This window comes from Lolium rigidum, chromosome 2, assembly GCF_022539505.1.
Source record: "Lolium rigidum isolate FL_2022 chromosome 2, APGP_CSIRO_Lrig_0.1, whole genome shotgun sequence".
Taxonomy (NCBI): domain Eukaryota; kingdom Viridiplantae; phylum Streptophyta; class Magnoliopsida; order Poales; family Poaceae; genus Lolium; species Lolium rigidum.
Window position 1 is genome coordinate 215,596,048 of NC_061509.1, and position 67,289 is coordinate 215,663,336.

The window sequence follows — 67,289 nt, forward strand, 5'->3', positions numbered from 1 at the left end:
ATGTTTTGTCTCGTGTGGCAGCCCAAACAAACCAGGATTTTGATCTGGATAATCCCGTCAATGACCCTCTCCTTGACGCACTTTCTCTCTGGAGTTTCATGGGCGCGAAATTCGTGAAGGCGTGGCAAATGCTAATGCAGGTTTGTCGGCGTTGTTCCCCTACTTCTTCCCGAAGAAAGAGGAACCTTCGACTTTCCTTGCCCTTGCCAAGATTTTCAATTCATCAGAAGACCTTGGACTGAAGATGCGTCATGAAAATATGAAGGTTGCTGTCGAAAATACTGTTGCCCTAGTTGCTGACAGCCAACAGACGCTTGATTGAAAGTTGGCGACACCGATCAGATAGAGCAGTCGAGATGGAGGTCGCTGATTAAGGCGGCCAAGCCCAACACGAAGAAGATCTTGGCGTATCTCGGGATCAAGCCAGCTTCGACTCCTAGCTCCTCGAAGCCGGAGGTCTAGTTGCATGCCTCCTTGTTTTTTTCTTTTTCTGTTTCTTTTGCTCTTGTCGCCATTTTAGCCTTGGCGACAATTACTCTGTTAGTCCCCCTGGAAAACTTTCTTTTGTAATATCCGTGTAAATTTTCTAGAAAGTAATGAAATTCCTCTTCGTGCTTTTCATTGATCCTGGGCCTTTCTTTTCCAGTTAATATTTGATAATTACTCGACCACTCCTTGTTCCGCCGCTGCTTCACCTGCATCTTCCTTCCCGAAGAAAGTACTAGTCGACCATAATCCCCTCGAGAGTTCATCAAGCAGACATTTGTCGGAAGATTTGCAAGAACTTCGACAACAACTTCAGTCTATGAAGAAACAAACTTTGGCCATGATGGAACAATCTCGGAAAGCATCTGAACGAGAACAACTTGCTCTTCAACAGGCCCAAGAAGCTATGGCTGCTAAGGATGCTGCTGTATTAGAAGCAAAGGGAGCCACAACCCGAGAAAATAGTATGCTTGAGCTAATGTCGGAAGCTAGCACGGATATGTTAGGTACGTTTTTGCGATCTTAAGATGCCTTCTCTTTATTTTGCTGTGCCTTTCTTCCAATTTCTTGCCCCGTCGCTTTAACAGGCTCAGCTCTTGATTCCGCTGCCGAAGATCGGAGAGTGAATGAGAGAACAAATCTTCTTGTCAATCTTTCCCTTAATCATGGCTCGTTTGTTCTGGGCCACTCCTGAACGAACCCAACAAATTGTTAGGTTCCAGGATCGTGCTTGCCAAGTGCGCGACTTTCTCAGTTTTTGCACGGCAACATTAACCCTTGTCTATAGGAATTTATTTCCTCGAAACGAGGTTCCAAAAACTCTTCCTGAGTTATTAGAGGTATTCAGAGATGCTCCCCGCATTCATAACTTTGTGCGGGCTCAACTCTCTGCTAGAGCGAGATTCGCCATGATTATGATAAACATCTGTTATCCAAAGTTAGACCTGACGAAGATTGTTGCTGGTTGCCTGGCCAAGAAAACGCGTCGGAAAAATGATATTGACTCAATCGATGCGATGGTAGCTCCCGTGGCCGAATCGATGATAGATGAACTTCTTCGGATGGACTCAGAGTTCTTTATCAAGGGTTCTTATGCTGAACATAAAACAACCAGAGGCTTGTCCATAGATAGTATCTTGGGATTTAACTGACTTGTATTGTATTGGAAACCTTGTATCTTTTTTGATTTCCCTCCTCTTTTTTTTTTATATATTTCCGAAGGAATTTATTGTATATTGCCGAGGCCCTCTATGTTGTTGAAGCCCCCGAGCCTAACTGGGCGAAGGTTGTACTATTTTTTCCTTCTTGAAATCTATCTTTTCTGTTGTAATAAGACATCCTTGTTTTTCCCTTGGATGGATTGCCAATCTTCGAGTATCTTTGATGTCGAAGTACTATATTTATATTGCGAGGTTCTTAGACCAAAGCACTTAAGATTTTTGATGTGTACACTATATTTATGATTGCTGGCTTCCGATTTTTATATTTGGCGAGGTATTAATGTACCAAGGCGAAATATTTCAGTGAATCTATATTGTATGTATTTGAGACTTAGGCGTTGAGCCCCCGAGCATGTCGAAAAATAAGAAGTATATCTCCACTATCTTTATTATATTGCAGCACCACGAGCCCGCCTCATTAAAAACCTTTCCCGGCCCCACTCGGTGCCCCGAAAAAGGAAAAGAGTGCGTCTGAAAACTCGTGGGCGTTTCGAGACATTGAAGTTTTACAAGGATTATATTTTAGCTCTAGGCGTAGAACCGCCTGAGTTGCGCCACGTTCCAGGGGTTTTGCTCCTCCACCCCTGTCTTCTTGTCCTTTATCCTGTATGCTCCTCCTCCGATTACTTCCGTGACGATATAAGGACCAAGCCATGGTGACTCGAGTTTTTCATGACTTTTTTGCGTGAGCCGAAGAACTAAGTCTCCCACTTGAAAGGATCTTGGCCGCAAACGTCGACTGTGGTAATTCTTCAAGTCCCGTTGATATTTGGTGACCCTTGATAATACTTCGTCTCGAGCTTCGTCGAGTGCGTCTACGTCGTCTTCCAATGCTGTCCTTGAAGCTTCTTCATCATACGCCGTGACTCTCGGGGAGTCGTGCTCTATTTCTATTGGTAGTACCGCCTCCGCGCCATGGACCGAAAAAATGGGGTTTCTTGTGTCGCCGTATTTGGTGTTGTTCGGATGCTCCACAACACACTTGGTAGTTCTTCGAGCCGGGTATGTCGAGCTTTTTCTAGTGGTCCCAACAGGCGTTTCTTGATGCCATTGCAGATAATGCCATTGGCTTTCTCGACCTGCCCGTTGGTTTGAGGATGTGCAACTGACGCAAAGTGCAGCTTGATACCCACTTCTTTGCAGTAATCTTTGAATTCGTTGGATGTAAAGTTACCGCCATTGTCCGTGACGATGCTATTAGGCACTCCAAATCGAAGACGAGGCCTTTTATGAATTTTATCGCGGATGCTCCATCTCGGCGAATTTATCGGCTTCGCTTCTATCCACTTTGTAAATTTGTCGACAGCCTACTAGCATGTATTCCTTTCCTCCTCGGCCATGATTTGTGTAACTTGCCCACCATATCGAGTCCCCATTGTGCAAAGGGCCACGACAATGGTATTGGTGCTAGTTCTCGTCTGCTGGAGAGTGAGGTTTTGCGGCGAATCTTTGACATGCATCGCAAGTCCTTACTATTTCTTTGGCGTCCTCGATTGCTGTCAACCGAGAGAATCCTGCCCGAAAAACCTTGGCTGCGATGGCTCGACTACTCGCGTGGTGGCCGCATATTCCTTCGTGTACATCCTTCAGAATTACTCTTCCTTCTTCGGGTGTTACACACCTTTGCAGAACGCCTGAAATACTTCGCTTGTACAGTTCTCCTTTGATCACCGTGAAAGCTTTGGATCGTCGAATTACTCGCCTTGCTTCAACTGGATCGTCGGGTATTTTTTTCCTGAGGATGTATGATATATATGCTTGCATCCAAGGAACCTGTACCATCATCACAAGCTCTTGTTCCTCTTCATCCTCCGTGGTTTCTGTGAGGGGTGTCGAAGTTCTTTCTTTTTTCTGCACCTTTTTTGGCTTTGTAGATCTCTCCGATATTTCTTCCCAAAACACTCCTGGCGGGACCGGGAGGCACTCGCGACCCGATGTTTGCGAGGACGTCGGCTTCATCATTGCTCAATCTATCGATGTGGTTTACCTCGCATCCATCAAATAGCTTCTCGAGTTCATTGTACACCTCCTTGTATGCTATCATGCTATCATTGATCGCATCACATTGGTTCATAACTTGTCGGGCCACCAATTGTGAGTCGCCAAAGATTTTTAGTCGAGTTGCACCGCACGCTTTTGCCATCTTCATCCCGTGTATGAGGGCTTCATATTCTCGCTTCATTGTTAGATGCGTTAGGGAACGTCATCCGAAGGATATACTTCAATTTGTCGCCTTCGTGTGATATAAGTACTACTCCCGCGCCAGCTCCTTCTACTCTCTTGGACCCGTCAAAATTCATGGTCCAAGTTCTCGACAAGTCCGGGGGTCCTGTGTTTTGCGCTCCATCCACTCGCGATGAAGTCCGGCAAAACTTGCGACTTGATTGCTTTTCTTTTTTCATACGTGATGTCCCGAGGGGAAAGTTCTATTCCCCAAAGGGAGACACGACCCGTAGCTTCTGGATTGTTCAAGTATATTTGACAAAGGAGCCTCATTGACCACTATGATCGGGTGTGCCGAAAAATAGTGGCGCAATTTTCGTGTCGTTGTGAACACTCCGTATGCTAGCTTCCGGTACCGAGGGTACCTTTGTTTTGACGGCGATAAAACTTCGCTGACGAAGTAAACTGGCCTCTGTACTCCGTGGAGTTTTCCTTCTTCTTCTCTTTCGACGACTAGCGCCGTGCTCACCACTTGGGGCGTGGCTGCGATATATAACAGGATAGGTTCCTTTTCCTTCGGTGCCACCAAGATTGGTGGTGTCGAGATTTTGCGCTTCAAATCTTCGAAGGCTCTGTCGGCTTCTTCGTTCCACTCGGAATTTGTCTCCTTGTTTTATTAAAGCATAGAATGGTAACGCTTTTTCTCCTAGCCTGGCGACGAATCCGCTCAAAGCCGCGACTCGCCTCGTTAGTCGTTGTATCTCTTTCAACTTTGTTGGCTTTCTCATTGTTACAATAGCTTGTATTTTATCGGGATTTGCTTCAATCCCTCTTGCCGAGACTAGAAACCCCAAGAGTTCTCCTGCTCGGGACACCAAAGGAACACTTCGTTGGGTTCAACTTCGAGCAGAATTTGTTGAGGTTGTCGAACGTTTCCTTGAGGTCCTCGATCGGTGTTGTTCCTTCTTTTGATGTTATGACGACGTCGTCGATGTATACTTGCACGTTTTTCCCAATCTGTGTCGCCAAGCACTTCTGCATCATCCTCTGATATGTTGCTCCCGCATTTTTTAGACCAAAGGGCATTGTTCTGTAACAAAACACGCCATAAGGTGTAATGAACGCAGTCTTTACTTCATCTTCTTCTTTCAGCCTGATCTGGTTATAACCAGAATACGCGTCCAGGAAGGAAAGACGTTCGCATCCAGCCGTGGAGTCGATAATTTGATCGATCCTCGGGAGGGGGAAGTGATCCTTTGGACAATGTTTGTTGAGACACGTAAAGTCGACGCACATGCGAAGGACCTTAGTGTTTTTCTTTGGCACCATCACGGGATTTGCTACCCATGTGGCTTCGTGAATATCTCTTTGATGAAACCAGCTTCTTGTAGTCGATTGATTTCTCGACAAAGATAGCTTTGCGGTTTGGTTCCGAAAAATGCCGCAAAGGTTGTTTGATTGGTCTCGCTGATGGATCCAAATTTAGATGGTGCTCGGCAAGTTCCCCGGGTACTCCCGGCATGTCACCTGGACACCATGCGAAGATTTTCCAGTTCTCACGGAGGAACTCGACGAGCGCGCTTTCCTATGCGATATCCATGTTGTTTGCAATGGATGTCGTCTTTTTTGGGTCTGTCGGGTGAATCTGCACCTCCTTAGAATTTTTCTCTGTATTGAAAGTTGATTCTTTATTTGGTCGTCCAACGTCTGGCAGTACGTCGTAATCAGTCATACTTTTCGACGCCAAATACTCGGCTTGCATGCCGAAAGTTTCTGATAACCGATGGAAATCCTTGTCGCACTTATCCGCTAGGGCGAAGCTTCCCTTGACTGTGATTGGTCCCTTTGATCCGGGCAATCTCCACAACAGGTATGTATAGTGTGGTACTGCCATAAATCTAGCATATGCTGGTCGTCCCAACAAAGCGTGATACTGTGATGGAAAATCCACGACTTCAAACTCCAGTTTCTCGATTCTATAATTTTCTCGGTTCCAAACCGAACGTCGAGGTTGATCTTCCCCAATGGGTAACTTGGTTTCTCCGGTGTGATGCCGTGGAACCTTCTGTCCGTTGGCTTCAAGTTTGCTAAGGATATGTTCATCTTCCTCAATGTATCCGCATACATAAGGTTTAAGCTGCTGCCACCATCTATGAATACTCGAGAAACATCGAATCCCGCAATAACCGCCGGCGAATAAGTGCCGACCGCCCCGGTCGAGGAACTTGCTGCGGATGATCCGCTATGGTGAAGCCGATGTCTTGCCCTGACCAATTGAGGTACTCAACTGTTGGTGGAGGCATTTTTTCTGCCATGAACACCTGTCTTGAGATTACTTTTTGAGTTCTGTTGGACGGCCTTCCCTTCTGAATCATCGACACCCCCCCGTTTGAGTTAAGATCGACATAAGGTGGTGGTGGAGGTGCTGCCGCTATTCTGAGCTGATGCCGATTGTCGTCTGTAATCGCGGGAGGTGGCGGTAGGTGAACTTCGCTCCCGGGCTCCCGAGGATTTCTCTCGTGTTGCTCGAGCGTGAGCGTTTCTCGCACATCCGAACATTTCCCGAAAATTTCGACAGTCTTTCTGCAGGTGCCCTGACTGTCTTTTCCCGTTGCTATCGAGGAAAAAGTGCATCTGGCACGGTCCGTTCAGCATTTCTTCGGGGGACACGAAAGGTCTTGGAAACCTTGGCCCACTATTTTGCCTGTTGCGGGAGTCGTCCCTATTATCACTTCGCTGCTCATTGCTTCTCTGATAATCATCTCTGTTGTTTCCTCCCGTGTTTGCCCGAAATCCCGCCGAAATTTGCCCCGGGGCGTCATAATTCGGATACTGCTGAGGAAATCGTCGCCTCGATTGATAATTTCGACCACGGTCCTCCTCTGGCGACCTGTGTCGTTTATTGTGGACAGCGTCTTCTCTGTCTGCCCATCTATTTGCTATCTCCATCAACGCGGATACTGTCTTTGGATTGGTCCTTCCCAAGCCCTCGACAAAATCTCCACGCCTAATTCCTGCGACGAACGCATCTATTGCTCTCTCGTCAGATATATTTTCTGCCGAGTTTTTTATGATGTTCCACCTTTGGATGTATTTTCTCATTGACTCATCTGGTTTTTGTCGACACGCTCTCAGCTCTTCTAACGACGCAGGTTTTTTGCACGTGGACCCGAAGTTTTTGACGAATACGTCCTCGAAACTTTCCCAGCTATCGATAGATCCTGGCGGAAGTTTTTTGATCCAAGATCGTGCGGCTCCACTTAAGTGCACCTGAATACTTTGCATGGCTGTTGCTCTAGTTCCTCCAGTTAACTTCACCGTCTCGAGGTAATCAGTTAGCCAATCCTCTGGATCTTGCAAGCCGTCGAATTTTTTGAAGTGATCAGGCAACTTAAATCCCGACGGGACTCGAGTTTTTCGTACTCTCCTTGTGAAGCACGGCAGGCCGCACATATCCTCGTCGTTAAGCTCCGGGGATTGCCGATGATCCCTTCTGCTTTGCCTCGCTCTATCGACCCTTGCTTGTGCTCCTGTGTCTCTTGCTCCGCTTGGTCCTTCAAGAACCGCCGCCGTTGCTCGCCGCAGGTCGTGGACTATTTTGCCTTGCCGCTCCTTCCGGGGGCGTTGATACAAACGCTGTCCCCATAGCTCCAACCCCTGCTAACGCCATATTGTATAATGTTTCCCTCGGATCTCCTGGGAGTGGCCTAGATGCGAGGATGTAAGCTTGTGTCGCCATATACCCAGCTTCTGGTGTCTTAGGGATAATGTTTCCTCTTGTATCTATCGACATAAAGGACATGTCGAGGTTTTGAACCAAGTGCTCTCTTTCTCGCTTCGGGTATGTGTTGTAACCTTGATCTTCCTCTCGTTCCGAGCCTCCCCGTGGCTATCATCCGAAACTCTAGATTGTCGACTTAGATCTGCCCTTCTCCTCGCTCGGATGCAGAAGCTGCCTCCTTTCTCCTGTTCAACTCAGCTGTCTGTTTTTCTATTTCTCTTGCAGTGCGTGCGAGCCTATATTGATAAGCTTGCAGTTCTTGAGCTGTAGCCGTTGTCGTCATTGGCTCCGAACCATCTAGGGCTTTTGCAGCTCTATCCCAGGCTGCTTGCGGAAGTTGAACTCTGACACGTGGTGTGGGCCCGTCATATTTGGTGCCCATACCTTTCCTTAGGTCTGAGGGATCGACATATGGATTACCCAAATCGTCGAAAGCCTCTGATGTTTCTTCTTGATTTTCGATAGCATAAATCTGATGATATTTTGTACTCAGATCTATGTTGGGTTTGGTGACATCATTGTTGAGATTGATGAAGACCTTGCCCATCGTGATGGATTTGTCGATGAAGTCGTAATCGTCGATATCGCTTGAGCTATCGCTTATATATGAGTCCGCAGATGACTCAAACGATGTGTCGCCGAAGATCTTGGCGAGTTTTTCTCTTGCTCGATGCCGACGTAACGTGTTGCCGAAGTTTCTTCTTCGACTCGGTTGACGATGCATAGCTTGAAAAATCGGAATCGACCGCCGACGATCCCGACGAAATCGGAATTTCGACACGATACGATCCTTCCTTCTCGACGCGAAAGTGAAACCTTCCGAACGTCATCTCCACGGGCTCCGCCAGATACGCATATGCATCCAAACGGGAGGGTGGGTGAGGAACAAAATCAACAAGACCAGCAGCGATCTGTTTACCTCGATCCATAGTGTTGCTTCCGGTTGACGATGTCGAAGATCTTGAACGTGCCATCGAGATCGGATCCTTACGCCTCTAATTCCCACGAGACGGCGCCAATTGACAAGGGATTAACTTGTCAATGCCTACGGATTATAGGCTAGGGTTTAGTTAGAAGTAGAGGGCAAGTAGATCTCGAAGGTTTCAGCCGAAAAGTACTCGACGATTATGAAAACTAGGGTTTGTGAACAATGATTCGATGATCTCTTCGTCCCTCGACTCCCCCTTTATATAAGAGGTGGAGCCGAGGGTTTCGTTTTGTACAAGTTACAGAGTCCGGGACGGTTTCTAACTCATCCCGCCAGATTACAAACAATACTTCCTATTACAATTCTACTTTCCTTAATATATCTTGGGCTCTCGAACCTTCTTATTCTTCGGATAGTGGGCCTTCATTAAACCCCGGGTACTATCTTTGGCAGACCCATTTGGGATGCCTATGTCAACAAGAGACGGGGTTCCGGAGGCCTGCTGTCCCGTCCAGCGGTGCACGCCGATAGACGGGATGGAGAAGTCTTGAGCGGCGGCGCAAAGCTCTGGAACCGAGTGGTAGGCGCAAATGGTGTTGTGTCTCGTCGTGTTCATATACCCGTTCATAAGTGGCAAAAAGAAAGAGAGAGATGCTCTCGGCTCGAGGCATTCCCGCAAACCGTGACGAGGTGAGCGGCGTCGTCGGAGGAGGAGCGCGCGTGTGGTCAGCTCCTATTTCCTCCTATTATTTCTTCTCTTACAAAAGGTATGAAGAGCTCCCCTTATAAGCTGCTCCAACTCTTCTTCAACTAACAATGTGGGACTAAACTTTTGTCCCACCCCTGCCATAAATGAATGGGCCATGTGAGCCTCTAGGATTTATTAGGAATTTCTGAAATATTTATTGTGTTGGTCTAATATGGCCAAAATTTCAACACGTCCTTGCATATGGGGCGCTCCCTCTATATCCGGGCTTGGATCCGGCTCGGTAGGTGATACACGAGATGACTTTTGCAGATTCTACATGCAAAATCTGCTGCTCGTGTTGACATAGATGGTTGTGTCCACATGCCACGGATATTTCTTCGTTTTAGAAAAAAAATACAAAATGGGTATTTTTGGCACTAAGTCATCTCTCAACATAAGGCATCTATATCACTCGCCAATCGGCTCAGCACATATATCGCACCCAACTTTCCTTCAGGCTTCAGAGCATCTCCACTCGTCCCCCGACGAGGCCCCCGGCGAGCGTTTTTTCCATCCGGACGGTGTAATTCGGTCCAGTCGCGCCCCCGGTTCCTCGTTTTCGTTCGGATTTGGGCCTAAATTCATCCGGCGATCCCACGCCATCCCCGGCCCCCCGGGGAGCGCTCGGGGACTCCGGACGAAACGAAAGCGCGCGAAACGGCGAGGAAACTTCCCGCGCGTCTGGTGGCCCCAACATGTCGGCGAGAGAAACCGATCGTCGTCCTCATCGCATCGTCTTCCGCCGCTGTAAAAGCCTGCCGCCGGTCTGCATTCGCCGGCCACGCGGCGAGTTAATGTCGTCGTCTTCCGCGCACGCATCGTCTTCCGCGCGCACTAAAGGCTGCCGCCGGTCAGCTCGCCGCCCGCGCCGCTCCAACCGCCAACGACGATGTCGCGCAGTACCGCCGTCCTGCGACACCTCCATCCGGCGTCGCTGTCCCCGTCGTCGACTTCGAGTCCTCCTCCGACGACTGGTACAAGCCATCCCCGGGGTGGGGAGACGCCGGCCGTGGCGGCAGCAGCCAGTGCCGCGCGGCTCGAAGGCCAACGACGACGGCTCCGACGACGACGGCGGCGACTACACGGTGTTCTACCGCCATTTCGGCATGTAGAGCGCCGTGTTTTAAAATTAGCGTTTGAATTCCCCTAGCCGAATTCGAAATATAGTCGATTCGGCCTCTATGTATGAACTCCGCCCGTAATATAATAAATATCATTAAATTTAGTCTATATTCACCCGTTTTTAGCCGTAGTTTGTCAAGTTTCCGTTTTTTAAATTCGCATCGTCGACTTCGCCTGGACACGCGGCTGGGAAACTACTACTCCCCACGCCAAATCTTCCTCCAATCCGGACGAAAATTTCGCCGGATTTGGGCGTGGGGAGCGCCAACGAGTGGGGATGCTCTCAGCATGTGCACTATATAAACTGTACTAACACTGTAAACCCTCCTGTACGTCAACAGAGATGCAAGCTCGACGATATCATCATGATGCTGCAAATAGATCTCGAGTACAAAGCCGGTGCGTGCTGGCGGGAGTGCGACAGGCCCGCACTCGCAGGATGGTAGGGGCTCGGACGCTGTGCGCCGGGCCCAACGACACCGCACCGCAACGAAGCGCGCGGGCCCCCATGGACCTCACGCACCGGCCCGTAAAAGACCCACCTGGCCCGGCCTTTACCGGACAGCAGGCGCACGTGACGGCACGCGGGAGGCAGCGCTGCAAACCGTCCATATCACCTCACTGTTCGCCCGCTGACATCCGGCCCCGCGCCATTATTGCCGGGTAACGGCTCGCTTTTGCAGTTAACCACTGTGCGTCTTTGACTGTTGTTGTGTTGTGTCGTGTGTAAAAAGTCGCCGCTGCTTTGCAGGGAGAGAAAAGATACATGTATCAGCCTATCAGGCCGGCCAATCGGCCGCTTTATACGCACAGGTTGGCGAGTGGCGAAACAGTTACGGCACAGTAAAAACGTAGAGGATCTGACTAGCCTGTGTAGCATCTGCCGGCCGGGCGCACCGGGAGAACTGTACAACGCTCGGGCTGCGTGCATGTCAAAATCCATTGCTACAGAACGGACATGATACGAACAGCGAGCTGCTCTGCTCTCGATACTCCGTATCTACCGTGCCAGCTGGGTAGTTTTAACGTGGCCTATTTACCTTCGAGTTTTTTGGATTTCGAAATGTATCATGGGAACGTTCATCGAAAAGAAAAAAATATACATATTCGACAACAGTTTTCATCAAACTAGCAACCCATAAAATATACATCATCATCATTATCATATTGGGAGACCCCTGCGTCGCCTCGTCTGGTGACTCGGAGGAAACCCTCACGTCGTCGGCCGCCGGTTCTACCCAGTCCCCCTCTGGCCGCCGTTGTCGCCGTCCCTCGATGTGGTGTCGGCGGGCCGCCGTTCCCAAAGGGGACAGGATCCTCCGGTCGCATCGCGTGGTGGAGCCCGGACGATGAGGCGGCAAACCCGGGCTGTTGGTGTCGACGTTCGTTAGTGCGGTCGTGTGGGCAGTGCACGGGCGATGGAAGATGTGCTGACGGCAGGGCTGTGTGGCCCGCCGCGGCAAGAGGAGGCAAAATGTTCTAAGCATTTACATACGATGATAATTTCCATCGATACCTTTGCATAACAATATATTGGTCACAAATACATGAGGCAACACGAACTCATAGAAAGTACCGAGAAACCAAGCCAAATTGCTCGTAGTTGTTTCAGGGGTTTTATTCTTTCTCCCTTTACATGACCATCGCCAACAAAAACATCTTTATGAAACAATAGAAGTTGTAAGATATAGTCTCTTGGGCCAAAGAAGAAAAAAACTCCGCATACGAGTCTTTCCAACGAATATTGTCAAATCGGTCAATGCAATTGTCCAAATCGGTAGCAAGGACACAAAGACCAACAAGTGCCGTTACCCTCGTTGTCAGCTTTATGCATGCAGAAAGTAATCAAGGGATTTGGATCTAGAAATGCAAGCATCCTCCAATAGCCATGTAACAACTGTGTTTTTGTAGTGTGAAACATCATGTAATATCAAAATCCTATCAAGATCCAAGGCAACAATTAAACTTTAAAGACTAAAACGATTGATGCACATATGGAAAATAACAAAATCATTGTTTAACAACTGAAGTGGTGCAAGATATATCTATAAAATAATACTACCTCAACCCCAAAGATTAAGGCTTATATTATTCTTTGAAAGTCAAACTATGATAAGTTTGACTAAGTTTTTACCAAAAATCATTAACATGCAAAATACAAAATCAATATCATTAGATATATAATAAAATATGTTTTCGTATGGTATCTACAAAATATTATATTTGTCGCCCAGCAGCAAGGTACCCACGCATCGTACACTTATAATTTGATTCCCTAGAGTATCGTACATGTCGCGCCACGAGGGGTGTACCACCACGCGTTGTATGTAAGTGTACGAAGATGTTTGGTTCACAAATGGTAGTGGCCGGTATACCTGCGTTTTGGTTCCACAAGTAAAAGCAAAAAATTCTAAACGGAAGAGAGGTGACGGATGGCCCAGGAAGAGAACAATGCAGAACAGAGGAGAACAACAACAGATTTATCAAGCCTGAACGTATTGTAAACCCGCCCAAATTTTTATCAAAATATTCATTTTTTTTTATTAAAATAGGCTACGCTACCAACCTGAAGCCTAGACACGTTTCCGGGCTTAAGACGGATGGGTTCGCCTATAACGGCGTGGGTATCCGGAGAAGAAGCTTGGAAAAACCTATACACCGACCAGGTCGGTGGCTACCGGCCACCGCACACCCCCTGGTCGGGTTTGGGCCAGGCCCAGTTCGCTGTCTATTTTCGGTTTTATGTTTCTTTTTTCGTTTTTTATTTTTTTCCCTTTTTCTTTTCTGTTTCTTTCTTATTTTGTTTTTATTTCTTTCTTTTTGTTCAAATCTGAAAAATTTCAAATTTCAAAAAATGTTCAAAGTTAAAAAGTGTGCAAATTCGAAAATGTTCAAATTCGAAAATTTGTTCAAATTTGGAATTTGTGCAAATTCGAAAATTGTTCAATTTCAAAATTCGGCGGACAGCACCTCCCAAGAAGCTTTACCTCAAGCAGGGAAGAGGATCGGCTGATCGGGGCCTCAATCGCCACCAGCAGTCCAGCACCACTGCCGCTCGTCTCTAGGAAGAAGACCCAGCACGAGGGATCGAGGGCTTTTCCATCGAGGCGTCGCTAGCGGATTAGCTGGTACTCCCTCCGTCCTCAAATAAGTGGACATCTAGTCTCTAAACTTTGTCCACAAAAGAGTGTACTTCTATCTTTCCAATGCAATTTAATTGCTTCTCTCTCATCGCACGGAGATCAAACCCAATAATATTGAGCACATATTCTTCTTGCTTTTTACATGCAATTAGCTTATTGGAGGTGAAAGAATTAAAGAGGAGAGATGCATGTTCCCAATGTACTTTTCACTCCACCTCAACCTCATAATTTATCTTGAAAACCCCGCAGGTACACTTATTTGTGGACGGAGGGAGTAGCCAATTCATGGCTGAGTCAGTAGGCTGAATGGGCCGAGACTTAGAAAGTTAGAATAGAGCATGGATTTTCACCAATGCAACGAGTCAAACCAAAGATTAATGCACGTCCCCCTCCCATGTATTACGTATAATTAGTCTCACACCACTACCACACTACCGCAAACTCCAGCATAAGAGCAAGTACAATAAGTTCTAGTCAGCTAGCTATAAGGATTAAAATAGTATATTATTGCTTAGTTAGAGAAGAGAGAGGAGGAGAGAGAAGGAAAGTGGACTCTTATGTAAGAGCCAGCTCTACCACGTGCTCCTAGGCATTTTGTGAGTGTGAAAGATGGGTCATACATTGATAAAGTACTACATTCTTATAGCTCATTATTGTATATATTGACTCTAAGCTGGCTATAGATGACATGACACTTGACATATAGCCGCAGCTGGCTACACTATTGAAATTGCTCTAAATACACGCGGCTCCACATCCCCAGGTGCCATGCCTGGACATGCTCGCCTGTAACTCCATCCAACGGAGGTTTAAAGAGCTTTTTAAAAGGGAATATAGGTTTAAAGAGCTGGTAATTATGTGTGGCTTGTGTCTCGAAGACTTCTCATAAAGCCCAATCGATGCGCTCCAGGTCACAGCCCATCAGCGGGCTGGATTGTGTATAAGTTGGCCTTGGGAAGAAATGCCTCAGCCCAAAGCCTACTCAAGGTTCAGCAGGGAAACCTATTTATCGCCCAGCAGCGGGAGTTGGGCCGGGGCTCATTTCAGGTGTGTCTATGGTCTTTTCTTTGTTGTTTTTCTTCGGCACTTTTATTGTCGATTTTTCGTTTTTCTGCCTTTTTTCCTTTTTATGACTGGAAATTCTGAACATTTTATAGATCGAGCATTTTTTAATTTTGAATATTTTTTTTTACTTTGAATATTTTCAAATTTGAACAATTTTCAAGTTTGAATAATTTTTAACTTTGAATATTTTTAAACTTTGCATAACTTTTTATTTCGAATATTTTTAAAACTTATTTAAATAGTTTAAGATTTTAATATTTTCTAAATTTAGCCACAATATTTCCTGAACATATTTTATTTTTAACATGTTTCAAATTTAAACTTTTTTTAATGTGAACAATGTTCTTTCTTAAAATCCTGAAAGTTTTGGAAAATTGAAAAAAAGAAAAAATATTGGGAGGAGAAGCTCTACCTAGAGGAAATTGAATTTACCTTGTGGTTTCCTCGAAATTGGGTGTATATGAAAGGATGAGATGTCGCCTAACGGGGGGTGAATAGTCGATTTAAAAACTCTTACGGATTTGGCTTGTAAGAATGCGGAATTAAACTAACGATTATTTTACAAGCACAAATCCTAAATATGCTAGGCTTGACTAAGTGCAACAACATCAACTAGAGCTAAGCAAGATAGGCACAAGATATATGTAGCATAAGTGATAGCAAGATATATGTACTTCAAGCACGATGGCTATCACAAGGAAAGTAAGCTCGGGTATAGAAATAACCGAGGCATACGGAGACGAGGATGTATTCTTGTGTTCCCTTCCTTTGCAAGAAGGTACGCCACATTTGGAGGGGTGGAGGTCCCACGAAAGATTACCCAACGCCACGAAGGCTCACCCTATTCTCCGAGCCAAACACACGAAGGATAATGGCTTTCCTTATGGTTAGCTTTTCCTCCACTCCGGAGATGGCAAGCTCCAAAAGCACTTCACAAGCTCCACGAAGGAGAAGCCCTGGTCTCTTCACAATCTTCCTTGAAGAGATCACCGGAGCACCAATCACCAAGCCAACTAGGAGGTCTCCCTCCAAGAGTAACAAGCTCACGGGCTCTCACTCGAACTAATCGTGGTGGAGAGCTCAACACTATGCAATGATGCAAAGAAAGAATACTAGAGGTGTTCAAATCCTTCACACTCAAATCCCACCAAAGCAACAAATGCTAGGATGAGATTAGAGAAGAAAAACAAAGAGGAAATCAACAAATGACTCCAAGATCTAGATCCAAAGGGTTCCCCTCACTTATAGGAGAAATGGATTGGTGGGGATTGTAGATCTAGATCTCCTCTCTTAGATCCCTCAAGAATGAGCAAGAATTATGAGGGGAATCAAGAGATAGGGCAAGTTCTTTTAAAGTCAACAATGGAGGAGAGAGAGTGGAAGAACTTATACAACCCAAGGTGGAAGAAGGCCTATTTATAGCCCAAGCCGAAATCTAACCGTTGGGGAAATGACCAGCTTAGCATCAGTCGAGGAAGCCGGTCAACCGGGCCAGGGGCCGGGCCATTCGGTCCAGGGGCCGGTAAGACCGGACCGTCCGATCCAAACCGGACCTCAGGCCGGGACAGCACTGGGCGAGGCTGAAAACCTTACTAGATAGTGCCCGGTGTGCACCGGTCCAGGGGTCAGTCAGCGCCGGTCCGACCGGGCGTGAGGCCGGACTGCTTCAGACCAAAACCTTTTTATTTTTCTTTAAAATAAAAAATGCTCCCGAACTCCGATTGACATGAAACCAATTTTGTTGGAAAGATAACGACAAATAAAACCCAATCGAAATATGGAGACTCCTCACTGTATATTTTTAGATGATTCTAGAGAGGGAGTCTCCCACCGTTAAGAAACAGTGAAGGCGTCCAAACTCGAAAACGTAATAGAAGATGCATGCAGATTCCATTTTCGATGAACTTGGGCTTGTTGTAAAGCTAGCAACAAGCTCAAGAACCTCACACAGAGAAACACCAAGAAGTAATAGGGATATGCAAAGTATGCAAAGGATTGAGCTCCCTAAGACGATGCGATCAAGTTACCCAACCGAAAGCCCCTCTTGATAGTGTGGCTATCTATCCTATAATCCGGTCTCCCAACAACCACCTTGAGACCGGTAAAAGAAAAACCTAGCAAGGCCATACCTTTTCCTTGTGCATCCCACTTGATCTTGATGATAACTCTTTAAGCTCCACTCAAGCCGTAATGCCTCACTTGATCATTGTTACTTCGTGAAGACTCACAACTGCTCCCCCATACACCATGATGGGAAAGCTCCATTGATGCACATCTTCACATGTCCATTATCACCAAATGGACGGCAAGCTTCAAGTATATAATCCTCTATAGATGCTCAACTTGAACTTGCCCAACTCAACCTTGATGACGATCACCACTTGATGTCATCCTCTCATGGGCTATATTAAATCTCACTTTGGATACATGCCCATGGAAAGATACCTAACCCACATAGACAACACAAGGGCACATATATGATGGGTTAGTTCATAAAGCATAATTGACAAGGCTTACCATATCACATGACTTCATGTGGCACATTCTTCATGCTTCATGTGTTGACCAATCTTGAATTTATTCTTCACTTTTTGTATTGGTCAACCTTGTATCTTCTCATGCTCTATCATACTATCTTTAGGTGCATATAGAATTCTTCATTTATTTGCATGCTCTAAATATTAGTTACCCATAGCTCAACTTATGAGACTATCATGACACCGACTTAGAGCCATAACTTGAATTTTTCACTTGGAATCAAGCACTCAAGATCTTGATCATTGATTTCTTATCACATAATCTAGAGCATGGCTAATATTGAGTTCCACATAAGAATTTCATCTTCATTTCTTTTTCTTGATCATATCACATATATATCTTCAAATCGACGATCTTGATGCCAATATACAAGGTATATCTTAATCTTCATGACATCCATACTTGAATTCAACATATGGAATACAAGTAGTATCTATGGAATATTCCTTCATATAAACTCAATGAAAACATTAGTCCATAGGGGTTGTCACTAATTACCAAAACACACATAGGGGCAATATACCCTTAGCTCGCTCACTTAATTCACCTTATCCACTCTTTTTTCTGCACAAAGTAATAGTTGATAGCGAATAAATTCACAACTCCTCACTACCTCCGAGAATAATTGTACGTTTTCCTGTTTAGAAGTATTGCTGACACCTAGGGTACCACAAAGAACGCATTGTCTGGGAGCAAGACTGAAGCGACTCAAGCCATCATAGGCTTCCCGGAAGACGGCCCTAGGAGGAACGGTCTCCTCTCTCCCACTTGCCTAGGGGCACGTCATGGGAGAGTGAAAGGAAGAAGAAGGGACCATGAGTTGCTCACGTCATCGCATCGCGTGATCGTGCCAAGACCGGAGAGGGCCTCATCAACACCACTGGTCACATCCCCAGTAATCAGGTATGGGGAAGAACTCCCCATACCAAGGGCGTCACTATGACGCCTACGTGACCCTGCTCAAGGTATGATCACGTCACCAAGGCGTGGTTCGTGGTACTCGAGCTCGTGGGTCTGGGTACGACACGGACGTGGCCTCCTCTCCTTCACGAGTGAGGTCGTCCCTCCATAGTATAAATAGGTTCTTCTGCCATGGGGAAGGGCCAAGACAAAACAACCCAAGCAATCCCACATTGCAAACCCTAGGAGCTGAAGCTACCCAAGTTCGACCTCCTTTGTCTGATTGAGTACCTTGTTCTAGTCTAGGAGAGTCAAATAACCGATATTCTTCTCAAGGATAGATAGAGAATACTCTGTCAATATAAGAGCACTGGCGTTTGCTGGATTGGCAACAACCATAACCTACAAAAATATAGCACAAAAGTTGTGAATGTGTACACATAAGAACTGCTGAGAAACATACTGAAAATTTGTGTGGCTTTTAAACATACTGAAAACTAAGAAATATTATAACCAAGTCATAAGATTGGGAGTCGTTATTTTATCATGTGTATTATGACACATTCAGTACAAAATATATTACCACCTAACTGACTGCATTTTGCCGCTGGAAACTACTTGAAAATTAGAGGTAGTGTATATATCCCAACAACTCATACCTTGCAATTTAGAGCAACATGAACTTACCCAGATTGTTTAGATTTGTAAATATACTTAGACATAAGATCCGTCCTTTATATTCCACCAACCATAACATGAACATTCACACCAGTGCAAGCCTCGACAACATCAATTGTTGCAACAACTCATGTAGTGCACCAACAGAAGGTTTAAGCATGAGCAATAATGATTATCCCGAGAAGAGAGGACCTAAAGATCCCCTTCAGTTGGTATACATCGATCGTTATGTAATCCTTCCTGATCAATAAAGTCCCCACTTTACCTGAAAAAATCATATTAAAATCTAAGCCCAAACAATTTGCTAAATTAGTATATCCATATCACACCTAATTATGTAAGCTGATACATTCGGAAAGATTACTAAACCCAACATCCAAATCCAATCGTACTTACAGCCTTACTTCATATGATGATCTCATTAGATCCACAACTCAATCTCCTGGTGTACCATCCAGATCCTACGTAGAGCGGTGTGTAACCGGGTAAAGGAAGAACATACAGCCTACAACAACCAACAGGAGCCCGGACGAACAGAGCAAATCGGCAGAAAAATAGGAAAGGGGTTACAGATTATGCTCAAGCATATCTGAAATTTCTCTTTACACTACCTATAAAGTATCCCGAAGCTCCGGTCCATTGCTTCTCTCCATGTCTTCAGCAGCGACAATTGCAGCCTGATGAAAGGCATATAAATCTGAGAAAAAATAATGTGTGAACCTTTTCTAAAAAAGTGGAGATCACAAGGGACAAGGGTGGAAGGATGAATACCTTGTCCACTGCTCGTCCGCCGCGGAATCCCTCCCTACCTTCACGTCGCCTCCATCGCCGGCCCATCTGCCGCTTCTTGGCCGCAGCGAGGACGTCGACGTAGGGCTCGTGGCCTTCCTTGTCCACTGTGCAAGCCCTCCCTCCCTTCACGCCGCCTCCCTCGCCGGCCGCCTCCGACGATTCCTCACACTGCTGAGCCCCGCCCAGGCCCGTCCTGCTCCTCACAAACCCACCACGAACCCTAGCCGCTGCTCCCGTGGAGGGCGACCGCGGACTGCCGTTGCCGCTGCTCGGTGTTGGTCATCGCAGCCTCACCACACGCCGGCGGATGTGGGAAGAGCAGGGGACGCGAGAGGAGAGAGAGGTGGGATTGGGGAGAGACGAGCAGAGCAGCGGCGACGAGGATTTGGTAGGGTTTGCCTGGAAGATGATTTTGTCGCACGTTAGCCTTTTCCTCTCCACTGAGTCACGAGAGGAAAGCCCAAATCTACCCCTGCTTGGGTGGAGATCTTTTCCACGGGCGGATGCCATGCCTGACCAAACCAAATCCTACCCGCAGCAACTGACGAGCGGGGCCGACCGATGGTGGGGCGCACGAGCAGCCAGAGGCGGGTAACACATGGATGTTGCATGGGGTTCACTAGTGGGAGGAGGCAACAGGGAAACGGCCACACGAATCAGTGCGGTCGCTTCTAGCCATGAATCAACGGATGAGATGCATAGATGGATGCATAGATGAGAAAATCCAACGGTTCAGAATCGAAAATCGTTGTGAGAGCCCCATGGGGTGGAGCAATTATACCTTAGATTCTATGCACTAGTGGAAATGTCGGTCTGTTCAGTCGGATCGGTCTGCTGCCTGCGATGACCGAACATCACACAAATATTTCGGTCATCTGCTTCTCAAGACCGATGCAGTGACCGAAGACCGATTTATTCGATATTTTGGGTTCGGTCCCGATTATCTCGGGTTCGGTCTTCGGTCTCGGTTTTTTATACCTGGGCATAGGTGTAGCTTGCCAAAATACTTTTCCCAGAGAAACACACGTAAGTACAGCAAGCAAATCGATGGACAAGAAGCTAACTAGTTTTTTTTTTTTTGAACAAGGGGACGGTCCTGAAGGACCGAGAGAACGTTGCGTTAATACCAAGCGGTGGCAGTACAAATTACAAGCAGGAACTTAAGAATTGGAAAATTACAACTTGGTCCTGGAACTTAGCATAGAGGACCCCCAAACTAAAACTAAGAACGCAATCAGGTCCTTTGTCTTCTCCACCGCGCTTGCAAGATGGAATCGCCCGCCGGCCGTCGCCACCATCACCGGGGAACATGCCACTTGGGAGGGAGGCGAGGAGAAACTCCGACGCCGATCCATCAAAGAGGGGCCTCACCTTGAGGTTGGATAGACGCCACATCCTTGGCGTCATGATTTGCCGCCCATCGGCATAGATCGATGGCCTGCACACTGCCATCGTAGGAGAGCTCATATCTGCAGCAAAAAGATACCCCCGCCACCATCCAGATCCGCCACACTTCAAGCTGCTCTCCTCATCTCCCTCGCCACCAAGGCCGACCAAGACGAAGAGCTCAGCACCGAAATCACAGAACTGGAGATAGCCACACTTATTGGAGGAGCCCGTACCAGCAGCCTCATCCTTCATCTTCCTCCATGGAAGCTTGACAGAAAAGGTCGAGGACGACTGTCCGGCGGCGCGCGAGACCACCAGAGCAGCAAAGCTCCAAGATACGGCTTTATTGACGGAGATCCCTAGGATTTGCTCAACCTCCTGAGACCAGAAGATCGCAGAGGGAAGAACAAGCCCCAGTCCGCACCGGAACCAGCCGACGAACTCTGGCGACCTACTCCCAAACGCCATAAAGGACAAGCAAACAGCAGAAAAACTACTTCTATGTACATCGGCGCAGCTCCATGTCCAGCTCCGACCGGCTAATCCGGTGGAGAGGGCATCGGAGAGGCCACGACCTCTGTAGAAACCTCTCGAGGTATTGTTCACCACTGAGAGAGCGAAGGGGGGAAATGGGATATTCTCAACGGCACTGTCCCAGAAGCTAACTAGTTGATTGTTGTCTTGTACTTTTTTGATTGATTCCTCACTAGTTGTCTACGCATCAGGCAAGACTCGCATCAAGCAAGTCAGCGAGCTCCATCGTGGTTAACTTACCATGTGCCCGTCTCTGCTCTGGATGGTAGGCACTGCTGGATGCAAGCATCTCTGCCGCTGCCCAGGACGGAAAGCGCCGCCCGAACTGCTGCTCGGTAGGAAGCACCGCCGCCGCTGTGTACGAGAGAGATGAGACAAAGAAAAAGATTCAAAGAGGAGGGGATGAAGAAGACAAATATGACATGTGGGCCATGTACGTCAGAGAGATAGATGAGAGAACGGGAAAATCTCTCTGTTTGGTAACGACCAAAATGCGACCTTAGACCGGGAATGCTAAGTTAAGGATGTAGATTTCTGGGATTAGGAGTTGAGGGTTTAGAACATCTCCAGCCGCGTCCTCTAAAGCGTCGCGGTTTGGGGGACGTGTTTTGTTCGTGCCGAGTTTGGGGACGTCGCTCCCCAGTCGCGTCCCCCAAACGTCTCCCCCAAACATTTAAAATACTTTTTTTTGGCATTTTTATTTTAATTTCCACAAACTAATACATAATTGGGTACGTGGTTTCCACAAACTAATACATAGTTGGAACCATGATGGACACAAATATAAAATATTGCAAATAAATTAAACCTAACTAGGCCGTGCATCGAAGGTTTCCTGTGTTCGCTGCTAAAAAGGAACACTCGAGGGCACACCTAGTCACCCAAACTGGAAAATCCAGCGGGAGGATGGTGTCCTTGTTGGTTCTACCGATGAGGCGAACATCCAGAAACCTCCGTACACGTATTCGCTGCGAAGAAACAACACTAGTCGTTCTCCTCGTCGGTGTTGTCGCCGTGGTAGTCCCGGCGGCAGCGCGTCTCGTCGAAGACCTTGACGCTCAAGTCCCTGTCGCCGAAGTAGGAGAACAGGAGGATGAAGCCGGCTTCGAGGCTGTGGTGGCGCGCAAACTTCTCCCAGCCGATGTTGAGGTACATCTTGTCGCGCGCATCGTAGATCGCGTCAACGATCCATCGGTAGAAGCCGCACGAAGCCTCCCGCAGATACATCGTGCGCGAGCGGTCGTCGCCGGCGACGTACTCAGCGAAGGAGTCCGGCAGCCTCTGGATGCCGCGCGGATCGCCCTTGAGGACGAGGACGAACTCGAACAGCACGTCCGGCTCCACGTCCATCCCCGACGATGAAGACGACGACGTGGGAGGCGACGGCGAGCGTTCAGCTCTGCCGCGGCCACGGCCACGACCACGACCACGGCCGCGAGGACGGCCTCCGCCTCTACCAGACATAGCGCCGAGTCTTGTTGAGATGGTGGCGGCTAGGGTTTGGGGGAGAGGCGCTAGGGTTTGTGTGTGAGAGGGACGATGAGAGGCGGCCCTTTTATAGGCCGGAGGGAGGCGGAGGAGCGGTGGCGCTCATTAACACTGGCACGCAGAGCTAGGCGCGACGGGACGCGTCGCTGCGCCTCTGCGGGAAATGCACCGTCGCTGCGGGAACTGGACCGTCGCTGCAAAGACAATTAACTTCCGTCGCGAGGTCGGCGACGGTTAGGTTAACATTTATTGTGCCGCTGACGGGTCGGCCCCGCCACTACCCGCCTCGCTTTTCGTTGTGTCCGGCGTCCCCGGAGCGTCTCCTGTGGGACGGGGACGGGCTCGGGGCGCCGGACACCGTATCGGGCCACGCCGGACAAAAATGAGCTTTGGGGGACGCGGCTGGAACGGTTTTTTGGTCCGGCGTGCCCCAAATTGCTTTGAGGGACGCCGGCTGGAGATGCTCTTATTTCGGACACCCTCTATAAGTTCAAGGTTTATTTTAGACTTCACTCTTTCCAATTCGCTACGTAACAAAATTCTGCGATCTCATTTCGTCGCGCACGCGTTCGTCCGTCTGCCTCACCCTCGCCCCGGCCAATCCGGCAACGGGGCCGAGCTAAACGCCACCTGCACGCCTGACCTCTGGCGTCACTAAAAAATTCTTACCAGCTCATCTATCAGTAGGCTCCGGTTACAAAAATGGCCAACTCCGCCGGCCTGCTCCACTCACTCCTCCCCTCCACTGCCTCCACCCCGCGCCTCCGCCACCGCACCCCGCCCGCCGGCCTCTTCTGCCGCCACCGATCGACGTTCCCCGCCCGCCCGATGGCGACCGCCGCCGTGGCCGACGCGTCGGCGCCGCCGGGGCTGAACGAGGGCATCGCGGGGCTCTACGACGAGTCGTCCGGCCTCTGGGAGAGCATCTGGGGCGAGCACATGCACCACGGCTTCTACGACGCCGGCCAGGCCGCCGACATGTCCGACCACCGCCGCGCCCAGATCCGCATGGTCGAGGAGGCGCTCGCCTTCGCCGCCGTTCCGGGTGAGTAGAGTACGTCCGGATCATACGCTTGCAGTTGCAGTTTTTGTATCAGTCCGTCAGTTACCTTCACCTGAGTGGTACTGCAATCCCGAGCGCGGTGTGGACTTGGTACAGTGTATATTGACCCGAGCTATCTGGCCGGCTTACCTTTACTTCCCAGTTGCCACGCTACTGACCAATGCTTTTTGTAAGTACGAGATGACACGGGCTAGGAGGACCGCACGCTCTTTGGATTGAGCTCGGTTGTGTTATCTCTCTACTGTTCTGCCAATAGTCTCTGCTCGTAGTGCTTTACGGTGGTTGTGCTGTGCCCACTAGACTCAACTAGCTGTCTAGCAGTTTGCAACGATGGCGTTTAAAAGGAAAGTCTGTGTATACTACTACTACTATACAGTACACCTCTCGATGATCAGCCCTTGCAGAAGGCCGCACCAGTGCAGTACTCCACGTTTAGCTTTGAACCCAAGTCAAACTTTATTAAATTTGACCATTTTTTAGAAAATAGTGGCGAGATTTATTACACTAAATTAGTACCACTAGATCCATCTTGAGACATAATTTAATAATACCTTTGTCCACAAACGGATGTATCAAAATTGTCCGAATTTAGATGTACCTATACATGTTTTAGTGTATGGATACATCGAAATTTAAACAAATCTCTGACATCTTTTTATGGATAGAGGGAGTATAATATACTAATTTGATGTCATATATGTTTATACCTTTTTTCATAAAAGTTTGGTCAAATATGAGAGTTTAAAAAGGTATACATACACTTATTCACGGAGGGAGGAAGTACGCCGTAACAATTCCCTCCCTTACAAATTACTTTTTGGGCGTTCCCTTTCAATTTCTATAGAGTACTTGTACTTCTACCTTTTTTATGATTGTCTTAAGTAGATTTGAAATATAATTTTTCTGAGAAATTCACTTTGTAGTCTCTTATAGTTTTTTTTAGCTAAGTCTCTTATAGTATGCATGACAGTATATTATTATTGGTGCTAGAGTGTGACTTATTTTCTGCTTACTCTGATCATATAAAAGTCAATTTTGGAAGGTCGAGAGTAACCCTATTTTATTATTATTATTTATTAAGATGGCATGGAAATAATGTCCTAGATTAATCACGCACTAGAACTGCTTGTAATTTATTTAAAAAAAAGCATATATTCGGTCATAAGTATTACAAGTGCATAACAACAACCACATCTCCAGTTCAAGCCTGCCATAATATCTTGCAGCACAGCTGCATTGGGAATCAACCAAGTTCAAATTCATAAAAATGGACTAAACGAGACATCTAAAAGGATAGTAGCACCTTGTTTCAAAACAAGCAGAACTAGGAAAATTGGCTGTGATGTCTCATGTATGGACAATCAGCTTAATATGTGCTGCAAATATGCATTGCTGCTACTAACAGTTCGCTTGTGCTGGACTGGTGTTTGTGCTTTCAGACGATCCGGCGAACAAACCCAAAATGATAGTCGATGTTGGGTGTGGAATCGGTGGTAGCTCAAGATACCTGGCGAACAAATACGGAGCACAGTGTCGCGGGATCACATTGAGCCCTGTGCAAGCTGAGAGAGGAAATGCCCTCGCTGCGGCACAGGGGTTGTCGGATAAGGTGTGCCTTACTGTTCCACTCTTGGCAATTGGTTTGGGATTTCAGTTGGTTTTAACGCTAGGAGTAACAATGTTGTGGACATGCTTGGCACAGGCTTCTTTCCAAGTTGCTGATGCTCTGGATCAACCTTTTCCCGATGGGCAGTTTGATCTAGTTTGGTCTATGGAGAGTGGTGAGCACATGCCGAACAAAAAGAAGGTAAACATACTTCTGAAAAGAAACCTAACAGTACGTGTCACTGCAAAACAATAAATTAGCCCACTCACCTGATGAAAACTAGTATTGGGTATTATGTCAAATCCTACTGAATCATGTATCAGTTCGTAGGCGAGCTGGCACGTGTCGCAGCTCCTGGAGCACCGATCATCATTGTTACCTGGTGCCATAGGAACCTAGCGCCGTCTGAAGACTCATTGAAACCTGACGAGCTGAATCTCTTGAAAAAGATTTGTGATGCATATTACCTCCCAGATTGGTGCTCGCCTAATGATTATGTCAAGATTGCCGAGTCATTGTCCCTTGAGGTATTTCTTTCCCCCCAAATTATGAGTTCTGAATTAATTTGATTGATTCTATCTACCTCATACACAAATTTGCACGATCTCACACTTGTACTGTCTGAGATATCAGGATATCAAGACGGCTGACTGGTCGGAAAACGTTGCACCATTTTGGCCTGCTGTTATCCAATCAGCACTGACATGGAAAGGCTTCACTTCTCTTCTAAGAAGTGGTATGATCTTATCTTCTTTCCCACTCTGTACGGCCCATCAGCTGCACCAAAATGAAACGATCTGTTCATGATTCTTTTTGGACTGATTTACATCTCAACTTGGGCTTTACCCATCTGAAGGATGGAAGACGATAAAGGGAGCACTGGTGATGCCTCTCATGATTCAAGGCTACAAGAAAGGACTCATCAAGTTCACCATCATCACCTGCCGCAAACCCCAAACAGCCATAGAAGGAGAAGAAACTCCCATTGCTAGCCCAGCATAGGATGATAGAAACCACGTGATTGTGATTTCTCCATTGTAATACACTCGGCATGCTGAAGCCATGTAGCTGAATGATTTTTGTTGCCCTACCTCTGTACCTTAGTGTCATATAATAAACGTGGCTTCTAAAGTAAAATTCTCCACAGATTTATTAGTAATACTGATGTTACAAAAGAGCAAGCAAAGAAATGTCTATACATGCTGATATGGATTGATTACTAAAAACGAAGAAAAACTGAGATGCTATTCATGCAAGACAAAGACGCCATCAGGTTTTAACACAGCTTATCCAAAGCGCAGAAACAGCAGATAATACCTCCTCCTTGTTGTAGATGTGTGCGCCAGGTTGTTGATAGGAGCCTGATCCACGCGTGTACTCTAAAATGCAGCTCTTAGACAAAAACTACTTAATAGCACAATGCAGATGCGTAGTATCTGTCCTTTGCTTCAATTCAGCTCTCAAATAAAGAGGGTTGCAAAGAGGTGTCAATGCAGAAGAACAAACACGTCTTATATTAACTTTCAAGTTCCAACATCTGAGTATACATAAAGGCTATCAAACGAAGCCAATAAAAATCAATGATATTTACTGTACAGTCACAAATAAAAATCAAGGGTGTTTACTGCCTAACAACAAGACATGTCCGCCCTGAAAACGGCAGATTATTGCATGGTCAAAAAGAAGTTTCATGGCAAAAACTGAAGAGTCATTTCTCATCGCATCTCTGGGATAGATAAACAGATGGTCAAACTCCAGGCCAAATCTTGGCTTGATCAGAGTTCTTCCCAGTTCTCAGTTACTCACGGTAGTGACATGCCTAAGAAGCATGTGGATCACCTCAGGGGAGATGCTCGCAGCCTGTTGATTTAATTGCTTAATTTTCGTAGAAGTTTCGTGCTCAAGGCGCTTGACGTTTGCACCGGAATCCCCGCTACTCTAGAAAAAAGAGCAGATAGGTTAGGACCAATGTAGCTCCTCTAATTCTATGAAAATAATAATTGGGTAAAAATGAAGCATACCTCTGCAACCTTCCTCTGAAAGTCAGCCTCCATCTGAGCACGATATTCAGCTATCTCCCTCTCAGCCTCCTCTTTAGCCTGCCTAAGCCTCGCTGACTTAGCTGCCAAGTAGTAGTCAACATGTGATCAGTTTCAAACCAATCATTTTTGCATGTCAGTTCTATAGGCAGCATAGCAAGAATGGTAAGAAATATATCAGTGACAGAGATTACTAATTAGCGGGTTTTTTTTTGCAAATTTTAAAGCAAAAGCTGAAATGGCTTCTAAAAAGCTGTGCATTTCACTGCATTGTCCAGATTGTTGTTTTGTAGATCCAAGGAATTGAAATTTGGTGTGATACAGCAGCGTGTAATAAAGAAATATATAGTATTTAAGGATCAAATGAGATACATAGTCATAGATCACCACACCAAAAAAAAACCATCTGAGTTTGGTGAAAATGAGCATAAGTATACCAAAACCAATACCATAGAGCTTATTCTGATTCTCAAATGATCACCATTGAGATTATAGTTATTTTAATTTGTATTCTTATAAGAGTTATCTTAATTTCAAAGAAAACTTTTGGTAGACATGGAAATCTTGTGTTGTTAATTGCTCTAAATTGGTAACCGTATTTAACAAAATAATGAAAACAGATGAAGGTGCTCTATGCAAATATTGACAGAGACGTTTCTTTGAAGCTTTTAGAGCAAGAATGGGTGAAAACATGTTTGTGGCAGGGATCACCAATTAGAACATTTTTGAAATTTTAAAACAAAAGCTAAAAATGGCTACTAAAAAGCTGGGTATTTTATTGCATAGTCCAGACTGTACTTTGGTAGATTCAAATAATTGAAGTTTGGTGTGAAACAGCAGCGAGGACCAAACTAAATATGTAGTCATGAATCTCAACAACGAAAAACATCTGAGTTTGGTCAAAATGAGCGCAAGAATTCCGAAATCAATACCATAGAACTTATTCCCATTCCGAAATGGTCACCATTGAGATTAGAGTTATCTTCTACGGCAAAAATATAGATTAGAATTATCTTAATTTGCATTCTCCAAAGAGTTATATTAATTTGAAAGACAACTTTCGGTAGACATGGAAATCTTGTGTTGTTAATTGCTCTAAATTGGTAACCATATTTAATAAAATGATGAAAACAGATGAAGGTTCCCTATGCAGATATTGACGGAGTTTTTGAAAAGTTTTAAAGAAAGAATGGGTATAAACATGTTTGTGCCAGCGATTACCAATTAGCACTTTAAAAAAATCTAAAGCTAAAAATGGCTTCTAAAAATCTATGTATTTCACTGCATAGTCCAGATAATTGAAGTTTGGTGTGAAACAGCAGCGGGGACCAAACAAAATATGTAGACATGGATCACAACAACGAAAAACATGTGATTATGTGAGTTTTGTCAAAATGAGCACAAGTATACCAAAATCAATACCATAAACTTATTCCAATTCTAAATTGACCACCATTTGAAAATAAAATGATGAAACTAGATAGTAATGCTGGCAGTGGAAAAAATGAAAAAATAAGATACAGTTAGTAGTAATCTTGGTAAACACATTAAACATATAGCATACTGCATAAGATTTTGCTCCACCAATGGTGTACTGTGCTCAACTCACTATACTAAGAAAATCGATAAAATAATTACCGGTCCTAGCAGCATTCACTATTTGTTGAGCTTCCTGCTCTGCAGCTAACAATTGCTGAATTCCCCCTTGGCGTCTGTTAGCATCCATCTCCCTTCTGCTACAGGCATGATGGACAAGGATTCAGATAAAAGACCCTAAACATATCATTGTACACAAGGGCACATAAAGCAAGGCCAAGATAAATATGACAAGTTCTAAACAGATAGATCCGTACAAGCTTTACATCATATAAAGGCCACACTCTCTAATATAGTATTGTATGCAGTACATCTTATCAGTGTTAGAATACATGTATACCGTATATGACTCTGGGTACGGTGTAGTACACCGACCTAGGTCATACCCTTGTAATGCTCCGGCTGGGGCTTTTCCAGCCTATATAAACATGCAACCCGGGACCCAAAAGGTACACCGGTTAAACCCTAAATTTTAACAATCAGCATAAAGAGAATATATTAAATCAAGCAATATATAAGCCTATAAGGAGAAGGTATAGAAAACCACAGGGGGTGCTATTTATCTAATGTGATATTCCCCAGGGATAACTTTTGGACCAATACGCACGACTGGCGTATCATATCACAATGAACTTTATATTCATCGCTAATTTGCATTCAGAAGCATCCGTCTGTACTTTGATTTCAGAGGTATATAAGAAGTCAGCATTCAATGGCTTAGGCATTTTGTTGTATCTGAGAGGGTTAGTTGCTTTCTGCATTTTTGGGCCCTGGTTTTCTATAATTGAGTTTGCTTACTGGTATCTTGTTTGTGGAAAGCCCAAAGCTGGGATTGAGTTGTTTCCCCTAAAGCTTCATACAAAGGCAGCAGCTCTCCTACTGCATTTGGAAAGGGCCGCACCTTGGCTTGGAGTTCAGAATTCAGAGGATCCTATCTCTATGCATGCGCACCAAAAAACTAGTTTTAATCCCAATCTTCCATCTATAAGTTCCAAAACAATCGCCACAATTGTAAATTTAAGCCTATTTTCACCAGAAATACATGCGATCAAACCAAAAATTGCTGTATTATGTTCGGCTAAAGAGAGTGGAAACAGAAATCTACAGCTGCCAGTGAGAGACAACAATCGTCATGACTCGTGCGATCCACAAATGTACAGCATTGGAAATATAAGATCAGACAGATGCAATTATGTTCTATCGCCCTTCCTTCTAGAGATGCGACGCAAAAAGAATCAGATCAAGATGCGGCCCGCTGAGAGTCACGGGGAGCTCCAGATTTGCATCGATTGAAAGAGAGATCGAGAAGAAAACTTGTACGAGGAGCCGAAAGGGGTCGTACCTGCACGGTTGCCCACTTGACGATTCCACGCAATGAGGATCGCTGAGATGGAATTGCAGAAACGGATCTGTGGCTGGCGACGAGGGGTAGGTCCGAAGGTACACGAAGCTGACCCGTGACCTGTTCGCGGCAATAATCCTGTGACTTGATGGATTCAGGTGTGACAGTTATTACGGTATTGTTATCAACTACTGTAACTGAAATATGTCTATATACATTAAAGTTGAGCAACGTTTTTTTAGGATGGAGGAAGTACTTTTTCACGACTTCGCGGACCTTGTTGATATGGTAGATGCTCATCATATTGTAAAAAATTAGTCAAACTAGAAAACGTGTATGTACATTATATTTTTGGAATGAAGCGAGTAGAATGAATGCGTCTATGTGTTCAGAGAAAATTGTGGCACGATCATTGTATTTCTCCGTCTACTTGATTTGATATAGTTAGTTTTATGTTTTAAGTATGTCTCTAGTAATGGTGTCTACGATGAAGGTGGTATATGAGGAAACACATATATTTTGGGCTTCCAATTTAGTATGATGTAATTGTTGTGGCTTACATTAAGAATCATTTGGTGTTTACAGATAAGCTTTCAGCTTTGCTTTTTGGTGCTCTTGTTTTTCTTCCCGAGGTAGGCGAGCAACATGCTCTTGAGCATGCCAACTATGAAGCACATAACGAATGCCTTTTTTAGAAATATGGTTTAATATATGAATTTGTTTTTTTTCTCTTTTTGGCAGTATTTATCCATTTGGTTCAAAGTGATAGAGCAAAGAAGAAAAACCTCTACCTTTGTAATGGAGGAAAGCGAGATTTTAATACTTCACTTGACTTCCTTTTAGAATTACTACACATAAAGTATGAGATTTAAGGCATTTATCGACATTACACCATCACAATCACACTGCTTTATTTGGTTTAATTTTTATTTAGTTGTGTTTATTAGTATTATGTGAACCATACACACCAATTTATAATATCCATGTGTTTTGAGATCATCTGTTTTGCACATGGTTTTTACCATGTTCCCTTTTCCCCCTATTCTTGCATCTCGAATCCTGCAAACCAATCATGGTGGTTCGCTATTGTTGGATTCCTTCAAAATTTGTTGGGATAGTACGGCTTTTGTGGATTTAGTCTCTGTAGTTTCATCGTCCCTAGCATGAAGGAACAACAGGCCGGGGATGAAGCTAAACATGGCAGCTGTAGGAGATACATGTTGTGTTTATTAAACTCCTTTTATGATTGCGCTACATTTATATTCGACATGATGTCAAGAATCTTGTATGAGAAATTAGTACTGTAGTTTTAAGGATGTAAAAAATGTTAGTACAACCGAATCGTTCACATACGTGCAAATATTTTTGTGTACTCATGCTGGCCACGACAGCCGCGAGGGAGGGCGCGAGTATAAGAGCAAGAACAATAGTGTAGCCGACAGCTGGCTATAACAATTTGCCACATCATCTATAGTCAATTTATAGCTAGCATGTACAATAATAAGCTAAAAATGTAGTATTTTTACAATACATGGCCCACCTTTTAGTCTCACATAGTGTCTAGGAGCACGTGCTAGAGCTGGCTATTAAATAAGAGTCTACTTCTCTTCTCTCTCCTCCAACTAAGCAAACTTATACCTGGGCAAGGAGCTGCCTGTGTCGGAGGTGCAGGGAATGGAGGAGGAGTTGAAGGGGACGAAGGTGGAGGAGTTGGGGCCGGAGGTGGATCTACTGGGGCCGGAGGAAGAGCATATGGGCGAGGAGATTCGTTCTCCAGCACCTGTGGAGGAGATCGGCCTCCGCGAGCACCTAGGAGAGGAGCTGATTGGGTCGGAGGTGCAGGGGCCGGAGGTGGAGCTGCTCGCGAGGGGGCGGAGGCGAAGGCGGAGGTGGAGGGCGATCGGCAGAGGGTAGCGATTGATTCTAAATCTGGGAAGCGTACCGATTCGGAAAGATAGAGTTGTACTTTTTACACTTTTCACCTGGTCGGAACCATCCCTTCAACATCTTACATTAAAGAACGGAGGGAGTAATATTTTATCTTTTATACTCCCTCCGAACCGGTTTAACAGGCACGCACGTAGTTCAAAAAATTACTTTGACCATTATTTTAGTCAATAAAATATAGAATATATGTTACAAAAATTATATCATTGGAAACCTCATTTGAATACGAATCTAATGGTATAAATTTTGTAGATATATAATTTATATTTAACTAGCAAAAGTGCCCGTGCGTTGCATCGGAAGAAATAAGTTCTCATATACAGTAGCCAATGTTAAGGAAATCGGTAATCGGTAACTGCTCGGTCGGCTTGGGAGCAGCGATTAATCGGAATTCGGACGATTAACTGATTTAATCGGTCGGCTATTAATCGGTGCAAAATACACAAATTAGCACTTAAAAATAGTTTATATAAGAAAAATAATAGTATATGAGCCTCTATATGCCTGGCCCTACTTGTCTAGAGCCCAAAATCTCAGAAAACATGTACTCTTCTCCTCCGTGACCTAATCTTCAAGGTCACGAGCGCATCAGGATCCACTAGCTGACGTCGTGTTCCTTCCTTCCACTTCATCTCCTCTCACCTCTGAAGTTTATCTTCTCCCACCACCTACCTAGGGTACGAGCCCTCTTACACCTCAACCACCTACCCTATTGAAGGCATCCTCGAGTTCCCGCACGAGCTCTCGTATCAGAGGTCTGGGAAACTGCGAGCAACTGGTCTAGGAGGGCAAGTAACTAGTTGGCGACAGTGGAAATCGAGCTGCTGGAGGCTGCAATCAAGCGGGAGCTTCGCAAAACCTATTTTATTTGGGAGGGGTAGCGCCTGTACTTGCAATATGCATTAAAAAATTTGTAACTTTTTTGACCAAGTGTAGTAGTTAATCGGGAACATACCTAGTAATCGGACTTTCAGTATGATTAATCGGGCTAAAGGATTAACACAAGCGATTAATGGTAATCGACACGGTCAGGCCCCTAGTAGCGATTAATCGGCCTAGTAATCGCTGAATCGGCCTAGTTTTTGAACAGTCAGTAGCAAACTATACCTAATAAGATTATATTAAAAGCTTTTCGCCACTTGTAATACCGCATACCGCTAATGATGGTGTGTGCCATCCTTAAATTTAGTACTTCCTCTTGTTCAATAGAAGTACCCTAAAAAGGAGATATATCTAGATATATATATACTCGATCTGCACAATATAAAAGTAGAGAACTGGCTGCATGAAAATAAGACGACATTGTCTGTTTTTCTCATTTTCAGCAAACAACAATCATTCAACCAAACAACGGAAGAAAGAAATAGAAATAGTACATTTGTGCCTCTGTGTTAGGCTTTTGCCGCTCAACGAAAGAGAAAACAGAAGTAGGGGCGAAAGCCGAAGTAGGATGAGTGCGATAAAAATACCCCAAATCATACCATTCAGATCTAAATCATCCCGAGAACAAGAGAAAATAGAGATAACTCCTTGATACGGTCACTGATATCAACAAAGACGGAGTCAGTGGCATCGCCTGCATAGCTGTGGAGTGGCAACGACGGCCTCGAGGGCTGAGCATACCTTCCATCCAAGATCCGCGTCGGTCAGCCCTCCACGCACCCCACTCTATGTTTCTCTCTCTCGTACCGGTTCTGATGCAAGGGATGCGCAGCAGGCGATGATTGTCGGCTCAGGGCTGGCTAACGCGGACTGTTTGGCGACACAACAAACTCTTTAGATCAGTGGCGAAGGCAGGAATAAATTTGAGGTGTGGCGGAGTCGATAAATGAAAAATACAAGACTTTGTTAATTACTTTGTTTTCTGTTCAAGAGGTGTAATTTAATTTTGTAATGTTTAATAAAATTTTGCACCCGAAGTACCCTAGCAAACGAAAATTACGTGAAGTGCAATTTCAGTCAACAACAATAAGATCTGTTTGAAATCCAAAGTGCATTTTCTCAAAATTGCTTTCACTATGTACTTGCTCTTTTTCTTCGACGCCATCTTCTTGCTCACGCTCGTTGCCTCATAGTATTGTCTTGCCAGGCCAGCGGCCTCGGCTCTCTGCTCGCTGGCGGCTGTGGTGCCTAGCCGTCTCCCCTCTAGGCTGGCCGGATCGTATACTATGTGTATCTGCGCCTATGCGCAGAGAGGCTGAAGTCTAAATAGTGACGCACAGTCCAGGCAATCAGCCAATCAGTCCTAGCCTAGCACACACTACGTATAATTAACTTATTTTTTCACAAAGAACACTCCATATACGTAGTACTTGTGCACCACTGTAGGTATGGCGGCTGCCAGACCTTGCCAGATACCTGGCTCCGCCACTGCTTTAGATCTAGAAAAGATAAGACGATGTGGTTCTCATTGTATCAGAACCGGCAGAGCAAACTCGGCCGCAACCTAGAATTTCTTTTTTACCGTCTATATTCCGCATGGGTTTAATTAGATGTGGTAAAATAGATTACTCCGTATATGATTTCTATAACCCTATGCTATTCAGATAAATTCTACGGTACGTCCTAGCTTTGGTAATGCACATTTCTATTTAGCACGGCTCATACCGTTTTTTTCTTTCTTTTGTGATTTTGTAGCTGCTGGGTGCTGGCAAAGCTTTGCAACAAAAAGGGACCGAGGAGATAAAGTTGTGACTACAGTCTTCAGCCTCGTGCACGCCGCTACGAGGAATTCCCCATTTGGAGATCCCGGGGCCGCTCTCTGCCTCGTGCGCGCAGGCGTCCGCCCTCCGCCGGCTGCAGCTTGGCTATCCCGACGGAGCTCGCTCCTTCCCTCGCCGCTTCCCCCGTCGTCGAGTTTTGGCCCAGCCTCGCCGGCTCCCCTCTTGTGCAGCAGTCGCCGCCCAATGGGCTGAGCTCCTCGTCATCGAGGCACCCCGACAGGCCGCGTCGCCGAGCCGAGGACCTTCGTCCTCGTCGCACCCAGCCGGCCCTCCTCCTCCGTCGTTCATCTCACGTGCGCGCGCACCTTACGTTCTTCCGCCGGTGCTTGCCACAGTGCCAAATCCCAATCTCACCTCTGCCTGGCGCCGTACAGCTAGGTCAGAATTTCAGTCAATTTCGGGGCAATTTCAAAGTTCTGCGCTTCACTCCACTTCTCTCCCATTGTCCATCCATGGGTAAGTTATTTGGAGACACCTTGTTGATAACCAGCCAATTTGCGTGGTATATAAACGGATGTTATTTCCTGTGCAGAACCGAGGTGGGACTAAGACCATCCACTATGTATGCCCAAAGCGATTCAAAGTTGTCTAGGAGCCGGTTCGATACATAGCAGAAAACCGATTCATTGTGTCAGATACAAGAAGCGAATCAACAATTTGATGCGGTTCAAACGAATCTTGTGTCGGGAGCAAGTGCATCGGGGCCACTTGCCGGGGAGAAAGGAAAGGAGAGAGGTAGCATTGACGGAAGAATAAAGTTGAATAAAATAAGTTTGCATGCTGCATGCAAGATGCATGGCCTCTGACAAGAAACGATTCTCACATAGCAGCAAATATAGAGCGACTCATATTTCTGACACATTTTTCTTTGAATCGACACCACGTAGTACATGGCCTAAGAGCATCTCCAGTCGCGTCCCCCAAACCGCGCCGGATTGAGCGTTTGGGGACGTGTTTCGTTCGTGCCGCGTTTGGGGGACGTCGCTCCCCAGTCGCGTCCCCCAAACAAAATTTCGCAAATTTTAAACTTAACTAGATTCGATTAGATTCGTCCAAATTTACATAGATTCGAACGAAATTTGACTAACTTTAAAACTAAACCTAATCTAGAACCGCTTGCGGCGGCCGGAGGCGTCGTAGTACTCGCTGGAAGTTGTACATCTCGTCGGTGACGACCTCCCGCTTGCCGCGCTCGTCGACGGGCTCGTCCACGGGCTCGTCCTTCACCAAGCCGCTTGGTCCTGCCTCGCCGTCGTCGGTGAGGTCCACCAGCGGCTTGCCGGAGTCGAGGATGGACATGGCGATCGCCGCGTCCGGGTCGCCCCTCCGAGCGTCCTTGTCGTCCATGGACGCCATGAACGCCGCCCGCAGCCCCGGGCGGTCCTCGGGGTCGTCGCTGCTGGCGATGAGCCGCTGCTGCCGCTCGTACTCCGCCAGCAGCGCCGCCTGCGACGCTTCCTCCGGCTCCTCCTTCACCTCCGGCTTCGGGATGAGGAGGGCGCTGCCGCGCCTCCCTTGCTGCCGCCCGCTGCCGTTGCCGCCACGCCTTGTGTTGACGGGCGTCGCCGGCTCCTCCTTGACCTCCCGTTTGGGGACGGTGTAGGGCGCCGACCGGTACGACGAGGACGGCGTCGATCGCGCCGGTCCCGAGGAAGAAGAGTGCGAGGAGGACGAGTACGTCGTCCTCCTCGGCTGCCATTGAGGAGACGGCGGCGGCGACGACGGCATCTCCAGCCGCGGAGCGCCGTTGCGGATGCCGCGGATGACGTTCTCGAGGGTGCGCCCCGGAACGCCCCGGAACAGGGCGCGACCGTCCTTGTTCCAGCTGTTGGGGCCGCCGACGAGCCCGTCGGTGCTGTGCATCTCGACGTCGTACTTGGCCTTGAAGTACGTCGTCCACCGAGCGTCGTTGTTCTCGACCGCCCACGTCGGATCCCTCCGCTCCTCCGCGGTGAGTTGAGCCCGCCGGGCCATGACGGCGTCCCACCATTGGTCCGTGCGCGGCTCGGCGGCGGCGGAACGCCAATGCCGTTCACGGCCATCCTCCGGCCGCCGGCCGCTTGGCGGCCGCATGTCCGGCGGGACCGGATACCGGCGCGGTACAGCGCCCACGCCTCCGCCACGGTGAGGCTGCCGCGTCCGGCCGTTCGCCGCGGCGATCTTGCGGGAGGACGACATTTTTTGAGCGGCGAGGAGAGGATCCGGGAGGGAGGCGGCGGCGACGAGAAGGATGAGCGGCGCTAACCGCAGGGCGCCTTAAAACAGCGGCGGCGGCCGGGTGGTTGCACGCAATAACTCCGGCGCGGACGGCCACGCGGCCATGCACGATGAGACGCGTCCTCGCGTCGCCCGGGAAAACAGGGACGCCATTAACGTCGCTTGACCAAAGGTAGGCGACGGGGTTTTAGCCTTCCGTGCCGCCGACGGGTCGGCCCCGCGTCGGTTGGCCTCGCTTTCGTTATGTCCGGCGTCCCGGAGCGTCCCCGTGGGACGGGGACGGGCTCGGGCGCCGGACACCGTATCGGGCCGCGCCGGACAAAAATGGGCTTTGGGGGACGCGGCTGGAACGCTTTTTTTGTCCGGCGCGCCCCAAATCGCTTTGGGGGACGGTTTGGGGGACGCGACTGGAGATGCTCTAAAAACAAGAATAAAAAGACACGATGAAGCGAGACCGAATCGAACCGTGCGTTCCGTGGTCAGAAATTGGCCTGTTCAGCCGGCCCACATCAAGCAAAGCTACCCGCTGTTTGCCCGGGGGAGAAGAAAAGAAGAGGATGGAACGGTTACATGGCATTGGTGCGTATTATGTAAATTGGTGGGAGGGCAAAACGGTCCAATGAAAAGTTGGACGAAAATTTTGACAGAAACCTTAGCTCCTTTATTATTAGGTATAGATTGACCAATTCAACGGTCAAACTTTATCTTAAATCGCGTGCGCGCCTGTTAAACCGATCCGGAGGAAGTAGCTAACTCTGTATCTTATTGGAATTGCTCTAAGTATAAGTATTGAAACTTAACTGTTTGGTCCAAGTATTCAGTAGCACAAATCAAGGAAAAAACAGGCGGTTAAAATTTGATCCGTAGGCGGCGCCGCCGCTAGAAAAATCGCTGTAGCTCATCTCCATCGACATAGCGGCCGGCAAAGTCGCTTCAGCACACACACGGGGACGGGTGGACCGCCTCCCTGTCAGATCTGCCCTTCCCGCCGGCCGCCGGCCTCTCCAACCTCGCACCCAATCTACTCTCTCCTCTCCTCCTATATTCCGATACGCGCGAGGTGAGTGTTCTCCCTCGTCTCCACGACTCACGGCCGCCGTACCAGATCTGAACCAGGGCGGCGGCAGCCGCTCCTCCCTCCATCGCCGCTCGCTGCTCCGCTCCGCTCCACTCCGCCGCAGCACCTCAACCACCTCTTCGCCCCACCACCCCAAAAAACCCAAGCCCCAGCGACCGCGCCATGGCCGCCGAGCTCCTACTCCTGCTCCTCCTCGCCCTGGTCCCACCCATCGCCCTCCTCGCCGCGCTCGCCTTCCTGGCGCGGCCCCGCGGCGCGCGGGTCCCGCTCAGGGGCCGGCACGTCTTCATCACGGGCGGGTCCAGCGGCATCGGGCTGGCCCTGGCCACGGCCGCCGCCAGGGAGGGCGCGCGGGTCTCCATCCTCGCGCGCGACGCCGCGCGGCTCGAGGCCGCGCGCGCCGCCATCAGGGCCGCCACGGGCCAGGACGTCGCGGTCCACGCGGCCGACGTCCGGGACGCCGCCGCCGTGGCGCGCGCGCTCGGGGAGGCCGGCGCCGTCGACGTGCTCGTCTGCAACCACGGCGTGTTCGTCGCCAAGGAGCTCGAGGAGCAGGACATGGAGGAGGTCAGGTGGATGGTGGACATCAACCTCATCGGCACCTTCCACCTCGTCAAGGCCGCGCTCCCCGCCATGAAGGCGCGCACCCGCGAGACGGGCCTCCCGGCGTCCATCGCCATCATGTCGTCGCAGGCTGGCCAGGTAGACACTGGTTACTTTGCCGTCGATGCAGCTCAAGTGTTCGATGTAATGTTAGCATGTGTTGAGACGAATCGCTGGTGACATCCTTGCTGTAGGTTGGCGTTTACGGGTACACGGCTTACTCTGCGAGCAAGTTTGCGCTAACTGGACTGGGCGAGTCGCTGCAGCATGAGGTCATTTCGGACAATATTCACGTCTCGTTGATTTTCCCTCCTGACACGGATACACCGGGTCTTGTTGAGGGTATGTGTCGACCGTAAATGTTCTTAGTGATTGCTATACTGGCTAACTAATTGCTTAAATACTGGTTTTCTTTCCTGTTTGATATTTGTATGATATACTAGCTAACCAAATGATTAATAGATGCTCAAAATAATTAAATGATTTCTCATATCTGAAGATTGGTAACATGAGAAATTATTACGCCCTCCAATTCATTTAATTGACTCAGATTTAGGACAAAGTTGTACTAAATCCGAGTCAATTAAAAGGCATTGGACTTCGGAGGGAGTAGCTTATTGAGATACTGTCTTCAATCCTCAAACTTTTAAGCTTATGGAGTGATGAAAATTCATGTTATACACAGGTTTACTTCAAGGATCAAGTGCTCTATAAAACTGAAACCACTTGATTAGTCACACTTGCCGGTACAATAATCTTGTCCAAGTGATGAACTCTTACATTATACTTAAGTTCACTGCTATGTACCTTACCTTGTATGGTTGATGTGTCATGTGTTTCTTAGTATGATTCTTGCAAGCTGCAATGGTACTGATGGGAAATATACTCCATTTTATCTTCATTACCACTTGCAACAGAATGTTTTTTTTCCTGTGAAAATGGTTCTCAAGAGGCTCTTATTTTTCCATCAACAAAACTATCAAATATGGTTGTGGTATTCCATTGTGGAATACTTGAGCAGTTATGGGCACTAATAGTGTAAAACAATCATTTCCTACCCAGTCTCTCTGAAAACGAAAAAAATGAACTATCAGTACCAATTCATATAGTGAAACAGAACTAATAATTTCTCACTCAGTCACTCACATTAGTATTGTTCTCTTACTGTTTGCAGAGCAAAAAAGTAGGCCAGAGGTTACCAACATTATAGCAGGATCATCTGCTGGAATGAAGGCTGATGATGTCGCTAAGAAGGCTTTGAACGGCATCAAATCTGGAAGGTTTATCGTGCCCTGCAATTTTGAGGGAGCAATGTTGGCTATAGCCACTTCTGGTCTGACCCCCCAGAGTTCACCGTTAATTTCATTCCTGGAGGTGATCGGTGCTGGACCTATGAGATTTCTAGGACTGTGTTTCCAGTTCAATTGGTTCTCTATTATTGAGAACTGGTACGCCAAGAACAAGAAGCATGCATGAAAACCAAGCCAATCCTAGGATCCGTAGATTTACTGGAGTTTACAGTGTAGCACAAATGAGTTTTTTTTATTTAGATAAAAGATGGGCGGAATATAGCACTAATGAGTTACCTTTTTACTAGCCCCTGAAATGAATGTACAATGGGGATAAACTGGAGATTTCTCCCTTCTTTTCAGCAATAAATCACAGCACGGCACTAATATTTTGGGTGATGATTTTATCCATCCAAAATTAGTTTTGCTAACTTTATTGTACAGACAACAAGTTAAAATTTATATTGTAGCTATGTCTTATTTTTTCTGTAAGATTCTTGTTTCATATATCAGCAAGGCTAAGATATGTCTATTAGTGCTGATTTTTCAGTGCTGATTTATTCAGTGCCATTTCTGTGTATCAACACTTCGGCCTGCTTTGGGGACCAATCCAGGCCTCCCGAGACACCCGGCAGAGACGATTAGGTAGCCCGTGCTCGAGTAAGATAGAAGCAGCGCAGCTCTTCCGGTGCTCGCCATCGATTCACCCATGGCGTCCACCACTTACTGCGCCACTCCATCTCCATCACTGCGATGCTCTGCCATCCTCTTCCCCACCTCGGCTTCTCCCTCTCCCTTCCTCCGTTTCGCCGTCCATCCGCTCCTCCCCCGCCGCCTCGCCATATCCACACCAAGAATTCGAATTCCCCAGGTAGCGTCGGCGCTGGAGTCCCTTGTGCAGGAGTCTGACGACGAGGACGAGGATGATGAGGAGGACGGGGCTGGCATGTTCAAGGAGGAGGCCTGGGCGGCGGCCGACGAGAGGGACGCGGTGAGGTCGCCGGACCTGGATGTGCCCGAGCTGGAGGAGCTGCCCGAGCAGTGGCGCCGCTCCAGGATTGCCTGGCTCTGCAAGGAGCTCCCGGCCTACAAGCACTCCACCTTCACCCGCATCCTCAACGCCCAGCGCAAGTGGATCACCCAGGACGACGCCACCTACATCGCCGTCCATTGCCTCCGCATCCGCAACAATGATGCCGCATACCGGGTCAGTTCCCTCGCAGCCTTTCCTGCTCATGAAGTGTTCGACGTATTGCCTGTAGTTGTAAATACACGACATGCCGATGGATAACTGATGGATACTCGTTGGCTGGTTTCAGGTGTTCAGCTGGATGGAGCGGCAGCACTGGTACCGCTTCAACTTCGCGCTCGTCACAAGGGTGGCAGATTTTCTCGGCAGGGAAGGCAAGGTCGAGAAATGCCGGGAGATGCTCGAGGCGATGGTCAAGCAGGGCCGCGTGCCTGCCGAGTCCACCTTCCACATATTGACCATTGCGTACCTCAGCACGCCCCAGGGACGTGGCCTTGAACACGCTTGCACTATCTACAACCAGATGATACAGATGGGCGGCTACAAGCCCCGCCTCAGCCTTCACAACTCCCTGTTCCGTGCGCTTGTGAGCAAGACAGGAGGGGCTGCGAAGCACAACCTCAGGCAGGCTGAGTTTGTTTACCACAATATTGTCACCACCAATCTTGAGGTGCACAAGGAGGTCTATGCTGGCCTCATCTGGCTTCACAGCTACCAAGATGTCATTGATAGAGAGAGGATCGCAGCTCTTAGGAAGGAAATGAAGCGGGCTGGATTTGATGAGAGTGTTGATGTGCTGGTGTCAGTGATGAGGGCCTTTTCCAAAGAAGGGAGGGTTCAAGAAACAGAGGCAACTTGGCGTGAAATTCTTCAGAGGGGTTCGGAGATTCCTGCTCAGGCCTATGTCTGCCGAATGGAGGCTTATGCACGAAGTGGTGAGCGTATGAAATCGCTGGATATATTCAGGGAAATGAAGAGGCAAAGCATACCCCCAAATGTTGCCACGTATCATAAGATAATTGAGATAATGGCGAGCGCTAAGGAGGTTGATGTCGCGGAACAACTTATGGATGAATTTGCGGAGAGCCACATGAAGCATCTGATGCCAGCATTTCTCAGCCTGATGTACATGTACTTGGATCTTGATATGCATGAGAAACTAGAACTAGCATTCTCAAAATGCCTTGCTAGGTGCCGGCCAAATAGAATCTTGTACACCATCTATCTGGAATCGTTGGTGAGGGCTGGAAATGTCGAGAAGGCTGAGGAGGTCTTTGATGAAATGCACAAAAAAGGGACGATAGGTACCAATACGAAGTCTTGCAACATCATGCTCAGAGGTTATATTTCCGCAGAAGATTATAAGAAAGCTGAAAAGGTTTATGATATGATGTGTAAAAAGAAGTATGATGTAAATGAAGAGTCATTGGAGAAACTTGAAACTGGTCTCCGTCTTGGCAAGAAACTCGCTGTGAAGCCACAATCCGTGAGCATGAAGTTGGATCAAGAGCAGCGTGAGATTTTGATTGGTTTGCTTCTGGGAGGTACACAGATTGAATCTCATGCACAAAGAGGGCCCCATATTGTCAATTTTAAGTTCCAGGAAGATTCCGATGCCCATTCGGTTTTAAGGGTGCACATTCACGAACGTTTCTTTGAATGGCTAACTCCAGCAAGCAGATCATTCGATGATGAGAGCAAGATACCTTATGAGTTCTCAACCATACCTCATCTCCATTTCGGTTTCTTTGCGGATCAGTTCTTTCTGAAAGGCCAGCCTGTTCTCCCAAAGCTTGTCCATAGGTGGTTATCTCCACGTGTTCTAGCGTATTGGTTCATGTTTGGAGGCTTCAAACTCAAATCAGGTGATATTGTTCTCAAGGTTAGCGGTGGGAATAGTGAGGGTGTTGAGAGAATTGTGAACTCCTTGCATGCACAGTCCTTACCAAGTAAAGTGAAGAGGAAAGGAAAATTCTTCTGGATAGGCTTCCAAGGGATTAATGCCGATTCTTTCTGGACAACAATAGAACCTTATGTCTTGGATGGTTTTCTGAATTTGAAAACACAGGAAAGTGGCAACACCGGTTCTGGTGAGGATCAAGATACTGATTCTGATGATGATATTCATAGCAGTGGAAGTGAAGAGTGAATACTGTGGAGTAGGAGAAGTCCATTGAATGGGGTTACTGCCGTTCTGCACCAACGTCAAGTTCTTGCTGAGTTGCTTTGAGCAGATGTACTATATATGTTGATGGCTTGGTGGTGGTAGAACTTGAAAAATCTCCATTTGGCGATTTTTGCTGATAAGGTTATTATCTGCAAACTTACACCCCCCCCCCCCTTTTTTTTTTTGGCAATGGTCTGTGACTGCTGTGAACTGACAGAACTTGTTTTGTCATTTGTGTTCCATTTTCAGGCTTCTAAAATGGAAGACTGAAGGCAATGTTCAGGAAGCAGGTTATTACAATCTGAAAGTACATCAAAAGGAAAACAGCTTCACAAGCCTACAGATCTGATCAGAGTTTTGTAACTTATACTTTTGCTTTGATGCACACTTTCGTACTACTAGTAAGTAGTAACAACACAATGCCCATATTTATCTACCTATCTCTATGTGGACACCTGCATGATACTAGAGACTAGACAGTACTAAGCAGATAAGTTGATAAGGACCTATAGTTTCGCAGATTACTCATCTTTATGTCACATGTTTTGTTGTACCAGGAGTATATACAATTAGCTCTTTCGTTTTCCACTTATGTTATCCTTTGCGAAATGCTCATGGATGTTTGGTAATGGCACGACTGAACAGTCCGTAGGGCATATATTTGTTCCATGATTTCTAGGAGACAAAACGTTTACAATTTTATGAAGACATGGCATAGCACATAACAGCATCTTATGTATCGAGTACAAAAGGAGTTCAACATTTCTAAAGATTAACCTATGCTCAGGTAAAAGACAAGTAATTAAGTAAACAAAGAATTTCTACGGATCACCTAACACTGCCATAAACTGGGCGCTGCCCTTGCTTCTGAAATCGAAGACTGAAGGCAATGTTCAGGAAGTAGGTTATTGCAATCTGAAAGTACTCCCTCCGTTCCGATAAAATTGACGTGAGCTAGGCAGAGGGAAACAGATACATACGCACAAACTCTGCGTCAATTAAACAGGACCAGAGGGAGTACATGAAAAGGAAACCAGCTGCACGAGCCTACAGATTTGATCGGAGTTTTGCAACCTATATACATTTGCTTTGATGCATTGTCTATATTTATCTACCTATCTCTATCTGGACACCTGGAATCCTGGATGATGCTAGAGACTAGACGGTACTAGGGCAGATAAGTGGATAAGGACCCATGGTTTCGCAGATTACTTGTATCTGACATGTTTTGTTGTATACATATAGTTCACTATTTTTGTTTTCCACTTCCTTAATCCGTGGCGAAATGCTGATGGTTGTTAACGAGGCGAAATGCTCATGGATATATTTGGTAATGACACAACTCAACAGTCCGTAGAGCATGTATTTGTTCCATGATGATTTCTATGAGACAAAACGTTTACAGTTTTATGAAGACATGCATATGGCAGCATCTTATGCAGCGAGTATAAAAAAAGGAGTTTTACATCCCTAAAGATTAACCTATGCTCAGGTAAAAGACAAGTAATTAAGTAAACAAAGAATTTCTACTGATCACCTAACACTGCCATGAACTACGCTACCACAGTAACAATTTTGTGCTGATCATCTCGCCCTAGAGGTTTTCGTGCAGGAGCCTGTTGAGCAGGTTGTTCAGCAGCGCGTCCCTCCTGTCTGCCCTGGCCTCCTCCCTGGCCCTCCTCTGCTCCTCGCGCTCCCGCCACGCCTGCTCCAGCATCATCCGCTCCCGCTCCAGCCGCTGCATCTCCTGCCGCCACTGCCGCTCCAAGGCCAGCCGCTCCTGCGCGTGCCGCGCCGCCGCCTCCTGCCGCTGCGCGTCCAGGCGCTGCTGCTGCTCCAGGAACTCCTGCAGCACGGCGCGGACGGAGGAGGCCGCCGCCGGGGACGCGCCGGCGGCGCTCGGCTTCTGCTGCGTGTCCTTCATCCTCCGCTTCGTTCGTGGGGGCAGGTCGTCCTCGTCGCCGGCGGAGGGCTCGGTCGCGGGTCTCTTGAGCTTCTTCTCGTCGGCGGGCGGTCCTCCTCCTGGCTCTTCTCCTCCGGGCACGAAGTGCTGCCGTTGCATGCTCCTGCCAAGACGGCGTGGTCGTCCCTCGTTCGTATCGTTCGCTCGCTCGCTCGCCGGCCTCTTTCGCTCTCTCTCACACGCGCGCCGGTCGCTCACCAATTTCACCATCAGCCGTTGCCGAGGTCGCGGGTTGATAAAGGGAGCGCGCACGCGGCTACGCGTGTTGGCGTTGGTGGGTGTGGAAGGAGTCGGGGCCAGGCTGCATGCAGCAGCCATTGGTCCTTCGTGTTCTTTGCGACGCTTCTCGATCTCGATATCCTCGCCGGTTCACACCGCCGGCTGGTGAGAACGGCTTTGCCCCTGTCCACACCGGCGACGCCACGTCATCCACATTCCCCTACGGATGAATGCCAAGCTGGACCCACGCGCCGCCTCGTGGCGTAGCTTCTCTCAGGTGCTGCTCGCATCGTTGTCCGTTGACCGGAATCTCTCCGACAGCGATGACGTGCACGCACGCGCGGCCTGTGCCCGTGACGTCCGGCGTCGGCGTTGTCAGCTAGACGTCAGACGTGCCGTGTCGGAAAAAAGGAGAAAGACTCTGTCGCCGGATAAGGTTGTGATACATGGACCCCAGTCACGACTACGTGTCCATAGTTTTTTCTTTGAAGTGAAACGTGAGCGCCCCCTTCCTGACACGTGTCACAGGCGAAAGCGAGCATAATTTCGTGCCTGGGCATAATTTCGCGCACGGGGTATAAGGTGTGATTAGTTGCTTGCAAGAAAATTACATGTTTTTATTTGATGTTGGAGCCGTATGAGGAGAGGTTGGGCTATGTTGTGCTACGTTTGATTGCAAACAATGTTACTAACGGTACTCTCAAACCTGTATGAGGGGAGAAATAAAAGCCGAACGGTAGGCCACAAAACGTGTTTCTTGGTTTCATTGATGCAACACGTAATGTTTGGCAGCTCGCATAAGTTTCGATACGGTCACCTTGCACACACAGTTGGTGAGGTTACCATCCTCGAGTCCAGAGTTTAGGGTATTACATGTGATCACACGATCACACAATCTTATGACCACATCAAATAAATGATCCAGATCACAAGAACGACGATGATCAAGTTCTTCAAGATGATGCCTTCACCATCACCTGCGATCTTTGATGAAGCTTCATTAACCTCGACATGCGGAGGCACATAGTAGCCTGACTGCTGCGATAAGAACTAGGAGTAAGCTTCTTCCGCCTCTTCCCTAGTCTTCTACCCTCTGTGGAGGTTGTTCTCGCATCCCACCACAAGAGACCCAACCTCCTTCCACGAACGGTACACTCCTCACACTCTCCCATAGTAGACCATATACCAGTTGTACTTCTACCAAGACATAGCATAATAAACATATCAAGGAACATACCATTGCAAGACAAGTAATGAACATAAGCTAAGCAATATAAGCATGCATGATCATATAGGAAAAAGCATTAAGTTTAATCTACCAGCTAGCGTGATCATACTACGATCACACTAGCTACTATGTTGTCATCCTACCACCACATTAAAAGAGGGTGTACTCCTACCACCTGCAACATCGTATGTTCAACATCATGTGAGGGGTTAGTATATACCACGTCACATAATGTATATGCCCTGCCATAATTGTCCATCAAGTTCTAGCTACTTCAAAATGTACAACCAACATCGTCATTGTCTTCATCATGAATGCATCACCACCACCCCAATACAAGGGAGCACTAGACGTAATAGTGCTTGCCCAGGAAGGTCCTGAGCTAGAGCTCCCTGTGGAACTTGGCCATCTGGACAAACCCGTTGCCCTGGGCCCTGTTGTCGAAGAGGTGGCTTAGAGCCACCATGTTCGCCTCTGCGCTGAAGGTAGGTGAGGAACCCATGACGGTGAAGTATAGGGAAGGGTGGACGTCTGGAGGGGAAGCATTGGTGATGGCCTCCGCCACCGCTTTGACAGCTTTTGTGATGAAGGTCATGTGGCCAATGTCCTCCTCAGGAAGACATACCTCTTCCTCTTCCTCGAAGCATCGGTATAAGCTACAGTTCCTGGACGAAGAGCATCACTAGCACCAACACCAGGAGAGGCTGGCTGGTAGTCATCGTCAAGCAGAACCGTATCAGAGTCCTGAGTGTCAGGGTCATCTGCTTCGGTTGTTCCCAGAGGCTCACTGGAGCGCATGGCATACCTGCCGGTGGCTAGGCCAAAGGCAAAGATCTGATGCATCTGTGAGTAGTTGGTAGTTGGCTTGTTGAGGAACTCGGCGTCCTTTAGGGGATCCTAAGACCTGGGGACAAATAGTTGGTTAGTTAGGGAAGGTTACAAGACATGCTAAGTTGTGCAAGTGAATGATTGTGCACGTGAGAGGTCAATACCAAGACATGCCTATGTAGTGGTCGTCCTCCAGGATGATAGTGTGAGTGTCCTCATCCCATCCGGCACCGCTGAGGTCTCTCATATTACTATAAATTATGCATGAACCTTGGGGAGCTTCCTTATTTTATTCAAAGCACTATATATCTCTTATCATGATATCTTTGTTTGTCCAAATTGGATCTTTTATTGCTTGCTTTATTTGTGAAAACTCTCTCCATCATGTGATTCTTATGCAATCTTTGATCCTCAATATAGTTTGACTTTCTTCAAGTTTTCATCATTGGATATGTGCATTTGATTCCACTCAAATTATGAGAAGTGCACACTTTGGGGAGGAACTCACATTATATTGGCCTTCTAAAATTTTCACCCATTTTGACAATCGATGCCAATGGGGGAGAAGTTTAGAGGGTTTTAGGGAATGGTTTTTATACTTAAGTTTGGTTTGTGCTTAAGTGTTTTGCCTCTCATGCATTCCATATTTATATGTCTTGCATGGTTATATATATATATAGTGGAAACTATCCCAAAGGTTAATCTTGACAATATATGCAATGAATTCATGTTCATCACACGTGCATACATTGTGGGGGAGTTTTCTCTATATATATTGGTTCTACTCACATCCCTTGCATTTGTTGTAGTTGTGTGAGTAGAGCCGGTTTTGGTATGGCCTAGTAGCTTTGTGTTACTTGACCATATCAAATACAACCTCTTGTATACAACTTATTCTCGGATAAGTTGCGTACTTGTTTCTAATATTCATTATATAAACCCTCTTATTGTGATTGTCATCAATTACCAAAATGGGGGAGATTGTAAGGGTACATTGCCCCTATGTGTGGTTTTGGTAATTAATGACAACCCCTATGGACTAATGTTTTCATTGAGTTTATATGAAGGAATATTCCATAGGTTCTACTTGAATTCCATGTGTTGGATTCAAGTATGGATGCCATGTAAATAAAGATACATCTTGTGTGTTGGCATCAAGATCATCGATTTGAAGACATATATGTGATATGATCAAGAAGAAGAAATGAAGATGGAGTTCTTATGTGGAACTCAATATTAGCCATGCTCTATCTTATGAGAGTATGAGAAGATACAAGATTAAGTTGGGCAAGTTCAAGATGAGCATCTCAAGTGGATAACATGCTTGAAGCTTGCTGTCCATTTGGTGATAATGGACTTGTGAAGATGTGCATCAATGGAGCTTTCCCATCATAGTTTATGGGGGAGCATTTGTGAGTCTTCACGAAGCAACATTGATCAAGTGAGGCATTCCGGCTTGTGTGGAGCTTGAAGTGTTATCATCAAGATCAAGCGGGATGCGCAAGGCAAAGGTATGACCTTTATAGGTTTTCCTTTTACCGGTCTCGAGGTGGTTGATGGGAGACCGGATTATAGGATAGATAGCCGCACTATTAAGAGGGGCTTTCGGTTGAGTAACTTGATGACATCGTCTTAGGGAGCTCAATCCTTTGCATACTTTGCATATCCTTATTGATTCTTGGTGTTTCTCTGTGTGAGGTTCTTGAGCTTGTTGCTAGCTTTACAACAAGCCCAAGTTCATCGAAAACGAAATCCGCATGCATCTTCTATTGCGTTTTCGAGTTTGGACGTCTTCACCGTTTCTTGACGGTGGGAGACTCCCTCTCTAAAATCATCTAAAATGTTCTGTGAGGAGTCTCCATATTTCCAACAAAATTGGCTTCATGTCAATCCGAGTTCGGGAGCATTAGTTATTAAAGAAAAAGGAAAAGGGGAAAAGAATAAAAAGGAAAAAGAAAAAAGGGGGAAGGGGCAGCCGGTCGGCCGACCGGCCTGCCGGGCCACGCGCCGACCCACCCGGCCGTGACCGGCCCGGGCGCCTGTGCCATCCGGGCAAAGTCCCGTGGGCTTGGCCGCCCCATCCGTCCCAGTGCAGGTCACCGACCGGCCCGCCCGGCGCCGGCCCCGGCCGAACCGGCCTCGCCGCCGACTGGGCCTCACACCGCGCGGCCCACCCGCGGCCTGCGCCCCCGCGTCGCCCAGCTTCCTGCCGCCCGTGCGGCTGCTGCTCAGCCCGGTTGCTGGGCCGGCTGGACCGGACGGGCCGCCGGACACCTCAGCGCCAAAACCGGTCAGCCGGTTTGGCAGCCGGCTGGGCCACCTTTTTGGGCCGTTTTTCCTGCGATTTTCACACAGCTTTTTCCCCAACGGTTATTTTTCTCCTTGGACTATAAATAGCCCTTCTTCCCCCTTGAGCAAGCTAGTTCTTCCATTCTCTCTCCTCCATTGTTGCATTTGAAGAACTTGCTCTCTCTCTTGTCTCCCCCCATGATTCTTGCTCATTCTTGAGGGATCTAAGAGAGGAGATCTAGATCTACACTTCCACCAATCCATTTCTCCTCTAAGTGAGGGGAACTCTTGGGATCTAGATCTTGGAGTCTTTTGTTGACTTTCCCCATTGTTCTTCCTCTCCAATCTCATCTTAGCATTTGTTGCTTGGGTGGGATTTGAGTGTGAAGGACTTGAACACCTCTAGTGTTCTTGCTTTGCATCATTGCATAGTGTTGAGCTCTCCACCATGATTAGTTCGAGTGAGAGACCGTGAGCTTGTTACTCTTGGAGGGAGACCTCCTAGTTGGCTTGGCGGTTGGTGCTCCGGTGATTTATTCAAGAAGATTGTGAAGAGGCCCGTGCTTCTCCTTCGTGGAGCTTGTGAAGTGGTTGTGGAGCTTGCCATCTCCGGAGCGGAGGAAAAGCTAACCATAAGGAAAGGGCCATTATCCTTCGTGGGTGTGGTTCGGAGAATAGGGTGAGCCTTCGTGGCGCGGGGAATCCTTCGTGGGACCTCCACTCCTCCAAACGTGACGTACCTTCTTGCAAAGGAAGGGAACACGGGAATACATCCTCGTCTCCGCGTGCCTCGGGTATTTCTATACCCGAGCTCTCTTTCCTTGTGATAGCCATCGTGCTTGAAGTACATATATCTTGCTATCACTTGTGCTACATATATCTTGTGCTTATCTTGCTTAGCTCTAGTTGCTATTGTTACACTTAGTTGAGCTTAGCATATTTAGGGTTTGTGCTTGTAAACTAAACGATAGTTTAATTCCGCATTCTTACAAGAAAAATCCGCAAGAGTTTTTAATTGCCTATTCACCCCCCCCTCTAGGCGACATCTCGATCTTTCAGTTGGTGATGACATCTATGTATTTTGGCAGTCAAAGTTTAATGGCGATTTCGTGGCCGATGTGTTGGCTGAAACTTAATGTGGAAAACTTAGAATATTATTCATAAACCCTAGACTTTGAATTCCTCTTCCTATTGTGAGTTTGAATTTATCTTTCCTAGACCAACATGTCTATTAGAACCGGCCTATTGGAAATGTTGATGTGGGCAAACTTTTCCTATATTTTTTCAATAAAGAGCATATATTAATATAGCGGAGATACCAATTACACCCGGCCTCTGCAACAACATCATGCCCTAATGATATAAAGGATGCACACATCAAAAAAAAGAGAAGAATTACAGAAAAGAAAAGTCCCGGTACAGAGATCGAAAACTTGAAACAACAACGCTGACACCACCAAGACAACACCAGCAGATTAGCTTCTCCATAAGCGATGCCTCCAAGAAGGAAACAGTGCATAAACATTATCGTCGCCCGATCATAGATCTTAGGTTTTCACCCTGAAGAAATTCCTAACTCTCAAAAAATGCCTTCAACAAGAACATTGCCAGGCACAACCAATTAAAGCCAGACCTTGGATTTTCACCCTGAAAGGTAGAACTCTGAACTTCTCCTGTGCAGTTGCCCCCACATACAAGTCGTTGTTTGAACTCACGAAGCTCCAAGACAATTTCACCTCACCACCAAGATCCGACCACCATTGCTCTTCCACCGATCTCGGCTTTTATGACCTTCTCCGCCATCACCATGGAAAGAAAATGAGCTCTATGATATTAACAGCCAGCAGAGCTTCGAAGCGCTCCCTCTGAAACCAAACGGTCAGATAAAAAACATGGGTGCGATCGACCGAAAACACCCAATCTAGCAATCTTCAGGCATGATCGCACAATGAATTTCACTGGCGGGACCTTCCGGAACACGACAATCCAGCCAACCCGGTGGGAATAAGCTTCCGACCGATCTTCACTTGGCGCGAGAGAAACCCTAGGACAACCACCTTTATTAGGCAGAACGGCAGGGCCCCTCGCTGCCGCCCGCCGATCAACCTCATCGGCGGAAGAGGAGGACGCCACCGACCACAGACCCGTCGACGAGTCGTCCACCGCCATCCACAAAACCGAAGAAGGCCACCAACGTGAGCCGCCGGAAGGAGGGAACAAGTGTGGATGTCTTCGTTGGCGTAATGTAGGTGTTGCTGGCATCTAAATATTTAGGACTTACCGGTGGAGATGCCTTAGAGCATCTCTAACAGAGCCCGAACTCGCGGCCGAAACTGAAAAAGTCCAGCGAGATTAGGGGTTCGGTTGGGAGATGGGCCAGAACGGAGCCCGAACTCGCGGCCTGGCCCGTAAAACGAGCTCGGGCCCCCGAGAAATCGAGCGGACGCCCCGTATTAAAAGGGGCCGCGGAGGGGAGTTCGGTTCGTAAACCCTACTCCCCTCCGCCGCTTTCACTCCCGCCGCCACCTGCCTCCGCACCGGCGAGCGATTCCGCCTCCTCCGACGCCACTCCACCGCTTCGGCCACCACCCCTTGATGCGCGTGGTTGACGTATTGTCTTTTCGTTCGACACGCGTCCGTTGGGAACCCCAAGAGGAAGGTGTGATGCGCACAGCGGCAAGTTTCCCTCAGTAAGAAACCAAGGTTTAATCGGACCGAGTAGGAGTCAAGAAGCACGTTGAAGGTTGATGGCGGCGAGATGTAGTGCGGCGCAACACCGGGGATTCCGGCGCCAACGTGGAACCTGCACAACACAACCAAAGTACTTTGCCCCAACGAAACGAGTGAGGTTGTCAATCTCACCGGCTTGCTGTAACAAAGGATTAACCGTATTGTGTGGAAGATGATTGTTTGCGGAGAAAACGAGTAAAACAAGTATTGCGGTAGATTGTATTTCGAGTAAAGAGAATTGGACCGGGGTCCACAGTTCACTAGAGGTGTCTCTCCCATAAGACGAACGAGCATGTTGGGTGAACAAATTACGGTTGGGCAATTGACAAATAAAGAGAGCATGACAATGCACATACATATCATGATGAGTATAGTGAGATTTAATTGGGCATTACGACAAAGTACATAGACCGCCATCCAAGCTGCATCTATGCCTAAAAAGTCCACCTTCGAGTTATCATCCGAACCCCCTCCGAGTATTAAGTTGCAAGCAACGGACAATTGCATTAAGTATGGTGCGTAATGTAATCAACAACTACATCCTTAGACATAGCATCAATGTTTTATCCCTAGTGGCAACGAGCACAACACAACCTTAGAACTTTACATCACTCGTCCCGGTGTCAATGCGGGCATGAACCCACTATCGAGCATAAGTACTCCCTCTTGGAGTTACAAGCATCTACTTGGCCGGAGCATCTACTAGTAACGGAGAGCATGCAAGATCATAAACAACACATAAGCATAACTTTGATAATCAACATAACAAGTATTCTCTATTCATCGGATCCCAACAAACGCAACATATAGAATTACGGATAGATGATCTTGATCATGTTAGGCAGCTCACAAGATCCGACAATGATAGCACAATGGGGAGAAGACAACCATCTAGCTACTGCTATGGACCCATAGTCCAGGGGTAGACTACTCACACATCACACCGGAGGCGACCATGGCGGCGTAGAGTCCTCCGGGAGATGATTCCCCTCTCCGGCAGGGTGCCGGAGGCGATCTCCTGGATCCCCGAGATGGGATCGGCGGCGACGGCGTCTCCGGAAGGTTTTCCGTATCGTGGCTCTCGGTGCGGGGGTTTCGTCACGGAGGCTATTTGTAGGCGGAAGGGTAGGTCAAGAGGCGGCACGAGGGCCCCACACCACGGGGCCGCGCGGCCAAGGGGGGGCGCGCCGCCCTAGGGTGTGGCCCCCTCGTGGCCCCTCTTCGTCTCTCCTTCGGACTTCGGAAGCTTCGTGGAAAAATAGGCCCCCGGGCTTTGATTTCGTCCAATTCCGAGAATATTTCCTTACTAGGATTTCGAAACCAAAAACAGCGAGAAAACGACAAGCGGCACTTCGGCATCTTGTTAATAGGTTAGTTCCGGAAAATGCACGAATATGACATAAAGTGTGCATAAAACATGTAGATAACATCAATAATGTGGCATGGAACATAAGAAATTATCGATACGTCGGAGACGTATCAGCATCCCCAAGCTTAGTTCCGCTCGTCCCGAGCGGGTAAAACGATAACACGGATAATTTACGGAGTGACATGCCATCATAATCTTGATCATACTATTTGTAAAGCATATGTAGTGAATGCAGCGATCAAAACAATATGCATGACATGAGTAAACAAGTGAATCATAAAGCAAAGACTTTTCATGAATAGCACTTCAAGACAAGCATCAATAAGTCTTGCATAAGAGTTAACTCATAAAGCAATAATTCAAAGTAAAGGTATTGAAGCAACACAAAGGAAGATTAAGTTTCAGCGGTTGCTTTCAACTTGTAACATGTATATCTCATGGATATTGTCAACATAGAGTAATATAATAAGTGCAATAAGCAAGTATGTAGGAATCAATGCACAGTTCACACAAGTGTTTGCTTCTTGAGGTGGAGAGAAATAGGTGAACTGACTCAACATTGAAAGTAAAAGAATGGTCCTCATAGAGGAAAAGCATCGATTGCTATATTTGTGCTAGAGCTTTGATTTTGAAAACATGAAACAATTTTGTCAACGGTAGTAATAAAGCATATGCATCATGTAAATTATATCTTATAAGTTGCAAGCCTCATGCATAGTGTACCAATAGTGCCCGCACCTTGTCCTAATTAGCTTGGACTACCTGGATTATCACCGCAATACATATGCTTTAACCAAGTTTCACAAAGGGGTACCTCTATGCCGCCTGTACAAAGGTCTAAGGAGAAAGCTCGCATTTGGATTTCTCGCTTTTGATTATTCTCAACTTAGACATCCATACCGGGACAACATAGACAACGAGATAATGGACTCCTCTTTTAATGCTTTAAGCATTTGACAACAATTAATTCTTTTCTCATTAGAGATTTGAGGATGTTTGTCCAAAACTGAAACTTCCACCATGAATCATGGCTTTAGTTAGCGGCCCAATGTTCTTCTCTCACAATATGCATGCTCAAACCATTCAACTCGGTGTAGATCGCCCTTACTTCGGACAAGACGAACATGCATAGCAACTCACATGAAATTCAACAATGAGTTGATGGCGTTCCCCGAGTGAACATGGTTATCGCACAACAAGCAACTTAATAAGAGATAAAGTGCATAATTACATATTCAATACCACAATAGTTTTTAAGCTATTTGTCCCATGAGCTATATATTGCAAAGGTGAATGATGGAATTTTAAAGGTAGCACTCAAGCAATTTACTTTGGAATGGCGGGAAAATACCATGTAGTATAGGTAGGTATGGTGGACACAAATGGCATAGTGGTTGGCTCAAGTATTTTGGATGCATGAGAAGTATTCCCTCTCGATACAAGGTTTAGGCTAGCAAGGCTTATTTGAAACAAACACAAGGATGAACCGGTGCAGCAAAACTCACATAAAAGACATATTGAAAACATTATAAGACTCTACACCGTCTTCCTTGTTGTTCAAACTTAATACTAGAAATTATCTAGACCTTAGAGAAACCAAATATGCAAACCAAATTTTAGCATGCTCTATGTATTTCTTCATTAATGGGTGCAAAGCATATGATGCAAGAGCTTAAACATGAGCACAACAATTGCCAAGTATCACATTACCCAAGACATTTATAGCAATTACTACATGTATCATTTTCCAATTCCAACCATATAACAATTTAACGAAGGAGAAACTTCGCCATGAATACTATGAGTAGAAACCAAGGACATACTTGTCCATATGCTACAGCGGAGCGTGTATCTCTCCCATAAAGTGAATGCTAGGATCCATTTTATTCAAACAAAACAAAAAACAAAAACAAACCGACGCTCCAAGCAAAAGCACATAAGATGTGATGGAATAAAAATATAGTTTCAGGGGAGGAACCTGATAATGTTGTCGATGAAGAAGGGGATGCCTTGGGCATACCCAAGCTTAGACGCTTGAGTCTTCTTGATATATGCAGGGGTGAACCACCGGGTGCATCCCCAAGCTTAGAGCTTTCACTCTCCTTAATCATGTTGCATCATACTCCTCTCTCGATCCTTGAAAACTTCCTCCACACCAAACTCGAAACAACTCATTAGAGGGTTAGTGCACAATATAAATTGACATATTCAGAGGTGACACAATCATTCTTAACACTTCTGGACATTGCATAATGCTACTGGACATCAGTGGATCAAAGAAATTCATCCAACATAGCGAAAGAGGCAATGCGAAATAAAAGGCAGAATCTGTCAAAACCGAACAGTTCGTATTGACGAATTTTAAAATGGCACCAGACTTGCTCAAATGAAAATGCTCAAATTGAATGAAAGTTGCGTACATATCTGAGGATCATGCTCGTAAATTGGCATAATTTTCTGAGCTACCTACAGGGAGATAGACCCAGATTCGTGACAGCAAAGAAATCTGTTTCTGCGCAGTAATCCAAATCTAGTACTTACTTTTCTATCAACGGCTTAACTTGGCACAACAAAACACAAAACTAAGATAAGGAGAGGTTGCTACAGTAGTAAACAACTTCCAAGACACAAAATAAAAACAAAGTACTGTAGGTAAAAACATGGGTTGTCTCCCATAAGCGCTTTTCTTTAACGCCTTTCGGCTAGGCGCGAAAGTGTGTATCAAGTAACATCGAGAGATGAAGCATCAACATCATAATTTGTTCTAATAATAGAATCATAAGGTACCTTTATTCTCTTTCTAGGGAAGTGTTCCATACCTTTCTTGAGAGGAAATTGATATTTTATATTACCTTCCCTCATATCAATAATAGCACCAACGAGTTCGAAGAAAAGGTCTTCCCAATATAATGGGACAAGATGCATTGCATTCAATATCCAAGACAACAAAATCAACGGGAACAAGATTATTGTTCACGGTAATGCGAACATTATCAACTTTACCCAAAGGTTTCTTTGTAGAATGATCAGCAAGATTAACATCCAAATAACAATTTTTCAGCGGTGGCAAGTCAAGCATATTATAAATTTTCTTAGGCATAACGAAATACTTGCACCAAGATCACATAAAGCATTACAATCAAAATCTTTAACCTTCATCTTAATGATGGGCTCCCAACCATCCTCTAGCTTTTTAGGAATAGAGGCTTCGCGCTCTAGTTTCTCTTCTCTAGCTTTTATGAGAGCATTTGTAATATGATGCGTGAAAGCCAAATTTATAGCACTAGCATTAGGACTTTTAGCAAGTTTTTGCAAGAACTTTATAACTTCAGAGATGTGGCAATCATCAAAATTCAAACCATTATAATCTAAAGCAATGGGATCATCATCCCCAATGTTGGAAAAAATTTCAGCAGCTTTATCACGAGCGGTTTCAGCAGTTTTAGCGGTTTCGGGCAGTTTTCGCGCTTTGCATTAGAAGTGGAAACATTGCTAACACCAATTCTTTTATTAGTATGAGTAGGAGGTGCAGCAACATGTGTAGCATTAGCATTACTAGTGGTGGTAATAGTCCAAACTTTAGCTATATTCTTCTCTTTAGCTAGTTTTTCATTTTCTTCTCTATCCCACCTAGCACGCAGTTCAGCCATTAATCTTATATTCTCATTAATTCTAACTTGAATGGAATTTGCTGTAGTAACAATTTTATTATGATAATTCTCATTAGGAAAAATTTTTGATTTCAAAAGATCAACATCAGCAGCAAGACTATCGACTTTAGAAGCAAGTATATCAATTTTACCAAGCTTTTCTTCAACAGATTTGTTAAAAGCAGTTTGTGTACTAATAAATTCTTTAAGTATGGCTTCAAGTCCAGGGGTGAATTCCTATTATTGTTGTAAGAATTTCCATAAGAATTACCATAGCCGTTGCCATTATTATAAGGATATGGCCTATAGTTGTTACTAGAATTGTTCGGTAAGCATTGTTGTTGAAATTATTATTTTTAATGAAGTTTACATCAACATGTTCTTCTTGTGCAACCAATGAAGCTAACGGAACATTATTAGGATCAATATTAGTCCTATCATTCACAAGCATAGACATAATAGCATCAACCTTATCGTTCAAGGAAGAGGATTCTTCAACAGAATTTACCTTCTTACCTTGTGGAGCTCTTTCCGTGTGCCATTCAGAGTAGTTGATCATCATATTATCAAGAAGCCTTGTTGCTTCACCAAGAGTGATGGACATAAAGGTACCTCCAGCAGCTGAATCCAATAAATTCCGTGAAGAAAAATTTAGTCCTGCATAGAAGGTTTGGATGATCATCCAAGTAGTCGGTCCATGGGTTGGGCAATTTTTAACCAGAGATTTCATTCTTTCCCAAGCTTGAGCAACATGTTCAGTATCTAATTGTTTGAAATTCATTATGCTACTCCTCAAAGATATAATTTTAGCGGGGGATAATATCTACCAATAAAAGCATCCTTGCATTTAGTCCATGAATCAATACTATTCTTAGGCAGAGATAGCAACCAATCTTTAGCTCTTCCTCTTAATGAGAAAGGGAACAATTTTAGTTTAATAATATCACCATCTACATCTTTATATTTTTGCATTTCACATAGTTCAACAAAATTATTAAGATGGGCAGCAGCATCATCGAACTAATTCCAGAAAAATTGATCTTTCATAACAAGATTCGAGTAAAGCGAGGTTTAATTTCAAAGAATTCTGCTGTAGTAGCAGGTGGAGCAATAGGTGTGCATAAGAAATCATTATTATTTGTGGTTGTGAAGTCACACAACTTAGTATTTTCAGCGTTGGCCATTTTAGCAACAGTAAATAAAGCAAACTAGATAAAGTAAATGCAAGTAAACTAATTTTTTTTTGTGTTTTTGGTATAGCAAACAAGATAGCAAATAAAGTAAAACTAGCAACTAATTTTTTTGTATTTTGATGTAGTGCAACAAACAAAGTAGTAAATAAAATAAAGCAAGACAAAAACAAAGTAAAGAGATTGAGAAGTGGAGACTCCCCTTGCAGCGTGTCTTGATCTCCCCGGCAACGGCGCCAGAAATTTGCTTGATGCGCGTGGTTGACGTATTGTCTTTTCGTTCGACACGCGTCCGTTGGGAACCCCAACAGGAAGGTGTGATGCGCACAGCGGCAAGTTTCCCTCAGTAAGAAACCAAGGTTTAATCGGACCAGTAGGAGTCAAGAAGCACGTTGAAGGTTGATGGCGGCGAGATGTAGTGCGGCGCAACACCAGGGATTCCGGCGCCAACGTGGAACCTGCACAACACAACCAAAGTACTTTGCCCCAACGAAACGAGTGAGGTTGTCAATCTCACCGGCTTGCTGTAACAAAGGATTAACCGTATTGTGTGGAAGATGATTGTTTGCGAGAGAAAACAGTAAAACAAGTATTGCGAGTAGATTGTATTTCAGTAAAGAGAATTGGACCGGGGTCCACAGTTCACTAGAGGTGTCTCTCCCATAAGACGAACAGCATGTTGGGTGAACAAATTACGGTTGGGCAATTGACAAATAAAGAGAGCATGACAATGCACATACATATCATGATGAGTATAGTGAGATTTAATTGGGCATTACGACAAAGTACATAGACCGCCATCCAACTGCATCTATGCCTAAAAAGTCCACCTTCGAGGTTATCATCCGAACCCCCTCCGAGTATTAAGTTGCAAGCAACGAGACAATTGCATTAAGTATGGTGCGTAATGTAATCAACAACTACATCCTTAGACATAGCATCAATGTTTTATCCCTAGTGGCAACAACACAACACAACCTTAGAACTTTCCATCACTTGTCCCAGGTGTCAATGCGAGCATGAACCCACTATCGAGCATAAGTACTCCCTCTTGGAGTTACAAGCATCTACTTGGCCGAGCATCTACTAGTAACGGAGAGCATGCAAGATCATAAACAACACATAAGCATAACTTTGATAATCAACATAACAAGTATTCTCTATTCATCGGATCCCAACAAACGCAACATATAGAATTACGGATAGATGATCTTGATCATGTTAGGCAGCTCACAAGATCCGACAATGATAGCACAATGGGGAGAAGACAACCATCTAGCTACTGCTATGGACCCATAGTCCAGGGGTAGACTACTCACACATCACACCGGAGGCGACCATGGCGGCGTAGAGTCCTCCGGGAGATGATTCCCCTCTCCGGCAGGGTGCCGGAGGCGATCTCCTGGATCCCCGAGATGGGATCGGCGGCGACGGCGTCTCTGGAAGGTTTTCCGTATCGTGGCTCTCGGTACTGGGGGTTTCGTCACGGAGGCTATTTGTAGGCGGAAGGGTAGGTCAAGAGGCGGCACGAGGGCCCCACACCACGGGGCCGCGCGGCCAAGGGGGGCCGCGGCGCCCTAGGGTGTGGCCCCTCGTGGCCCCTCTTCGTCTCTCCTTCGGACTTCCGGAAGCTTCGTGGAAAAATAGGCCCCCGGGTTTTGATTTCGTCCAATTCCGAGAATATTTCCTTACTAGGATTTCGAAACCAAAAACAGCAGAAAACAGAGCAATCGGCACTTCGGCATCTTGTTAATAGGTTAGTTCCAGAAAATGCACGAATATGACATAAAGTGTGCATAAAACATGTAGATAACATCAATAATGTGGCATGGAACATAAGAAATTATCGATACGTCGGAGACGTATCACCCCTCCATCCGAAATGGGGCGTTTAAGACGCGTGGGTAGGGAGGTGGCCGAATCAGCGGCAGAAAAGCACCTCGGTGTCTACCGGGTGTACGGGCGGAGGCGGAGCGTGCTAGGCGGTTGCACTCCGATGGCGCATGGAAGCGGTCCGGTCGGAAGTGTCCGGAACTAATGGCGCGCCGTCAAGCGCGCGAGGGGGCGGCTGAGGAAGGAGAAGCGGAGGCGCCCCCGCTACCGGCGCGTGCAGCCCGCCGCTGCTGGCGCTGCCCCCGTGCGGCAACGATGACGCCGACGCTGACTGGCCGCCTCTAGCCTGTGGGAGCACCTCCGAGGCGGCGGCCTTCGAGGTGGCGGCGCTCATCGTTGCCTAGGAAGAGCCGGCGACCAAAAACCCTCCGCCGACGACATTTAGCGCCCCGGTGACAGTATAGTCACTCCGGGCACTAAATCTAGTCTAAATTAGGCCCCTAGTATCGAACGTAGGTCGAAGATGCATGTATTTTGCTCCTATTATTGTAAATTATGAACGTATTCGGCTTGATCGGATGAAATCGATTGCAATCGCGAGTTTCGATTTCCCGCGACGTTTGATTTCCGCGTTTTCGGTTCACGTTTTCAGTTTCTGTTCTACGCTGTAACTAAATCCGCTCGCAATTTGTTTTTCGGAGACTTAACTCATTGTTTTTGGTTTCGAAAAATAAGGGCTCTGCTAGAGATGGTCTTAGGGCATCTCCAGCGGCGCGATGCATTTCGGACGCCCAAATTGTCCGCGGGCGTCCGTTTGCGTCGCCTGGCGGACGCAGATATGGTCGTGTGTTCGTTTGCGTCTGGGGTTGGCTCCAGCGGGGCGACGCATTTTGGGCGCAGGCCAGAATTCAAAAAAGGTGAAATAGCATCGAAATTACAGCCGCAAATTGAGGGCTAAAACAATTTCATCACACTTTGCAGCTCGTACGGCGCAAAGTGGAGCAAAAGGGGCACAACAAGGCCTGAACAGCAATAAAAAAAAGTCCAAAAGGAGGCCAAGGTGCTGGGCGCATGGCGCCGGCGATCATGCGTCTCGCGCGCGAATTTCGTCGCGCCTCTTCATGAACCATGCCCTGGTGTCATCGTCGACGCTGCTCAAGTCGGCAAGCATGATCCTTGTGTCTTCTGCACGCAATTTGGCCTCGATGTCCAGCTTTTGGACATCGAGGACCTCCTTGGCGAGGTTCTGGTAGATGGCAGCTGCGGCCTCTTTTTCCAGACGCCTCTTGTCGTCCCTAGCAGCCATGGCGGCACGGTTGTCGGCCATTATCTTCTCCATGCTCTGCGTGAACGCAATGGCCTGCGCTTCCCGGACAAGATCGGCCTTGGTAGCCTTATGGCCTCGTGGACGAGGTGGAAGGACTGGACGGCCTTGATCGTCGTCTTCACCGTCGAGGGTGACCGCTGTCCCATTCTTCACAGCTTCTTGGTAGGCCGCAAAGCTTATCATCCACTTGTTGTTGTTGTCTTTGAGCACCTCCCAACAATGGACCATATGGAAACCCTTCTTGTGCGTCGCCCTGAACTTCTCCAAGGCGCGGGAGACCTGCAATCATAGCCGCCAATGATGTACAATGACGCAAATTGACACAATGACGCAAATTGTCTAGAATGATGATGGTTCTATCGTCTTTACCACTGTCATGACGCCAGTGCCGCTTACGGGGTTGTTAATAGCATGTTCGACCGCCGAGCAGAACTTGCTTGTCTCTTGTTTGGTGTAGTTCCATCTTTTCCGGAGGGACTCTTCCGTCCGAGGGCCTGTGATATGGTAGGGCGGGTGCATCCTGGTCTCGTTGTACTCGCTGCAAGACCTTGGCCCAATAGACCTTGCCCTTTTGCTGGGCGCCATTGATACAATCTTGGGTCGTTGCCAGCCACGCTTCACACAAACACTTGTCCTCGTCGTCGACGAAGCCTTGTGTCCTGCGGCTCTCCCCCTTCTTCTTGGTGGCAATGTCCGTGGGGATAGGCTGTGTTGGCGCGTCGTCGAAGTCGTTGATACGTCCATTTTGCATCACTATTTTATATCATAATTTACTGTTATTCATTGATATATTTCATATTTATGAGATGATACTTATGTTATTTCACCTATTTTGCATGTTTCATGATTATTGGAGAATTACTCACCGGAGTCAGAATTCTGCTGGAAAAAGCACCGTCAGGATACAATATTTCTAAAGATCAACAATTGACGGAAAATATACCGAAGCCCCTATTTTTCCAGATGACGGAGTCAGCCAAAAGGGGAGGCCGAGGAGGGCCACCATGGGCCCTCCCCATAGGCCGGCGCGGCCACCAGGCCTGGCGCGCCGCCACGTGGGGAGGGGGCCCACGACCCCCCTCGGCCATCGCCCTTTCGTGTACTTCATCTCCCGAAAACCCTAAGGTGCATAGGACCATCGAGAATAGTCGTAGCCGCCTCTGCGGGGCGGAAAACACCTGAGAGAAAAGAGCTCTCCGGCAGGCTGAAATCTGCCGGGGAAATTTCCTCCCGGAGGGGGAAATCGTCGCCATCGTCACCGTCATCGAGCTGGACTTCATTGGGATCATCATCATCATCATCTCCACCACCGACACCTTCATCTCCACCGCTGCACCTCGTCTCCGCTGTAACATCTAGGGTTGAATCTTGATTATTTCATAGGGGAAACTCTCCCGGTGTTAATTACTCCTTGTTATTGATGCTATTGAGTGAAACCATTGAATCAAGGTTTATGTTCAGATTGTTATTCATCATCATATCACCTCTGATCATGTTCCATATGATGTCTTATGAGTAGTTCGTTTAGTTCTTGAGGACATGGGTGAAGTCTAAATGTTAGTAGTGAACTATGTTGAGTAATATTTAATGGTTTGATATTTAAGTTGTGGTGTTATTCTTCTAGTGGTGTCATGTGAACGTCGACTACATGATACTTCACCTTTATGGGCCTAGGGAAATGCATCTTGTATTCGTTTGCTAATTGTGGGGTTGTCGGAGTGACAACGAACTCGAACCCCGTTGGTATATCGATGCATGAGGGATAGCAGGATCTCAGAGTTTAAGGTTGTGGTTAGATTTATCTTAATTACTTTCTTGTATTTGCGGATGCTTGCAAGGGGTTTAATCACAAGTATGTATTAGTCCAAGGAAGGGCAGTGCATTAGCATAGATTCACCCACACAACACTTATCAAAACAATGAAGATTAATCAACTATATGAAGCGAAAGCACTAGACTAAATTCCCGTGTGTCCTCAAGAACGTTTGGTCATCATAAGTAAACAAACCGGCTTGTCCTTTGTGCTAAAAAGGATTGGGCCACTTGCTGCAATTGTTATTCCCGCATTTTACTTACTTGTATTTTATTTATCTGCTATATCAAAAACCCCTGAAAACTTGTCTGTGAGCATTTACAGTGAATCCTTCATCGAAACTGCTTGTCAACACCTTCTGCTCCTCGTTGGGTTCGACACTCTTATTTATCGAAAGTACTACGATACACCCCCTATACTTGTGGGTCATCAAGACTATTTTCTGGCGCCGTTGCCGGGGAGTGAAGCGCTATTGGTAAGTGGATTTGGTAAGGAAAACTTTTACTGTACGTGTTGTTTTTATTTCTGCCTGCTGCTATAATTCATTATGGAGAGATCTTCTCTTGAATTCCTATTTGGAAAATCTACTACTACTGCAAAGGTAGTGGATGAGGCGCCAGGTGAGAAAGAGATTCCATATAAAATACCTATGAAAATTATTGAACGTGTTGTGGATAACCACTATGAAGGGGATGGAACTGTCCATCATGGAGATCATTTACTGTTTTTACATGAATTATGCGGGTTATTCAAGTGTGCAGGTATTTCTATGGATGAAGTTAGTAAGAAACTATTCTCTATATCGCTGTCTGGTAAAGCGGCGCATTTGTATAAATTGCTGAAGAATTGGAATTCTCTTGATTGGAAGGATATTGTGCCTCTATTTTATTCTAAATTCTATCCTCCAAGTGAAATTCACAAAGACCGAAACCGTATATATAATTTCTGGCCTCATGATGGAGAGAGTATTGCCCAAGCATGGGGGAGGTTGAAGTCTTTAATGCTCAAATGCCCCATTCATGAGCTTCCTGGTAATATCATCATTGATAATTTCTATGCAAGACTTTCTTTTCAAGATAAAACCTTGCTGGATACTGCTTGTTCTGGATCATTCACACGCAACAAAGAAGAGTTTAAATGGGACCTTCTTGATCGGATTCAGGAGAATACTGAAGGATGGGAGAACGACAAAGGTACAGAGTCAGGTATAAATTATGATTATAAATGCATTGAAACTTTTATGGATACTGATAAGTTTCGAAATATGAGTGCTACTTATGGTCTTGACTCTCAAGTTGTTGCAAATTTTTATAAAGCTTTTGCCTCACATTTTGAATTGCCTAGGAAGAATTTTAATAAGTATCATGAACCTTACAAAGATAAAACTGATTCGCCTATAGGTAAATGTATTGAAGTTAAAACTATTGATCACATTCTTCCTGAAGCTTATATTAAAAAAATTCCTTTTCCGGCTAAAATGAATGAGTATTCTGTTATAACTAGTGTGGTTAACAAAAGTGCAAAGAAACCTATAGAACCTGAGGAGCAAATAAATGTTGAACCTGTTGTTGCAATAGTTAAAGACCTTGTGACTGAAAATGTAGAAGATGGTCACATCATTTTTTGTGAAGATGCTTCTAATATTGTTTCACATCCTAGTAAGTCTAGGAAAGCCAGTGTTCCAATGCTCTTTGTTAGAATTGGTGATCATTGTTATTATGGTTTATGCGATATTGGCGCAAGTACTAGTGCCATTCCTTATGAGATTTACAGGGAAATCATGCATGAAATCGTTTCTTGTGAACTTGAAGATATTGATGTGGTTATTCGGCTAGCTAATAGAGAAACTATCTCTCTTATTGGTATTGTTCGAGATGTGGAAGTTCTATGTGGTAAGATTAAATATCCTGCTGACTTTTTGGTACTTGGTTCTGCTGCTAGTAAGACTTGTTCTATCATTTTTGGTAGACCTTTTCTAAATACTTGTGGAGCTATTATAGATTGCAAGAAAGAGAAAATTGTGACTAAATTTGCTGGTGAATCTTATGAGTTTAATTTCTCTAAATTTGCCAAAATTCCTTATGAAGCTGAATTGCCTAATGATGATTTTAGAGTTGAACAACTTGCATCTATTGCTCTTGCTCCTAATAATCCTTTGCAGCAACATTTGGAGGATCATGAGAGTGAAGTCTTTAGGGAAGAAAGGAATGAGCTTGATGAAATTTTCCTTCGTCAACCTATTCTTAAACATGACTTACCGGTTGAAGATCTAGGTACAACACTACCGCCAAAGGAAGATCATGTTTTTGATTTGAAACCGTTGCCTGATAATCTTAAGTATGCTTATATTGATGATAAGAAAATATATCATGTTATTATTAGTGCTCAGCTTTCAGATTTTGAGGAAGAAAGATTATTGGAAATATTGAAGAAACACCGAGGAGCTATTGGCTACACTCTTGATGACTTGAAGGGGATTTCTCCCTCTATTTGCCAACATGCCATCAACATGGAAGATGATGCAAAGCCTATTGTTGAACATCAGCGTCGTCTAATTCCTAAGATGAAGGATGTGGTAAGGAATGAGGTATTAAAACTTCTTGAAGCCGGTATTATATATCCTATTGCTGATACTAGATGGGTTAGTCCTGTGCATTGTGTTCCTAAGAAAGGAGGAATAACTGTTGTACCTAATGATAATGATGAGCTCATCCCTCAAAGAGTAGTTGTAGGGTATAGAATGTGCATTGATTTTCGAAAAGTTAATAAAGTTACTAATAAAGATCATTACCCTTTACCTTTTATTGATCAAATGCTAGAGAGGTTATCTAAAAATACACATTTCTGTTTTCTTGATGGTTATTCTGGGTTTTCACAAATTGCTGTTAGAACTAAAGATCAAGAGAAAACCACTTTCACTTGTCCATATGGAACTTATGCTTATAGGCGTATGCCTTTTGGTTTATGTAATGCTCCTGCTACTTTTCAAAGATGCATGTCTGCTATTTTTCATGGCTTTTGTGAAAAGATTGTAGAGGTATTCATGGATGATTTTTCTGTCTATGGGAATTCTTTTGATAATTGTTTGCGAAACCTTGATAAAGTTTTGCAGAGACGTGAAGAAACTAATCTTGTTCTTAATTGGGAGAAATGCCACTTTATGGTTAATGAAGGA

General features: G+C 46.2%; 5 protein-coding genes across 6 annotated transcripts; 3 read left to right on the forward strand and 2 right to left on the reverse strand.

Moving 5' to 3' along the window:
- Positions 1 to 23,634: 23,634 nt before the first annotated feature.
- Positions 23,635 to 26,803, forward strand: LOC124692933 (probable tocopherol O-methyltransferase, chloroplastic). The gene is made up of 6 exons (XM_047226373.1): positions 23,635 to 24,020; positions 25,478 to 25,647; positions 25,741 to 25,845; positions 25,968 to 26,171; positions 26,278 to 26,380; positions 26,501 to 26,803. Exons 1-6 carry the CDS (start codon positions 23,678 to 23,680, stop codon positions 26,644 to 26,646), a joined length of 1,071 nt encoding a protein of 356 aa, XP_047082329.1. The 5' UTR covers positions 23,635 to 23,677; the 3' UTR covers positions 26,647 to 26,803.
- Positions 26,804 to 27,131: 328 nt separating this feature from the next.
- Positions 27,132 to 30,753, reverse strand: LOC124688122 (V-type proton ATPase subunit G1-like). Of its 2 annotated transcripts, none has more exons than XM_047221838.1 (4): positions 30,622 to 30,753; positions 29,322 to 29,416; positions 27,666 to 27,766; positions 27,132 to 27,582 (listed from the first exon to the last, which is right to left on the reverse strand). In XM_047221838.1, the coding sequence occupies exons 2-4, from the start codon at positions 29,407 to 29,409 to the stop codon at positions 27,439 to 27,441; spliced, it is 333 nt and encodes a 110-aa protein (XP_047077794.1). In that variant the 5' UTR covers positions 29,410 to 29,416; positions 30,622 to 30,753; the 3' UTR covers positions 27,132 to 27,438. The 2 variants fall into 2 exon arrangements, with proteins under 2 accessions (XP_047077794.1, XP_047077795.1); XM_047221839.1 differs by having other exon boundaries at positions 29,322 to 29,419.
- A 7,933-nt stretch (positions 30,754 to 38,686) lies between these two features.
- LOC124688123 (3-dehydrosphinganine reductase TSC10A) lies at positions 38,687 to 40,880 on the forward strand. The gene is made up of 3 exons (XM_047221840.1): positions 38,687 to 39,288; positions 39,384 to 39,531; positions 40,364 to 40,880. The coding sequence occupies exons 1-3, from the start codon at positions 38,749 to 38,751 to the stop codon at positions 40,663 to 40,665; spliced, it is 990 nt and encodes a 329-aa protein (XP_047077796.1). The 5' UTR covers positions 38,687 to 38,748; the 3' UTR covers positions 40,666 to 40,880.
- A 235-nt stretch (positions 40,881 to 41,115) lies between these two features.
- Positions 41,116 to 44,261, forward strand: LOC124692934 (pentatricopeptide repeat-containing protein OTP51, chloroplastic). The gene is made up of 3 exons (XM_047226374.1): positions 41,116 to 41,685; positions 41,798 to 43,816; positions 43,925 to 44,261. The coding sequence occupies exons 1-2, from the start codon at positions 41,188 to 41,190 to the stop codon at positions 43,655 to 43,657; spliced, it is 2,358 nt and encodes a 785-aa protein (XP_047082330.1). The 5' UTR covers positions 41,116 to 41,187; the 3' UTR covers positions 43,658 to 43,816; positions 43,925 to 44,261.
- A 911-nt stretch (positions 44,262 to 45,172) lies between these two features.
- On the reverse strand, positions 45,173 to 45,796 carry LOC124688124 (trihelix transcription factor GT-3b-like). Its single transcript, XM_047221841.1, has one exon. It carries the CDS (start codon positions 45,735 to 45,737, stop codon positions 45,270 to 45,272), a length of 468 nt encoding a protein of 155 aa, XP_047077797.1. The 5' UTR covers positions 45,738 to 45,796; the 3' UTR covers positions 45,173 to 45,269.
- Positions 45,797 to 67,289: the final 21,493 nt, after the last annotated feature.

Coding starts and splice junctions, on each gene's coding strand:
- LOC124688123 (XM_047221840.1), top strand. CDS start 38,749: ATGGCCGCCGAGCTCCTACTCCTGCTCCTCCTCGCCCTGGTCCCACCC. Junction 39,289..39,383: donor TGTCGTCGCAGGCTGGCCAG/GTAGACACTGGT, acceptor TCCTTGCTGTAG/GTTGGCGTTTACGGGTACAC. Junction 39,532..40,363: donor TACACCGGGTCTTGTTGAGG/GTATGTGTCGAC, acceptor TACTGTTTGCAG/AGCAAAAAAGTAGGCCAGAG.
- LOC124692933 (XM_047226373.1), top strand. CDS start 23,678: ATGGCCAACTCCGCCGGCCTGCTCCACTCACTCCTCCCCTCCACTGCC. Junction 24,021..25,477: donor CGCCTTCGCCGCCGTTCCGG/GTGAGTAGAGTA, acceptor TTGTGCTTTCAG/ACGATCCGGCGAACAAACCC. Junction 25,648..25,740: donor CACAGGGGTTGTCGGATAAG/GTGTGCCTTACT, acceptor TGCTTGGCACAG/GCTTCTTTCCAAGTTGCTGA.
- LOC124688124 (XM_047221841.1), bottom strand. CDS start 45,737: ATGCAACGGCAGCACTTCGTGCCCGGAGGAGAAGAGCCAGGAGGAGGA.
- LOC124692934 (XM_047226374.1), top strand. CDS start 41,188: ATGGCGTCCACCACTTACTGCGCCACTCCATCTCCATCACTGCGATGC. Junction 41,686..41,797: donor ACAATGATGCCGCATACCGG/GTCAGTTCCCTC, acceptor GGCTGGTTTCAG/GTGTTCAGCTGGATGGAGCG.
- LOC124688122 (XM_047221838.1), bottom strand. CDS start 29,409: ATGGATGCTAACAGACGCCAAGGGGGAATTCAGCAATTGTTAGCTGCA. Junction 27,767..29,321: donor AGTGAATGCTGCTAGGACCG/GTAATTATTTTA, acceptor ACTACTTGGCAG/CTAAGTCAGCGAGGCTTAGG. Junction 27,583..27,665: donor TTCAGAGGAAGGTTGCAGAG/GTATGCTTCATT, acceptor TCTTTTTTCTAG/AGTAGCGGGGATTCCGGTGC.